Source organism: Ascaphus truei, chromosome 1 (genome assembly GCF_040206685.1).
Source record: "Ascaphus truei isolate aAscTru1 chromosome 1, aAscTru1.hap1, whole genome shotgun sequence".
Classification (NCBI taxonomy): Eukaryota; Metazoa; Chordata; class Amphibia; order Anura; family Ascaphidae; genus Ascaphus; species Ascaphus truei.
Genome location: NC_134483.1, coordinates 270,698,520 through 270,770,608, shown reverse-complemented (window position 1 = coordinate 270,770,608; position 72,089 = coordinate 270,698,520). Strand labels below are relative to the sequence as shown.

Genomic DNA, 72,089 nt, shown 5'->3' with positions numbered 1-72,089 from the left:
GGGTATTCAGTTTAAGTTGACCGCAACAAAGAATGGAAAACAAATATTGATTAGATACTCTGAGGAAACTGGCCTGTTTCTGAGATCTTTAGGCCCATCAGCTCACAACCCACAAGAGGGCTCTGCAAAAGACCAGAGGTCTGGTCCCAGTATGGGCCCCACACGATTCTCAGAAAGGCTGGCCAGCTTAAAGCCCTACGTGTGGGGAATGAAGAATGGATGTTCGGACCCTCCTCATAGTATTTTTTTCTTTGTTTTCCGGGTCATTGAATGCTCTAATCAAGCGCTTCCCTGTCAGGTTTGATTGCTGCCCGGTTGCAAGCTGCCCCGCCTCGGTTTCTCTGCGGGGGAAAGTTTGTCTTCACCTACCTGGCCTCCTGATCACTGTGCGAGACCCGCTTCTAGCAGCTTCTTCTAGCCAAGCTCTAAGCTTGGATGGAGGGGGGCAGGTGTTCGCGTTCCGTGCAGCCGACTCCAACGCTGCTGTGAGGTGACCGAGGGCTTGCCCCACTTCGATTGATGTCATCACCATTTGGGAAGATAGAGGGGTCCCGCTTGCAGAGGGTCGACCGACCTCACTGGAGGTCCAGGGGATTTGAAGTGCCGGGACGGCAGGGCTGTCTCGTGGTTCTGTGGGGGGGGAGGGGCGTCTTGCTCCTGGCCTCGGTCTTGGCCTCATTCCTGGCCTCATTCTCCTGTGTTAGCAGTGCGTGACTCTAGTTGTGGGGTGGAGTGGTTCTGAGATTATCCCTAAGAGTAGAGGTATCTCTCCGGTGCTTTCCGCAGGATTGTGCCATGTTCCCGAGAGATTTACAGAACTCGTCCGGCTTTCAAACTGGACCCTCATCCCCAGGTTTGATTTTTAACGTCTGCTATTGATAATTGTGCTACCAGAGAGGCGGAGGGTCTTTAGAAACACAGCGGCTCTATTTGACTATATGAATCACTAGTTTGTTGATATTAAGGAAAGTTCAAAAATTCCACTGGTCTTGTCGGAGACTCTGGTGAGGCTCTCTGGTTCTTGTGATATTCTAGTTATAATTATTGTGTATGTCTAGATAATTTTATTAAGAAAGCTGGATGAGGTCAACTTAATTTTATTTACTTATAATGTAGGTTGAGATCTGTTGTTTTAGTTGGTTATGCCCTTGATTCTCCCCTCCCCCCCCCCCCCCCCCCGCCTCAATACTGGCTAAGAATAAATAAACTGAGAAAATGATTAGTATCCCCAGGCTATGTGTTTTTTCTTCCCCCTCCCTTTTCCCTTACTCTCCCCCAATTTCCCCTCTTCCCTTATTTATTTATAAAATGTTTTACGAGGAAGTAATGCATTGAGAGTTACCTCTCATTACCACACTGTATGCCACTTTAAAACAGGGCCACTCTAAAGATGGGTTTCTTTTCATGTAAGCTGCTGCCCCTGAAGAATTGCCACTATAAAGACCTATTAGTGATGTAAGGAAACACTTTCCTATATTATGACAACATTAGGATGTGGGGCATATCACATGTGACTGGTTTCATTCATGTGCCCTGTTACATATATAACATCAATATAAAAGGCCACTAAAGTCACATAGTTCAGGTGTCATTAAATGTAAAAAAAAAAATTAGGCTAAAAGAAAAAAGTCAACATTAAAGCATTATGAAAAGGATTGAATGACGTCTGATTAAATTCCCCGAAAAGCCAGGATTGAGGCATTAAACTCTGAAAAGGTTTTTCTTGGGTGCATCATTTCCACTTTTAAATGCCCCATAGACCCCTGAGGACCTTTCGGTGAACTGTGTTACAGCAGATTCACAACATATTTTTACCAATAAGAAAGCATGATCTATAGACATGTAATATATTAAAAATCACAATGTCACTACCGGAGTGGGCATAAGGGTAGGGAGCAGCAGACATAATAAACAGGCTATGGGTTCATGATGTCATCAAGGCCAATGGTGGCCATGTGCAAAGTCTACTGTGGCAACTGGAGTGGCACCTACTCACTAGTATGTAGTCATAGCCCTATATTTAGGTGCCAGGGCTTTATAATGAGCCTGTGGAAATATCCTAAGCACAACATACCGTAATGAGGAGGTGAGTGACCAGGTAACCGAGGCACAAAGTTACAGATTTTGTGAATGAATGTCCGGGTAGGTAGTCCTATACCCAAGAGACCCCCTGATGAGCAGCGTTTCTGTACTGCAGAAGCACGTGTGAATCCCATGTGGAAATAGTATAGGTTACTGTGGTGGCAACCACTCACTATTGTGTAATCGGAGCCCATATGTGCCATGATTTGTTGGGCGACCGCTATATGGCGCCTTCTTATGCTGATGTCTTTATGCACAAGTACGAAAATGACCAATCCTTTTGTTGTTTCCATGTATTTACTGCTGTTGTCACTACACTATATTAAATAAACCCACTGGTTAAAACATCTATATATAGTGTAAGTGTGTAGTGAAATTTGAAATGTATATCCGGTAAATTTACCAAACTGCATTGGAAAACAATGAAGGATTGAGTAATCCGTAAATTGACTATTATAAAAAAAAAATTAAAAATGGGTGCTCCATATTCTGTGAATTAATTTTGTAATGTTACACAGCAGAAATATTTTTCTTCATCTCTGTTAAAAAAAAATTGTTTTCATTTTTGTTTCAAGATCTAACTAGTTTTAAAGCTATTCGGGAGCTGGTTCCCCCTGATATTGACATCTACCTCATCAGAATGGCGATTGCTCTCATACAGAAGGATAGCAGCAGTGAGACACTGAGCCAGCAGGTCGGCTCAAGTAACAAAGCACTGCCATCTCCTGCACTACATCTCAAGATTGAGCCACAGGAGAAAACAAAGCACAAAGTCCACATAGACAACTCCCTGTGGATTGAAAATGAGGTCAGCTGCCAGTGTCTATTACAGCCTACTCAGCCTGTTCATTTCTAGCTTTTGATGCACTATATCTAAGGCGTTCCTACAAAAATATTCTCAGGTTTAACCCCTACAGTACCAGATGAGCTTACAATGTATTGCAAAGCAATGTGTTGCTTGCCCTCTAGCAGCTACAGGGTAAAAATGGCATACAATTTACCCAAAACTAATATAATTGGTCCCTATTATTTACAGCTGCTAAAATAGCTCTGTTAGCCTATTTAATATGACGTTAATCTAAGTTAAAGACCGTGAATCATAATGCATTATATACTAAAGTAAATGTAAAAAAGGAACAGATTTTAGTCCTGTGAAAATGAATGGCATGATTTACTATGGCTGTTGTAAATAACATGCAAATTAGTGTAAATTATATCCATCCCATATTCAGTAAGCTTTAAGGCCAACGTCGGGAAATAACAGTACAGTGTGTCATGTTTAACTCTTCCGTAACTCCCAGCGAGAGGGGCTAAGACTAATTTAGGAGAGGGCCCATTGACTTATGTACTTCGAAATAGATTAGCCTATACTCCACATGGTGAGATGCCTGTGAAAACACCTGGGAAATATGCTAACAATTTGAATATATTTACTGTTCGCACATTTTATTTTCTGTTCATTTTGCCAAAGTAGCAACATTTTGCATTAATCACACATTTTCACAGTGATTTCACAGGTTCACCAAGCTTCTTTTAAAGCCATACCCTGAAATGAGTATTTTGGGAGTGATATAAGTCAATGCTGTAGGTACTCTACTAAATATGACTCACTCTCTCTCGCTCCCTGTCTTCCACCCATCCTCCTTCCCCCTTTCTCCCTCGGCTATAATTTAAAAAGTAGTGGTCCTTAAGAATCCCTGGTCTAGTGCCATCAGACTTGAATCACTGCTCACATTTACATTTGACATAATTTATACAGTATCTTCAGTGATGCATTGATATATAGACTGCATTTAATAATTACTTTCCAGTGCTTTGCTTCTCCCTCGAACATAGAGAAGAGATTAATATGATTGTGCTCTAGTACAAGCTGCAGCATTGGTGTATTGATATTGCTTTTAAACATATCCTGTGTGCTCATTTACATGTCATTTCCCAGAATCCCTAGCTGCAGTGGAAGCACTGTATGCTAGGTGATGGCGAAAAGCAGGGTTGCAGACCTGTCTAAGACATAAAAATATTACTTGTGAGCACAGTAGCATATGCTATACAGTGGAGGGTTTTTAGTCCCCTTTTCACCCACCATAACCTAAATAATGTGTGGTGAAGACCTACTCATGTCTCAAATTGCAAAGCCAGTGCAACCAACCTCACACTGATGAGACCTACAAGGTCGAAACAGTCTGTCTGTGAGTGGGTTCACTGGCTTTGCATCTCATCCCAGGCTATGTTTAAAAACTGTGTTTAAAACAGCAAGCATTGGCTTAAGGGTTCCATGTAATAATTGTTTTGAGACAAAAGGTGGCACTGTGTACTCATTTGCATGTCCTTTCCTAGAATCCCTTGCTGCAGTGGAAGCACTGTATGCTAGGTGATGATGGCAAAAACCATTAATAATATATATATCCAAATACCAGACAATGTTCCCGAACTCACTGAGGTCAAACGGGGTATGTGCCAAAATAGAAAATTTAGCGCACGCCCAAGATATTAATACACTTGGAGAGATGTCACACAAGCGGGTAGTATGAACATAGACCCTAAGTATAGGAGGTATGGGGAAAAACACGGGGGGAGGGAGTGAGACGGTGGATGGGGTGTGGGGGGAAAAAACATAGGGGAGTGTAATTAGGGGGGCAACGTTTCGGGATGAAGACCCCTTTCTCAGGCCTGTTCCCTCAGGTCCAAATGGACCACAAGGTACTTCCCTATACCCTGTGTCCCCAACCAAACGCTAACCCACAAATAAAGATAACGTAATTGGTAGAACAGAGTATAAGCTCAATAAGTATAGTCCTGAACCAGCAAGAGTACAAATCTTGTTTAAGCAAAAAGCAGAAAATCAAACCGTCAGTTCCTTAGCAAAAACTAAGTCTCTCTCTCTCTCACTCTCTCACTCCTGCTGTGTGGAGCTGTTCTACCAATTACGTTATTATCTTTATTTGTGGGTTTGCATTTGTTTGGTTGGGGACACAGGGTATAGGGAAGTACCTTGTGGTCCATTTGGACCTGAGGAAACAGGCCTGAGGAAGGGATTTTCATCCCGAAACGTTGCCCCCCTAATCAGCCTACCCCGTGTGTTTTTTCCCCCCCACACTCCATCTACTGTCTCACTCCCTGCCTCCGTGTTTTCCCCATACCACCTATACTTAGGGTCTATGTTCATATTACTCGCTTGTGTGACATCTCTCCAAGTGTATTAATATCTTGGGCGTGCGCTAAATTTTCTATTTTGGCATATACCCTGTTTGACCTTTTAGTCATTGAGTGCTGGAAATTGTTTGGTTATTGTTATATTGGGAAATTGGGTCCTCCTCGTTACTTTTGCAATATATATATATATGTATATGTCATTGGATTATCTAACCCAGAGTGCTGTCTATCGCTTTTGTTTTGATTAATATATATATATTTATATTTGTATTTTATATCTATGCAGCGTTACATGACAAAATGTGCAGAGTGGATACAAGGAAGAATAATACAATTGGGGATTAGTGCATAATTCATCAAAGTAATCGTGCCTGACCCAAAAATGTTACATGCTAACCATACACTGCTATGGGTGCATATTTTTTATTTATTGTTTGTTTTTGTTGTTATTATTATTATTATTATTATCAGAAGCCTGTGAAAATGAGCAAATCAAGTATCCAGCAGCTTGCAAAACTAGAAGTGCCAGTGGCCCTAAACCCTGCCCCCATCAAGTTAGCCTCCTGGAATCAGCCCCCGCTGGATGCAGACACAGAGGAGCTATTCTCTGAATCACAAATACAGGTAAAATGCATCCCCACATGTTTCGGTACAAACTATCCAAAATTGTGAGAAGCACAAGACGCAAAGCACTTCTGGGTTTTTTTTCACATTTCATATACATTGATATGCTTTACTGATTCAAACTACTTTAGTCAAGAGGATTTACATATCCATGGGATATATCAGCTCTTAACTCATGTGGACTTATTATTTATGCAGTACACTATTTCAGCCACACTTGTATATCATTTTTGATAATTACACAAAGGTTTTTGATGCACTGTCAATTTGGGCATGTCCCAATCATTTAGTCTGTGAGCACAGTCACATGTCTCAGGCCGATCTGCAATCCTGCCTTTCCCCATTATCTTTTAGCACACAGCGCTTCCACTGCAGTCAGGGATTCTGCATAATGACCTGCAAATGAGAACACAGTGTCAGCTTTTACTTCATGTCCATTTTAACATGGACCCCCTATATGCTTATGCCTGCCGTATTACACAACTTTTCGGCACTGCCTAGGTTAGAGAAGTGCATAGTCAGTAAGCCTGTGAATGTGCACAAGTGATATTTTGATTTGCGGTAGACTGTACGGTGGAGGCTTTTTGTCTCTCTTTTACCCACGATAACGTATTTAATATGTATTTGACATTTTAAATTGATAGCTAAACTTTCCCATGAATTGAATAGTATAGTGTGAGTGTATTCAACATTTGTGCAGTGGTCAGGGTACCTTTAAAAATAAACTTTTGAACAAGAAGGATATGTTCACGTTTATGGGACAATGTATGCGAAAATTAATGGACGTTAGTGAGACTTACTCCAATAAGTGACGCTGTGCAGACTTCAATCCTTTTAAACTCCACAGAGCAAACTTTGTGTTTGCCCACATGGTGACTGCAGGACCCCACTCCATTCCTTGACCAAATTAGAGACTTAAAATAAATAATTCCCAGTTAAATTCATAAGACAAGCACTTTAAATATTAAAACATTTCGGGGATCAACATCCAGGAAGATTCCTGTACAAGACTAAAATGCTGATACCACAATAGATTCTTTGAGTAGTGTGTCTGTCGTATGAATTCAGTGTGGAAAGCCTTTAATAGATGAGAATGTTGTGTTGCACCTAACCCATCAGGTTGTGGTGCCTTACTGAATTTTAGATTACATTTGAACCTCCTGAAAAACGTGTGTTCAAACATGCTGCAGCCTCAATTCTGTAAAACTGTACAGTTTAGATGGACCTACATTATAATAAGTCTAGATTTGTGAATTATCCAAGTAACTAATTTCTGAAAATCAGTATTTCCAGTTTTATAACCTTGGGGATCCTCTTTTAATATTTATTTTCACCTGTAATTTTTTTTTGTTTTTTTTTGCTCTGTTTCAGAGTTACGCAACAACTCCAAAGAGAAAATTACCTGAATGGTTTGGTGCTCCGAAAGGAAATCCTACATCGGCCAATGCTACCAAGAAATCAAAAACTGGGACTAAAAAGGGCCTTTTTGGCTGAACTGGCTTTGTGCGCGTGGAAGAGGAAGAAAATGACACACTTTTTCTAAAAGTTTTAATATGTATCAAGTGAGAGGCAAAGTCTAATTACAGAGGAGAGAAAGTGTTTTATACCTCTTGTTTTTTTTCCGTTTTTTACTTGATGCCACTTTGAGAAAATTATAAGAAGAGAACACTAAGGTTACCGGTATTCTAAATTCAGTGTTATCCTCAGCATAAATAAGATGTCTGGCCATGGTTATAATGTTAGTAATGAGCAATTAAGTAGAAAATAATGTGCATTATTCAAATACTTCACGGCCACAGCGACCAGCGTAGCTGGGTAAGCTACAGTGTCAGATAAGGGGAGAATTGAGTTGTGCTCACCAAAACCATATCTACATTTTGCTAAATCTGTACGGCAGACGTCAAGCATTAACTTTGTGCAGACTTCCAGACAGGAGACGCTGAAAGGATTTAATGTTGGGCACATCAAATGTTTGTTGTGATATTTATATTTTGTTTCAATACACAAACTGGACCCCTGCTATCTGCCAAAATCCCAGTGCTCACAATGAAATAGACTAGTCATCAACTAGGTCATATATATATATATATATATATATATATATATATATATATATATATATATATATATATATATATATATATATATATATATATATAAGTGGAGTTGGTTACTCATCTCATCCAAAACACCCACATAATTTTGCGAAGATTTCAAGTAAAAAAAGTAATCACTTTTTGCAGCAAACATATTTAGAAGGCCACTTGTTAAGTACCGAGATGAGGATATTGTGTTTGTTTCTTATTGGGTGACTTTTTAACACCATTTTCAATGCAAGGTGAAGAGTTAGATGTGCTCTTGTTATAAAGAGCATGAGCAGATCAATCCTGTATGTTTTTATAATTGGTCACACCCCTTTTGTGAGCTTCACCTGGGACCAGTAATATTGCTTGCTCTGCAATACCTTCTTTAGAATAAGTTCAGGTGTATTGTACATTCCTTCTCATTTGTAAAATACCACATTCATATAGAGCAGGCGTGTCTAACTCATTTCATACGAGGGGCCTAATTAGATTTCATAGATTTCATTCAGGCCATACGTACAATAGATTTTCAAAATACGCATATAAAACATAGTAGTGTGGCTGTATGCTAGATGTCTGTATTAATCTCGCTCTTCTCCCCCCCCCCCCTTTTCTCCCTCACTCCCCCCCTATTCTCCCTCACTCACCCCCTTTTTTTTCTTTCTCACCCCCCCCCCCTTTTTTTTTTTTTTCTTACTCCCTCCCTTTTTTTCCTTCCTCACTCCCCCCCCTCTTTTCTTCGTCACTCCCCCTTTCTTTCAATTTCTCTACCCACCTCCCACACTCTTAATACTCCCCTATTCACTCTTAGGTGTGAGGCAGTATGAGGAGAGAGCTGGTGTTGGGGAGGAGCTTTTGCTGCCTTGTTCCATGCTGCTACTACACTTGACTGCAGCAGGATCCCACACAAAGACTAACCAGGCACTTCTATTTGTCCGGCAAGCCTCGTTGCCAGAGTTCCTGTTGCAGTCAGTGTGCACAGCACAGGCCCCTCTCCCACACCAGTTCTCCTCTCGTGTCCCGGTTCCTGGACTGCGGGCTGCACAGAAGGGTATGTCGTGCCACATGTTTAACAGCCCTGATCTAGAAAGTCTGCTGGGATTTTTCACTGAAATGGCTTGAGTTTGTTAATAAACCTACATATCCACTTTTGTATGAGTGCTTGAGTACGTACCTCTAGTGTTGACCCTCTCAATTACATCCCTTGTACCTAAACCTGCTGTGATATGCAGATGCTGTTGGTTCTAGAGCTCTACTCTGCATCTAGAACTCTACTCCGCAGACGTCTGCCTTGCAATTCAACCAACTCGGTTTTAAACGCATTTTCTGTAGCCTGTTGGGCAGTGGAAAAATGTATGCCTGCAATCCATTTCCTTTGGGATTAAATTATTAAAGTGCTTTAATCTCATCCTGTGGGATGAGTACTGGGATCATAGCTCAGCATGGCTACCGTAGTGCTAATTACTTGGGATAAGAAGTTGGAACATCTGCTGTAAATCGAAAATCTCAGACATTGTTTCAATGGTGTGTTACATTTACGTGTGATTGGTCAAAACTACCTTGGAAAGGGAAACACATTCATTCTTTAAATTAACTTTAAAATAAGTCCGTCAACAAAGTATTTGTTAAACCACATCAGTGTCAAATCGTCTTTCAATGCATTGCAAGGTAATCTACTGTATTACAAGGCGCTACAGCAGTGAAAAGGCTGAGATCAGATCTTGGTCTATTTACCAATATCTCCAGGCTCTAAAACCAGATCAAAAAGGGCAAAGAAACAATCCTGTTGACGGCAATTAGAGAATGTTCCTTTGGAAAACTTGGTGCAATTCTTCTACTTTCGTTTTGCTGCCGGGAGACTTTAGTAAACAGCCTCCCTAGTTGTACTCTTGTGCCTCTGGCATTTGAGGTTACATTTTTTGCTATTAATCTTTCAAAGAATTATTTCCATGCTCGTTATCCTTTTTGTACCAGCAGCAATAACTGGGAGAGAGACGTAAACGCACTGTGAAAACATGTATGTTAATTGACATTTTACCCTTTACTGCATAATATTGAATGTGTTTCATAAATATGTACCATTTTGTCCATGTATACTGGTCCAGGAAATTTGCATATGTTTATGACTGTGTTAACTTGTGCCATCACCCTATATGCTGATCTGTTAACTCCTACATATGACACCATTGAAACAAGAAGATGCTACATTTTGTTTTTCCGTATTTTTTGTACAGTGTTTTCTAAACAAATATAGTATAATTTAATTATTGCTATAAATAAAACTATTAAGACTATGTCACGCGCTGTGTTTTCTCACTGATTTTAATTTGTGTAAAAGCCTGCTTACAGTATGAGGAAACCACATAAAATCATGTCTGCTGTTTGTTTACATCATTGATTCTGATTTTAAAACATGTTGAGCTCTTAAAATACAGAACCATTTTTGTATACCATGAATTCCTTACATACCTGCAAGAGACTGGGTTTTTCTCCTGTCACTCACACAGGTACAGTGCGCTCTCAATCAGTCAAGGATCACCTAAAGGCGGTATTTTCAAGTCGATGCCTAAGCAAATTGCCTGTGATTATTAGTTAAATTAATGATGTATTAAGTACGGAAACCTTGAAAATCTGGTCTGTTGGCCGTCCTCGAGGCCTGTATCTATCTAGCCTTGGTTGGACTTTGGATGCAATACATTATGGCAGGGGACTCTCGCACAATGTTCATGTAGCCTATAGGTGCAGAAAGATACTGTAATAAATCTTAATTGTTTATTCTACCTCTTTAAAAATCTAATCAGATGACGGATACAGAATCCCAAATGTAGCTACTGTGGTTTTTTTTTTGTTTGTTTGTTTGGTTTTTAGCGTCTTTTCACCACCTCTTTTGTTGGGAGTAAAAAAGTGGTACTGATCTGGAGTTTGTACATTTAAAGCAGCAAAACATGGGGAATCTTATGGTGGTTTTTTTTAACCAGTTCTTTAGTATTAGTTGGTACTTTTTTTTTTTTTTAAGTCTTAGGCTAAGGTCCCGTTGCACGCGTCCGCACGGCTGGCTTGCTTGCCGGCGGCGCGTGCAACTCGCTGTACCGCGATCTGCGGTCTACAGGCTACTTTTCTCTGAGCGGGGGGGGCGTGGCCAAACGGGTCGGGGGGGGCGCGGCCATGACGTGAGGGGGCGCGGCCATGACGTGAGGGGCCGGAGCGGGAGGTGGGTGGGAGCGGGAGGTGGGCGGGAGTGGGAGGATTGACAAGATGGGGGGGCGTGGCTTGAGCGGAGGGACCCGCTACTCTTCCCCCCCCTCACTCCACGGGCTGCAGGTAAGTAAAAAAAACACACACACGCAGGCACTCATACATACATACATACATACATACACACACACACACACAGGCAGGCACTCACGCACTCATACACACACAGACAGAGACAGGCACGCACGCACGCACTCATACACACACACACAGACAGAGACAGGCACGCACACAGACAGGCACACACATACACACACACAGGCAGGCACGCACGCACTCAGACACACACACAGAGAGGCACTCGCGCTGCTTTCACTCCACACTCCTCCCCGCTCCCCGAAGCCTCTCCTCCTCCCGCAGCCTCCCCTCCTCCCGCAGCCTCCCCTCCCCATTGGCTCACAGCCACACCACGTGACGCGTCGAAGCTAGGAAACACCATTCTGTGGTGTCTCCTAGCGGCTGACGCGCCACAGCGTGTAGTCAGCTGTGCAGCCAGTGGGGACCGGGACCGGCTCGCGAGGATTCCCCTGCTGGTGGGGAATTCGCTACATTGCCGCCCGCGCCAACGAGCGCAGCGGGTCCCAGGCCTTAAGCTCTTAGTGCCATTTGTAATGAGTTTTAATGCATCCTTTTGATTATCGCAGGTTTTAGCTTACCTCACTAGCAGTGCAAGATCTTTGCAACCCTTTACTTTTTGGGATAATTTGTTGCCAATGTTCCCAGCAGTTTGAACTATTGACTGTAACAATAGATAATGTTACCTTAGTAATATAAGGATACATTGTAGCTGCTGAGTTAGGCTTCGTCCCCGCTAACGCTGAGCGCGCTCATGCTTGGAGAGCTCTCCAAGCATGAGCGCCGGGTTGCCTTTAAATTTTTGCAAGCGCTTGCGGCGGGGGTGACGCTGTAGGGGAAGCTGAGCGCGCTGGTAAGTATGAATTTTATTTACCTGAGCGCCGGTGAGCGTGTGTGCACGCGCGTACCCCCGTGAACAGGGACTTGCATGTATGTGTATGCAAGTCACCTCGCCAAGCGCCGCCCGCTCAGCGCTAGCGGGGACGAAGCCTTATTCTGACTGAAGCAGCCATTATGTTAGTAACACCATAAGGATATTTCCAGATTTAGAACAGGAGCACCAAACGATTGCCAGCTTAGGTAAGAATGTACAAAGTTCAAGAGAGCATGCTAAACTACAGCATTACAGGACAAACCCAACAGAGACTTACAACATAAAACACAACAGATAACAAATAAAAACGGGAGAGAAGAGGGAAAAAAGGGGGTGCCAGTAGTGTAATATGCAAAAATGGATATACAGTATTGGTATCAAAAATAAACTTGCAAGCAAACAGCAGGTGATTGGTGCTGAGACCTGGAACACACAACGTGTGAGACGCATACCCGGAAGGAGCGGTATCTACAGACGAGCTGTGGACTGGAGACCGACCGCCATGGGGAGATTGCTGCATCTACTGGAAGTCTGATGCCCAGCCAATAACAACTGGAAGATTTGACATATGATCCAGCGCTCCAGTGTGTCCATGCACCTACTTCTGCTATACTGTACCTATATTTCAAGTTTGCATGTGTGAGATGCATCTATTTTTGTATATTACGCTATTTGTCCCCTTTTCCCCCCTCTTCTCTCCCCATTTTTTTATTTTTGTTTTATGTTAGCTGTGTTGAGTTATGTTGTAAGTTTCTGTTGTGTTTGTCCAGTACTGCTATAGTTTAGCTTGCTCTCTTGGACTTTTTGCTCATTTGGAGGGAATATTATAGTGCTGAACCAGTGGTGTTTTTGTTTTTAGATTTAGATTTTGTCACTTGTAATACATTGTAGACCATTAGACACTTGGTTAGATTAGAGTTGTGCCACGAATACTTTACTTGTTTATCTAGGTAAGAATGTAGAATTTTACAATGCCACATGCTTTTACATCTCCAAATAAAAAAATGGGGGGAGGTGTAGTATTGCTGCTTTAACTTGAGGCCTCTTCCCCACTCCCCAAAATACCGTCTGTTCATCACACCATCCATTTTAAGAGTGCCTGTTTGACAGCTGTGAACCACTACAATAAAAATAATAAAAGGATATGAGGTACAGTATGCCGACTGAGAAGAGAGGTATAAAAAAAAAAGTGTTTGACATTTAGATTATGCTTGACTTGGGGAAAACGTTGAGATGTCTATTCAATACTGTTATAAAGATGTATTAAACGGAAGGCTGTCCCAGAGTAGGTGTGAGGCACAATAAAATGCTAAACATCGATAAGTCTCAACAAGGACCAAAGTGCAATAATGGCAGTAGAATGTATGAGTTAAATCTAGGTGAAAAATCTAGTGCAATACAGCCATAACAGTGTAGAATAAAGGGATAGATCTTGGCTCTTACGAAGAACCTACTTACAAGAAGTAGGATATAAACCAGCAATGGCAGAAGACCGTCTGACAGCTAATTCCAGCATCATGGATCGTGGTAAATCTCGGGGAGAAAAAACAGAGGACTCCTAGTGCAGACCAATAAACGATTTATAAAAAAACTAATAAAAACAGCAGCAAATGTACTCACATTGTGTACATTCAATAAAGGCACATCAAATAATGCGGTGAGCTGTACGATTAAATGACGCCAGAGGGTAAGTGGTATAGCTTCTGTACCGTGCTTCGCCCGCTGGTGCCTCACTTTGGATGACATTCTACGTCACATCCGCCGGTGTCCCAGGTGCTTCCGGATACTCGGAGAAAGGGGCGGGTATACAGCAACGGATCTTCACGGCTCAGGAATCGGCAGCTCTCACTTGCAGGCTTGGCTCTACGCGTATCGCTGATCCCAGTCAGCTTCGTCTTTTATATTTTGGGGTGTTCCGTACATATATTACCTTCTATCCTTGGCCGCATCTACTTGTTATAGGGAATCTGTACCATTCCCTCTGGAGGTTGAGATTTTTGTTTATATTCACCTTACACTTATTTTATTATATTATTCACACATTTATCACTTGTATTTTGTGTTTAAAGCGCCGTTCTAAATCATTTGGGTTTACTATTAAATCTAGGTGACACATTTTAATGTTTTTGTTTACCTTTTAATGCTTTCCCAGGTTTTTATTTTAAGATAAACAAAGATAATTTCTTTGAAGGAATCACTCTTTTTGCTATCGTTTTTATCTTAAGCAAATATTTTGGAGATTATCTATAGCTAAATGTCAATCTCTACTTTACATAAAAAAGAAATGAAGGAAGGAATTATGATGTAATTGGCTAAAGAGATAAAAGTGGAAGTCCATAAGAATCTCCTAAGAGAAGAATTTCAGAGGACTTGTAGAAAATGCAATTTCATGTTTCCCAAACAAGTACAATTTTCACTTTATGAATAATACATTATTTCCAAAGCAGTTGATTCCATGGTAAATTGCCTAATATTTTTTGTCTAATACGTGAAATAATCATTTTGTAAAGGTTTTCCTAGTCTTGTGAAATTAAAGAGCTTTGAAAGTATCCTAATTAGGCTACTTCAAAATATACTATCTTGTTTCCTGATCCACTGATACAAGTGTAATATGAATACCAAGTAATCCTGAAACATTGATAGCTACTGTACATGACAAGTTGCTTGTTGAACAAGAGAGAAGATAGATGTCTGTGTTTAGCTCGATTTCTGACATGCAAGCAGATACCGGGTATAAGGACCTCTCTGTGATTAAAGGGTTAATATGTATCTAATGTAGACCACGGCTGTGTTCTACAATGAAATGACAATACACTGATACTGTATCTTTTACCACTTCAATGCAAATAATTCCCACTTTTGTTACATTTGTAATGTAGGTACAGTAGGTCATTGACTGTGGCTCAGGCAGATTGGAACATAATTTGTGGAATTTGTGACACAAAGCACGTTGTCTGTTAGTTATTTTCTACCCAATACTCAGTAAATGCCATTCATTCTACATTATGTTACATACATGTGTGAATTTTGCACTTTCAGTCAAATTTGCCAATTAATGGGTTATTTTTCATAATCTGTTATTGATTCTCTGATACGCATGACTGCACATTTTCAGGGCATTTAGATCCACACCTGCTTTTTTACTTCTAATTTAAAGCTTTATGGAATTGGTACCGTAGTTCTGAAATTGCAAATATTGCACCAAAGCCATCCTAAAATTACAGGGCTTGAAGTGGTAGCCTCAGATGCCAGAGGGGGTGATAGATTCCATAAATTGTTACAAAGGTAAATATATTGAATTCATACACTGCCTTACAGGGCGTGAGGGACTAATTGTCAATGAAAGTTGCTAAATCTATCTGTATTTTATAATCATCACATAAACAGAGATTTTGTTGACATATACATCTTTTTACATATTTTTCATTTTCAGTTAATGTACACATTTTATGTGCATTTGAGGAAAAGATCCTACTTCCTTTTCCAAATAATATATATGATATATATGCCCAACACATGGAATTTGACAGGCACAATCAGTTCCTGGCTTCTAGAGCTTTTGATCTACTCATTTTGGTGCCTGCGGTACAGGGAGATTTGAGTGACTTGCCCAAGGTCACAAAGAGCTGGCACTGGGATTCGAATTGGGTTCACCCACTTCAAAGACGGTGAAATTGATACTGAGCCACTACTTAAGCGCCTAATCGCAAAAAACGCTTCTTCAGGGGACTTGGTGAGATGACGGCATGTACGTGGTATTTAGCATGCCTCCTCTGTGATGTGTAGCCAATAGTTAAACAGCATGGAATTGAACAGCTGTGGAGGTGCCTCTCCTAATGTCTCACAGACAACTGAAGCAAATTCAGGATCGAATACATAATCAACCGGCATTTAGGCAATAAATATAGCCAGAATTAATTATATTATGTGAAGGGAGTTGAATCCTCAGAGTTTGTAGAGTACAGACAGTCCTCGGTTATCCAATGGAATCCGTTCTGGAAGTAATGTTGGATAGTGAAACCGTTGTAAAGTGAGTCCCATGTTAATCAGTGACAATGAGCGTTGGATAACGCATTCAGGCGTCGAAAAACGACCCACAGGGTTGCATTGTAAAGCTTTGGATATGCCATTCGTTGTAAAGTGAAACGTTGGATAGCGAGGACTACCTGTACAAAAAGATTTTCATAAAGTCAATGTCAGAGCAACAGATTCCACAATGCATGTGACTCATATTACATATACTGAGTCACCAATGGTGGGGTACAGGGTTTTGAGTTCTTCCATTAACCCAATAGATATCGGATTAATTCCATTTCTTTGCAGATACAGTCAGAATTCCAATCAATGCGAGAAACAGATAGTAACCAACAATATTCCACATAAAAAGAGTGGAGTGCAGCATATGGACTGTGTGATAAGAGCAGTCACCACCTTCTTTTCCTCCTTCTGCATGGATGGCCTCATACCAGGTTAGAGGTTAGATACGATGTAAATATCATACAGTAAGGTAGCACTGACAAATCACACAGTTGCACAATTGGTTACTTCTTTTCCTCCTGCATGGAAGGCATCAGTGTACCAAGTTTTCGGATGTTTTATACAGCTCACACAGCTACATTGTAGCAATTCATTACTGCTGGATCGCCTAACTACATTTACTTACCCTCATCAGCAGTGGAGTGTATGGAACCTGAGGCGACAGAGTAACGGGCGCACAATTGTTCACACAGCGGACCCAAGGCTAATTATCCACCTGCCTTCATTATTCGCTACCGTGTGGAACTTACGAGCCCTTGTTGTCAGTGATCTGAGTGGAGTAGACACTGGTATTTTCACCATGAATACAGCATATTATCCCCCACATTTCCACTTTTTTGTATTTAAGTAATTTCTCACATACTGAATGGTGACTATATCTGGACTTTTTATTCCTTGTCCCCCTCCCCCCATTCCCCTATATGTATTTTAATGCATTTTAACATTGTATTGTATTGTATTGTATTGTATGTCTTTATTTATATAGCGCCATTAATGTACATAGCGCTTCACAGCAGTAATACATGTGGTAATCCAATAAATAACAGATAATATAAATAACAGATCGTGGGAATAAGTGCTTTAGACATTAAGGAAGAGGAGTCCCTGCTCCGAGGAGCTTACAGTCTAATTGGTAGGTAGGGAGAACGTACAGAGACAGTAGGAGGGAGTTCTGGTAAGTGAATCTGCAGGGGGCCAAGCTTTATGTGCCATGTGTTCAGAATAGCCACAGTCCTATTCATATGCTTCTTTAAGCAAGTGTGTCTTAAGGTGGGTCTTAAAGGTGGATAGAGAGGGTGCTAGTCGGGTACTGAGGGGAAGGGCATTCCAGAGGTGAGGGGCAGTCAATGAAAAAGGTTTAAGGCGGGAGAGGGCTTTAGATACAAAGGGGGTAGAAAGAAGACATCCTTGAGAAGAACGCAAGAGTCTGGATGGTGCATAACGAGAAATTAGGGCTGAGATGTAAGGAGGGGCAGAAGAGTGTAAAGCTTTAAAAGTGAGGAGAAGAATGGAGTGTGAGATGCGGGATTTGATCGGAAGCCAGGAGAGGGATTTCATGAGGGGAGATGCTGAGACAGATCTAGGAAAGAGTAGAGTGATTCTGGCAGCAGCGTTAAGGATAGATTGTAGGGGAGACAGGTGAGAGGCAGGAAGGCCGGACAGCAGGAGTGTTTTGAGTGTTTTGCTAGCCATTAATAGTGTGAATATATATATATATATATATATATATATATATATATATATATGTGTGTATACTGTATATATATAGTTAGGTCCAGAAATAATTGGACACTGACACAATTTTCATAATTTTGGCTCTGTATGTCACCACAATGGATTTGAAATGAAACAACCGAGATGGAATAGAAGTGCAGACTTTCAGCATTAATTCAAGGGGTTGAACAAAAATATTGTATGAAACGTTTAGGAATTGCAACCATTTTCTTACACAGTCCCCTTATTTCAGGGGCTCAAATGTAATTGGACAAATTAACACAATCATAAATAAAATGTTCATTTTTAATACTTTGTCGAGAATCCTTTGCAGGCAATAACTGCTTGAAGTCTGGAACGCATGGACATCACCAAACGCTAGGTTTCCTCCTTTGTGATGCTTTGACAGGCCTTTACTGCAGCTATCTTCAGTTGTTGTTTGTAAGTGGGTCTTTCTGCCTTAAGTTTTGTCTTCAGCAAGTGAAATGCATGCTCGATCGGGATGAGATCAGGTGATTGACTCGGCCATTGCAGAATATTCCACTTCTTTGCCTTAAAAACTCCTGGGTTGCTTTTGCAGTATGTTTTGGGTCATTGTCCATCTGTAAAGTGAAGTGCCGTCCAATCAACTTCACTGAATTTGGATGAATCTGACCAGACAATATATCCCTATACACTTCAGAATTCATCCGGCTGCTTCTGTCTTCTGTCACATCATCAATAAACACTAGTGACCCAGTGCCATTGTAAGCCATGCAGGCCCATGCCATCACACTGCCTGCACCGTGTTTTACAGATGATGTGGTATGCTTCGGATCATGAGCCGTTCCAAGCCCTCTCAATACTTTTTTCTTCCCATCATTCTGGTACAGGTTGATCTTAGTTTTATCTGTCCAAAGAATGCTGTTCCAGAACTGGGCTGGCCTTTTTAGATATTTTTTGGCAAAGTCTAATCTGGCCTTTCTATTCTTGAGGCTTATGAATGGTTTGCACCTTGTGGTGAACCCTCTGTATTTGCTCTCGTGACGTCTTCTCTTTATGGTAGACTTGGATAATGATATGCCTACCTCTTGGAGAGTGTTCTTCACTTGACAGGATGTTGTGAATGGGGTTTTTCTTTACTATGGAAAGGATCCTACGATCATCCACCACTGTTGTCTTCCGTGGACATCCAAGCCTTTTTGTGTTGCAGAGCTTACCAGTGCGTTCTTTTTTTCTCAGAATGTACCAAACTGTTGATTTGGTCACTCCTAATGTTCCTGCTATCTCTCTGATGGATTTTCTTTTTTTTTGCAGCCTAAGGATGCTCTGTTTCACTTGCATTGAGAGCTCCTTTGACCGCATGTTGTGGGTTCACAGCAACAGCTTCCAAATGCTTCCAAATGCGAATGCCACACCTGGAATCAACTCCAGACCTTTTACCTGCTTAATTGATGATGAAATAATGAAGGAATATCTCACACCTGTCCATGAAACAGCTTTTGCGTCAATTGTCCAATTACTTTTGGTCCCTTGAAAATGAGGGGGCTACATATTAAAGAGATATAATTCCTAAACCCTTTCTCCAATTTGGATGTGAATACCCTCAAATTAAAGCTGATAGACTGCACTTTAAGCCCATATTCATTATTTAGCTGTAAATTGAATTTATTTTGGTACACAGCCGAATGAACAAAAATTGTATCAGTGTCCAATTATTTCCGGACCTAACTGTGTGTGTGTGTGTGTGTGTGTGTGTATATATATAAATATATATATATATATATATATATATATATATATATATATATGTTCTTCGGTATTTATTTTCCCCCTCTCTACACTGTATTAGCCATTGAATCCTTTGTATATCAGTATTGCTGACCTGAAGAAGAGCGGAGAACTCTCGAAAGCTTGTCCTATGACATAAATTGTTAGTCCAATAAAAAAGGTATCACCTAATACTGAAGAACTCATTTATTCTGCACTATCGCAACTGGACTAACACGGCTATTTTCTGCTTTATATATATATATATATATATATATATATATATATATATATATATATATATATATGTGTGTGTAGAGGTATCAGTACCGTGTTTGCCGAGCTTCAATAATCAAAAAATAAATAGATGATACCGTTCTGTGGCTTTTATTTGTGCGAGCTTTCGAGATACACTGATCTCTTCTTCCGGCGATGTTACAATGAATTAAGCAAAAGGTATACTTAAAAACAGTGTCTCTTGGAATGTTATCTGTGCTGTTCCTTCCCCCGGTGTGGATGTGTTTTATGGCTAGAGGTGTCAAAAGTTACTGAAAGCAAGTGAAGAAAGAGTGTGTATGTGTATCAGGGTGAATAAAAATGAATGGAGAGCCCACAGTATATACAGTGCTTTACACAAGGTGTGTGTGGAGTGGGAGTGGATATAAATGGTGTGGGTGGGTGTGGAAATGTGAGAGTTTGTAGCACAACTAAAAGTGTGTGTGGATACTAAGTGGTCCCTATTGGTGTATAGGGATGGAAAAACAAGGAGTATTAGTTGTGTGAGAGACAGCTGTGTGTGCATACATATAGCACAGTATGTACAGACATGGCCTTTAGCGCTCATGGGACGAGAGTTCACTAGTGTCAGTAATGACTCATAAAATTTCGATCTCTGTTTAGGCCACTGCTAAGTGTCCCGAACAGTTGCATAAATTTGTATTCATGCAACCGTCTCTCTTTCGGGGTTTTAAGATTACCTTTGAGTATGGCAACCCTCAGATCGTTCATCTTATGGCCAGAGTCAGAGAAATGTTCGCTATATATATATATATATATATATATATATATATATATATATATATATATATATATATATATATATATATATATATATATGTTATGGTGGTTAACAAAAGTTACAAAAACCCTCCACAGTAAAGAGCATATAGCAAGTGGAAATATTACTGTATGCGCATTTGCATGTCTTAGACAGATCTGCAACCCTGCCTTTCACCAATTTCACCCAGCACACAGTGCTTCCACTGCTGCAAGGGATTCTGGGAAATGACATGGAAATGACTACACAGTGCCACCTTTTGCTTCAAAACCATATAACATGGACCCCTAAAGCTTATGCTTGCTGCATTTCACAGCTTTGAGCACAGCCTGGGTTATAGCTGCAATTCAGTCAATATCCTGCATGTGTGTTTTTTTTAATAAATCAGTTCTGTAGTAAGAAAAAATACTTTTAGCATTTTCTGTTTTAAAAAACAACAACTTTGAAAGACCAATTTTCTTGTATTCTATTTTAACAAGCATGCTTGTTCCTATAGCAACGATTTACACTCCCCATATTTAAAGATGTCGCCAAACTTTGCCGATCAATAGACGGAGAACGAATTGACCGGCAGCTATGCAGTTCTTTAGGTAATTAGAGATTGCCCACATGAAACTATTGAAGTAAAAAAATAAATTAAAAAAAAAAAAAAGACTGAACTGCAGCTTTAAGATGCATAGCCAGTAAACCCACCCACAGACAGACCTGTCTAAGACATTCAAATGAGCATACAGTAATATTTCCATTTGATATATACATTATATATATATATATATATATATATATATATATATATATATATATATATAATCTCGCCCAGTTCTATTTATTTTTTTGCAGATTTAGGCTTATTATCTCTATTTTATATACCTATTTTGAGTTTGCATATTTGGTGCACAATTTAGCTATTAGTTTTCAACACAAATAATCATTGGCTGTGTTTGCTACTCATTGTGATGCTTATTCATAATTAATCAGGTCTACAAATCCCAGAACAAGAGGAATATGTGTGTGTGGTACACACACTTATGGTGCAGATGTGGCTGAGTATAGCAGTGAATCTATTCTATTCATCTATAGAGGGAAATTATTTACACCAAAAGCCACAACATGTTACTTAAAACTTGGTATTTAAGTATTTTCACATGCGCAGTACTGTATCTGCGTTGTTCCACTTTTTTGAGCCAAAACAATTCATTCAGGGTGCCTTCACTTTTTTTATCCTCCTCACATACTTCATTGTGAAATCCTAAACTATTTCTGAGATTTTTTCCCGCAGCGTATTGAAAATTGCCATTGCTGCAAATTTCTAAAGAACTCCTTTATAGTTCAGTGCTGATCTAACCACAAAAACATTGACATCACTAGACGACTAGAGCATTCAAACACCACGAGCTGCCCAGGACGCAATATGTATATTAGATTCTGTAGTTGTTGTTTTGCTATTGGTTGTTGTGTACATTTGGAAAGCCATTTGGCATACCGTAAACTATTAAAGCTGCAGACCAAGCAATATCCTACATGTGTGTTTTGTTTTTATAAATCAGTTCTGTACTATGAGAAAATACCTTGTAGCATAATTTTTTTTTAACAACTCTGAATTACATTTTTTGTTTCTATAGCAATCATTTACAAAATGACATCGCCTTCCTCTTCTGAAACAGGCTCTGGCACACTGCTTTTTGAGCCATGCCTTCTCTCTAGTAGTGCACCAATTGTATCTAGTGACTGCCTGTTCACATGATCTTGCCCACAGAACTTTACATCTTCGATCCTCTTCTGCAGCCATTTAGTGAACCCCCGAGCTGAATCTTCGCCGATCGGTCGGTAATTTAGCTAATTACTTATCATTGTGTGGATTGTATTGATGCACATAATAAAGGGGGAAAAATTCAATAAAAAAACAATGCAGCTTGGACTGCTACTTTAAGCTATTGGGGGGAAAGGCACGACTTGAGTTATTTGAATTCCAGTAAATAGGACTGCATCTTTCCTGAGTATAACCCACTCAGGAAACTCCATCATGTAAGTGCAGGAAGGTACAGAGCATCACTGCTGTTTTTGTGTTCTTAATCCAGAATGAAAACATCATTGTATCCTGAAATCCCACACGTTTCCCAAAGTGTTCTCGTTTTTTTTAAATATTACAAATCGTTTAAAGCATAGCTCTATGACTCTTCCACCAAAAACAAGTTCAATTCCTCCCTGTAAAATTACAGTGGGTAGCATAATAATTTTCCATGTCTGACAAGCTTGCGGTGTCACATTTGACTTCTCACCTATGCTTCTCTACTTATATTCATACCTTGTCCTGTTTCTTCCCGCACAACATACAGATGCAGCGAACACTATTCGATCATTTCTCAGCGCCATTTTTGTAAAGTCTGCTGTATTCCACACGGCATTCGCTCATTAATCTTCCATGAAGGCTGTCAATCACACGCATGATTTTCTGTGATTGTGATGTGTTTGGGTGCAGTTCTGCGTGTTTCCTCCAGATGGCAAAAGTGAATCCCTTTGCACAGGACAACCAGTGAGTTGTGTTTAGTCAATTTGCAGGTGTTTAAAAACTAGATAAAAAGAGTGGCCACAACAGTCATCCATTGTAAATTGACCTTGCACGCTGAAGACGTTATCAAATTTAGGCTTTTCATAATTTAAATCTCCACAGTATACACAATGCTTGTCCTATTATTCTGCATTGCTATCCCTGCAATTGCTGAATGGACATCATGTCAAGTCAAGTCATGTCAAGTCCTTGTACCAAACCACAATGTAGTTGCGCATTTCTCATATTTTCTGCAATTAATGCTGGAACAGATATGAAGGCGACTTTAGCAGAGATTTACGACTATCTAATTGAAAAATATGAATTTTTCAAATTTTCACCAAACCAACATGCCTGGAAGCATTCGGTAAAGCAAATATTAACTAATGATGATTGCTTTTTTTCTCACAGCCCCTCCTCTGGGAGATACCTGTACAAGAGGATATTGGTTTGTGCACCCATCTTTTACCAATATGTTTGCTCATGGCGACTGCAAAAGAAGAAAGGTTGGGTTTCATCCATTTAAGAGTCGTACAGTACGTACTTCCTGACCCTGCAGGGTACAGGTACACAAAAAGCCTTCCCAATACTATTGCAATAACGGGCTGACCGTGACTGAAAACCTGGTGAGCAGCAATCCTTGCTACATGGCCTGCCTGATTACCGGTATACCCGTCTGTAACAGGGAACTTATCCCTGTTCAGAAATGTGCCTCTAATCCAGCAGTGTAGTGGTTAACTGCTGGTAGACAATTAACCAACACCCCCTGGCTGATTACGGGTGTCAAAAAAGCCTGCCTCAGAGACAGGAAGGGAGATTTTCCTCATTACACAAGGGTGCTGACAAGAGGAAAGAGGTCTTGAGCAGAAAGGCTCTGCTGAGATCAAGACACCCAAAGACCTATATTCCTGGACACAGGGGACCCAGAAACCTACCAGAGACTGACATGAAGGGCCACCTGCTTTAAGGTATCTCTTGAGACTTTGGGGAATAGGGTGGTAATGGGATTATCCCACCAGAGAAAGGGACTGGGGAATTAAGTTAGCCCTTAAACAGGGATAGGCGTATGTTGTTTTCATATGTTTTGCTGTGTTAAAAAAAGGGACAGGCGCAATAAAGCCTTATTTCAATTTCACCTTAAAAACGGTCTCCATTGCATACCTCTGCACACATCTCTTACATATGGTGTCAGAAGTTGGGATGAGAGGTGGCCCTTGAAGTTCAAAGGGGCCCCGGAGACTGCCTGTGAAAAATGTTGTGCTTTTGCCTGCATAGGTCCTGCAAACAGTCTGAGCAACAAAACCAAAGAAACACATCCAGGTAGAAAAACTGCACTGCCTGTGAAAAATGTTGTGCTTAATTTCCAGCATATAGTTCCTACAAACAGCCTGAGCAACAAAGCAAAGAATCACATGCAGCAGGGACCAGAATTAAAGGGATACACATCCAGGCAGGAAATCTGCCTGCACTGAAGAAAGCCACAAAACCACAGATGGACTCTTTTCCCCAATCCCAAGAGGAGAGAGAGAGACTGCTGAAGCAGGTAAACCTTACTTACCTATCACAATAATGTGTGATATGGTTACTGATAAATGGGCTTTGCCTTCCAGCTGTAGTCAGGGTTCAAGAAGTGAGTTAGCGCTCCAAAGGAGCTAGGCTTTTTTTATTGTTTTCTTTAAAAAAAAAAATTGTGCTGAAGCAGTGAATACAGATGGTGACCCACGAGCGGTACTGATTCTGGAAGTAAAGGCTGCCACACCGCATAGGACTACCAGCTGGGAATGGAGTATATGCAGAAAAGTGTGAAAATTGATGCAAGACTGTGCTGAAGCAGGGGAACTTTTACAGATGGTGACCGACGCAAGGTACTGAGTCTGGGAAATTAAAATGGCCACCCAACAGAATCCTGATTCCGGTATCCCTTCAGGTTCCGGGCCTCGCGGTGAGCGCATTCGCCTTCATCGACTCTGGTTCCGGTGGAAACTTCATTGACCAAGAATTCGCCAAAAGGAACAACATCCCATTAGAAAAGAGAAAAACCCCGGTGAGATTGGAGGCCATTGATGGACGTCCCCTGCAGCCGGCCTTCATCATCCTACAGACCGCGGAAATCTCCCTGGTATGCGAACAGATCCACAGGGAGAACATCATCTTAGACGTGATCCACTCACCATCCGTCGAGATCATCCTGGGCCTTCCTTGGCTACAACGCCACAACCCACTCATTAACTGGGCCAAGCAAAGACCCATCTCTTGGAACCAACAATGCTCCACAACATGCGCAGTTCCACCTCAAAAGATCTGCAGCATGAAGACCCCAGAGGAGCCACAAGACGTTTATCCAGAAGAATACACTGAATTCAGAGACGTATTCGACAAAGCCAGGTCAGAGGTACTACCCCCCATCGATTCTTCGATTGTCCTATAGATCTCGTGCCTGGTTCTACTCTGCCTAGAGGGCGCTCTGACCCTCTTTCCCTCCCGGAGACGAAAGCTATGTCCCAATACATCTAGGAGAACCTCCAAAAAGGGTTCATCAGGAAATCCTCGTCACCGGCAGGGGCTGAATTTTTTTTTGTCAAAAAGAAAGATGGTACTCTAAGACCCTGCATCGACTACCGAGAACTAAACAAGATCACCATTAAAAACCACTACCCACTACCATTGATATCAGAGCTGTTCGACCGTCTACAGGGATCCACCATATTCACCAAATTGGACCTCCGTGGTGCCTATAACCTAGAAAGGATCCGTCAAGGAGACGAGTGGAAAACGGCATTCAACACAAGGGACGGCCACTACGAATACCTGGTCATGCCGTTCGGCCTGTGCAATGCTCCAGAGGTCTTCCAAGACTTTGTAAATAAAATATTCAGAGATCTGCTGAACAGATTCGTCATCGTTTACCTGGACGACATTTTAATTTTTTCCAAGACCATCTCAGAGCATATTAACCAAGTCAAACAGGTACTTCTACGCCTTCGTCAGCACCACCTCTACGCCAAACTGGAAAAATGCAACTTCCATCAAAAATCCATTACCTTTCTAGGATACATCATATCCGATTCGGGGTTCTCCATGGATCCCTCCAAACTGAAGGCCGTCATGGACTGGTCGCTTCCCACATCCCTCAAGGGCATCCAGAGGTTCCTAGGCTTTGCTAATTACTACAGAAAGTTTATCCACAAATTCTCTTCCATTGTCGCACCCATCACGGCTCTCACAAAGAAAGGAGCTGATGTTGTGTCCTGGCCACCTGCAGCTATCCAGTCCTTCAACACCTTAAAGAAATCTTTCATCTCTGCACCCATACTGATCCAATCGCAGACTACCTTTCTCAATGGAGGTGGACGCATCAGACATCGGAGCCGGTGCCATTTTGTCACAGAGAGTATCACCGTCTTCAAACCTACACCCATGTGCTTTCTTCTCTAAAAAATTCTCAGTGGCACAGCAAAACTACGATGTGGGCAATAGAGAACTACTAGCCATCAAACTAGCCTTAGAAGAGTGGAGACATCTACTGGAAGGGACAGAGAGTCCCATTACAATCCTCACCGACCACAAGAGCCTCATCTACTTGGAAAGCGCTCAACGACTTGGAGCCCGTCAAGCCCGCTGGTCACTATTCTTCTCTCGTTTTAATTACATTATATCATTCATACCCGGTTCCAAGAATGTAAAGGCAGACGCCCTTTCCCGCCAGTTCGTAACAGAGAATAAAACCGAAGCCAAATCAGAAACCATCCTGTCTGCCAGGTTCATCATCTCCGCCAACACATTTGACATAATGGATGACATCCTGCGGGACCAAACTAACATTCCGGAGGGTCTGGAGGCCCCGGATGGATGCCTCTTCGCAGCACTTCCCTTCCGCAAAAAGATCTTGGAATGGGGACACTCATCAAAAACCGCCGGTCATCCTGGTACCAAAAGAACCGCAGACTTAATCACACGGACATTCTGGTGGCCTGGCATGCAAGGCGACATAAAGGAATTCACCAAGGCATGCACCACATGTGCAAGGAATAAGGTACCCCGCAGCAAACCGCAAGGGCTCTTGAATCCTCTACCCATCCCAGACTGTCCCTGGAGGAACCTATCTATGGATTTCATAGTAGAGCTGTCAAGATCCAGAGGTATGAACACTGTACTTGTAGTCATAGATCGCTTCTCGAAACAGGCACATTTTATTCCACTTAAAGGCCTACCGAACTCTCCCACACTAGCAGACATATTCTGTAAGGAGATCTTCCGTCTCCACGGAACTCCCACGACCATCGTATCAGACAGAGGGTCCCAGTTCGTCTCGAGATTCTGGCTGGCCTTCACAAAGAAATTGGACATCTCCCTGCATTTTTCTTCCGGGTACCACCCGCAGACAAACGAACAGACAGGACCAATCAGTCCTTGGAGCAGTACCTGCGCTGCTTCATCGCGGACACTCAGGACGACTGGGCAGACCTTCTCCCATGGGCAGAGTTCGTCCATAATTCCCTGAGGAATGAATCCACACAGGTCTCACCCTTCTATGTAAATTATGGTTTTCATCCGGCACGACTGCTCAACTCTTCTCCGCCTTCTGGGGTTCCTGCAGTGGACGACCGGATCCAAGGACTGCAAAAATCATGGACCAAGATCCAGAGAAACCTAAAAAAGGCTTCCGCCAGACAGAAGACCCAGGCATACCGCTACCGTTGCGAAACTCCAGAGCTGAGACCGGGAGACAAAGTATGGCTGTCCTCACGGAACATACGCCTAAGAGTCCCCACACTCAAACTGGCCCCAAAATTCTTGGGTCCATTCAAAATCTTGGAAAAAATCAATCCGGTGGCATACCGCCTGCAACTCCCCTCTTCAATGAGGATTCCATCCGTGTTCCATATTTCACTACTGAAACCTGCATACCGCAGCCTCCGCTTCCCTGATCCATCTCCTACACCACCTGGTCCTCTAATCGTACAGGGCCAGCAGGAGTACGAAGTTCAGGCCATCCTAGACTCCAGGCTGTCTAAAGGGACTATCCAGTATCTCATTCACTGGAGAGGATATGGTCCTGAGGAACGATCCTGGATTCCACACCAGCAAGTCCACGCACCCGAGCTCATCAAAGAGTTTCACCTGAAACACCCCCTGAAGCCTCGCAGGGTTCGCCCAGAGGTCTCCTCTGAAGGGGGGGTACTGTAAGGATTACCGAAGTTCAGCCGCTCCACGCATCCTCTCGAGCACCACCACGCACGTGCGGGGTGTGTATGGACCACATTCCTTACCAGACGCGCGCAGCATGCACGCGCGCAAAAATGGCGTCATCCGACGCCGCGGACTCTGGCTCCGCCCCCGGATCATGACGCACACTGACTGCGCGCAGAGCTTGCATGTGACACGTGCACCACGCCCCTAAGCCACGTGTCAAGTTTCATTAGCTGTACTAACAGCTGCACCTGCTCATACTGCTGCGGCACAGTTTATTCGAGCATTTGCCCGTTCTGTGCCGCAGCAGTAGCCTGGCGCGCGCCCGAGAGTGACGGGCGCGCGCCGAAGCAGCGGAAGAGCGCCCTCCGATCGGGGCGCTCTCCCTACCGCTGCCGGGTCCGCCGGGTCCCCCGGAACCCCCTGCCGCTGTCCCGCGATCGCGGGACACCAGGGCTCCCTCGGGGAGCCCCTGGACGCGCGTGCAGGGGGCGCACGCTCCCGAAGACGCGTGACCGCGCGTCTATGACGCGCGGCACGCCGAGGGGCGGCCACTAGCAAGCCGGGAAATCTCCCGGCTTGCGGATCTGGCCGCAGTGTAATAAACTGTGTCGCCAGTGTAGATGCATTCTTTAGCTGCACTAACAGCCACACCCGCTCGTTGAGCCCTGGACCTATCACAGCTACCAGAGAGGCCGCAACCCCGCTCCACCCCCCATGGGGGCTGGCTGATCCAGCCTATAGATGCTCACCAATGTTATAGGCACATTGGCTGAGCATAGATTCATGTTACTCTGTGTTTACCCTTGCTGTTCCTGCCTTGTCCCTGTCCTGTTGCTTTGTTCTAGTTTTTGATCTTCTGTGTACAGAACCGGCTTGCTTTGACTACTCCAACCTCTGGCTCCTGATCTTGGCAACCTCTGACTCCTCGCTCCTCTCTAATCCTGAACTCGGCATTGCACCTCGACCACTCTCCACTTTCCAACCCTGACATCGGCAAAAGTACCTTCTATGCTCCGGATATCTCCTATGTTGAACTCTGCAAGTATAAAGATAACTCTGATATATATATATATATCCCTGACCCTGCTGTCAAGACAAACCTACATTCCGGACATGGTCCCTGTGCCTGTGGCTGGTGTTGTTACTACTCCCATCTCAGTACCGGGGTCTCGTCCTGTTTGTGGTGAGCACAGCGTGACACAAAGCCAGGAGAATCCTTAGCTGAGGAAGCTGAAAAGATAGGACATTCCCTGGAAATGGAGCTGGAATCGCAACTCAATCCCAAAGAAGCCGAACTGGTGACTACATTGAATGGGGAAAGTGCAGGAAGACAGCTTCAAGAACTGAGGGCTCAGGTGGCTGTTCTTGGGTGCTCTTGTGATACCATGAAATGGAGATTTGGTGCTAAAGTGGAGTACATGGGAAAGGTGACGAGAGAAAGCGATTTGCATAAACGCTCTGCGACTGTCGCCATACAGTCTGCCTACAAAAAGAGGAGCGCCCGACACAGGGGTAAGCTCATGACCACGTAGTCAGTAGAAAGACTGTACTTGGAAAAAGTTCTCCTTGAGCGACTGAGGACTGCTGATCTCAAGCAACTTCTGGAGGAGACACTACTAAACTTGAGGAAGGGCTCCAATCCCAGCGGGACTGAGGGTTCTCCTCCTCCATCCACTCTCATTCAAGTCACTGAGATATCTCGAATGAGAGTGGAAGGATGGGCTTTGGCCGGGGCAAGCCCGAGCTTCCCACAAACAGAGGAGGTATATACCAGAGTACTTATTCCTGTTCAGAAATGTGCCTCTAATCCAGCAGTGTGGTGGTTAACTGCTGGTAGACAATTAACCAACACCACCTGGCAGATTACAGGTGTCAAAAAAGCCTGCCTCAGAGACAGGAAGGGAGATTTTCCTCAGTACACAAGGGTGCTGACAAGAGGAAAGAGGTCTTGAGCAGAAAGGCTCTGCTGAGATCAAGACACTGAAAGACCTATATTCCTGAACACAGGGGACCCAGGTACCTACCAGAGACTGACATGAAGGGCCACCTGCTTTAAGGTATCTCTTGAGACTTTGGGGAATAGGGTGGTAATGGGATTATCTCTCCAGCCCTGGAGAAAGGGACTGGGGAATTAAGTTAGCCCTTAAACAGGGATAGGTGTTTGTTGTTTTCATATGTTTTGCTGTGTTAAAAAAAGGGACAGGCGCAATAAAGCCATATTTTAATTTCACCTTAAAAACGGTCTCCATTGCATACCTCTGCACACATCTCTTACACCGTCTGTTGGAGGAGATGACAACCCCAGTAAATGCTAGGCCACGACAGGAGGAAAGCATCCTCCCCGACCATCTACCCCTGCCTGCTGCCAAAAGCACACCCGCTCCAGCACCCAGGATTGCAAAGCTCCCAGACATCACCCTGAGACCCCTGCCCCAGAGCGTCCAGGAGAAATACAAGATCAGATCTGCTGGTCTACCTCAGAAATATGCCCAGTTCATCTTTAAACACCACGTCAGTTTTGAGCTGTACTGCGAGTGGACCCAAAATGTCAATTATGAAGGCAATAAAGAATAAATACAAGAAGGCTTTTCCAGCAAATTTAAGGAGAACAATTATGGAGGAAGTGATGTGCAATTTTAAAGCTACCATTCTTCTTATGAAAACCGTGAGAGACGGCATCAATAGACTTTTTAGGTAAAGAAGGGCTCTTCCCTGGAGGTCCATCGACTTGTTTGATGACTACTACTTATAAATTTATTTACAAATAAAGATACGCCGCCAATGTTTTCAATCTTAAAAAAAAACAGTTGATTTTTTTAAAATTATTTAATTGTTTAATGTTTATTTTCTATTTTGCATGTCTGGAGCTGGGCAAAGACAACGTGCCGGAACCCCCCCCCCCCTTGGTGCAGGAAACTCTCCCAGCAATACTGCACCGACACACTTTATTCGAGCAAATACCCAGTATGTACCTGGCAGATACCTGGAATGCGCCGCTCCTCACCTCTGACAAGCCCCGTTGCGTTTGCCTTCCCAGCCTGGGTTCATGCCTGGCTGACTGGCGGCTGATCTGTTAAATGATAATGATTAGGATTTAATAGGCTGCAATGCTTCGCGTGTCTACCAGATGGCATAAATTCATGAATTGTAATGCAGTATATATATATATATATACTGTGCAGTATTGCAGCCAGCGGGAATAAAATGCTTCAATCCCTGCCTGGAAAATACCTCAATGCACTCGGGCAGAAAACAGTCACAAACCTCAATACCCCCGGGTATACCCGAATTCGTGGGACTAGCCGAGCTCGAATAAAGTGTGTCGCCAGTGTACTGCCATTTAAGACACAGTGCTCAAATCTATGCGTGCCATGTCCCTTCCCCACAAACCCCCCCAAAATCGAAGGTACTCTAAACCTCTAGTCCTATTGTAAAGTGCTGTAGCCCATGTCACGCATGCTTTGTCTCCCCCACCCCCCCAAAAGCAGAAGATACAAGGCACTGTAGTCATAATGTACTGTTCCCCATGTCATGCTCTTTTCCGACAAACCCCCCAAAAACCTTTATCGTACTTTAAAACCTCTAGTCCTACTGTAAAGTGCAGAGATGTGGTGTGTGGCAGAGCACAGCCAAACGACAGCCAAACTTGACAAAAATGAAAAAAATCCAAGGCAATCTCCAAATAAGCAGATCAATTTATTGTGGGCTCAGCAACAATAGGACTAAATGAACGCACCTACGTGTTTCATGCCGGAGCACTTTATCAAGGTGTGCTTTTTTGGGCACCACTTTCCACACTATGGGCCTCATGCAGTAAGCGTTGATAAGGGAATTATCGCCATTTTATAGGCAAAATTGGGTTTGAGATTCAGTAAGCGCCGATAAGTGCTTGATTTCGCCAGGTTTCGGAGCCGATTATTTTGTTATGGCCATTCGCCTGCCGATAAGCCTGTTTTCGCCACTGATCGCCACTTTTTTAAATCGGCTGGATTCAACAAAAAAAAACAGCTTATCGGGCCTGATCGGCACTACGAAATTGAGATGTTATGGCCAATTTCTCCCGCCAACTAAAGTTGGCAGTTTGGAGGGGAGAACGATCGCTAAGGCTGCCGGAACGGCACTTAGAAAAAAAAACTTCTGTACATCAATGGAGTCAATGGAGCGGGGACGTATAACAGTATAGTACTGTTTACGTTTCATTGCTCACAATACAAACGTCATTTGCATTACAGTGTGGGGGCATTCCCTGCATTGTGTCACAGCTGACGTGTATTATTTGCATAACATTATACTTTTACATGTTTGCAGCATTTGCGGGTCACATTACTCATCATGTGATGATGTGCCAAGGGAAAATACTATACTCAACTCTTAAAGGAGAACCTCACATCATATCACACATTTTTATGAACTGAGCGACAATTATTTACATGATGTTACACATGACACACATGTCACACATACACCGTATATTCATGTTCCTTTACATTACACAATGCTTGTAATGTGACACGCATCTTTAAACGTTCATGTACATCTGTCTTCTCATGTTTACATCTAGTTTTGGGTCCTCCCTATTTTCATGACGTCACTTATTGGACGCTCAATCACATTGCATGTTTACATTGTAACCGTAGCATTACAAGCACTTCAACCTAACTTATACACACATGTACAGTAATTCAGCATTGGGACATCTTGTAAACTCATTCTATAGCAACTATCCTCATTACAGAAATGCATGCATATGCACACGACTATTCATTGTTGTCAACATGTCACAATAACATGGCTAATTACACATGTTACACAAAACTTTTCCCACGTCAATCTCAGCCTTTTTGTCTAATTACATGACTGACTGTTGCATTCACAAGTGTTACATGCATTGCACATGCAACTATTTATTTGCAAGCAATGTTTCTACAAAGGTTCACGTCACATCATTGCCAAATATCATCATTCCCTGCAGAATACACACAACAAATACTTATAACAAGAACTGCACACAGCTTGCCACAGAAATACTTTATTATGTTAATGTAACACCTTGCATTTTACTATGTCACCTGACATCATCACATACCTATTTAAAGGACGCCCATTACCTGTTCATTCACAGCTACTCATTTCAAAATGTTGAGATTGTTTAGGAGACGGAGGAACATTCTTTTCTATGACATGCTTGATGATGAAGAGAATCATATAGGGCAAGGGAGGGACACACCGAGGGACAGTGACAGGGACAGTCACGCGGATACGACAGGGACAGGGAGAGGGACAGGCCGAGGGACAGGTAGAGGGACAGGAGATCAGAGGAGAAGACAGAGGAGACAAGTTGTGCCTCGTCCGCGTCTGTACAGGGAGAGAACCCTGTTAGATGGGATGAGTGAGGAGGAGATTGTAAGTCGCTATCGTTTGAGTTCAGCAGCAATCTTAGCTCTTTATCAGGAGTTAAGGGGAGATTTAGATTTTTTCACAGCCAGAGGTCGTGCAGTCCCTGGGCTTGTTAAAATGCTGTGCTCATTACATTATCTTGCTTCCGCGTCATACCAGACAACTGTGGGCATAGTGGGCGGGGTCTCGCAATCTACATTCTCGCGGGCCTTGACCCAGTTTCTCTATGCACTCAATAGACGCGCTAGGAATTATATTCATTTTCCTACAGAGGCGACAGAGTGGCTGGAAGTCAGGACTGGCTTTTATAATATAGCAGGGATACCATGTGTGCTGGGTGCAATCGATTGCACACATGTTGCTTTGATTGCACCTAGTCAGAGTGAGCATGTGTACCGCAATCGTAAGCACTACCATTCACTCAATGTACAGGTGGTATGTGATGCGACGATGAGGATAATGCATGTGTTACCCAAATTCCCTGGTTCCAGTCACGATTCCTCCATCCTGAGGAACTCTTCAGTCTTCCATGCGTTCGAAGAGGGACATTTTGAACATGGTTGGCTGCTGGGTGAGTACACATTTACATGTTATAACACAAAACACATTTTTATTTAGGAATGTTGGCATTGTACAATTTGATCACTAATGTCAGCTTATGTGTGCTCCATTCATTATAGGTGACTCAGGATACGGAATTAGGCCGTGGCTCTTGACTCCGGTGCTAAACCCTCAAACTGAAGCAGAGGACAGGTACAATGCAGCCCATATATCTACAAGATCTGTTATAGAGAGGACATTTGGCCTACTCAAGACCAGATTTAGGTGTCTGGACAGAACTGGTGGGGCTCTTCTATACAAGCCTCAAAAAGTGTCTGATATTATCCTTGCCTGTTGCATTTTGCACAATGTTGCACTCAGGCACAATGTACAGTCAGACCTAGCTGAGCCTGTGGTAGACGAGCATCCCACCCATGTAGCTGCTGAAAATGAACAAACAGCCAGTGGTGGCCAGACACGCCAGAATCTCATCAATTCATTTTTTTCTTGTAAGTAAAAACATATATGTTCCAAGTTCTACTTTTATACTTACATTATGTTATCTTAACAATAATGTTTTTTTATATACCCTTCTGGTAGGACACAGATGAATATGGGTTGCACACCTTTCTTCTCTCTGCTGTGTGCACAAAGGGATGTGGCACCGGTATGTTATTGTTGCACAGGTTATATAATCCCTCTTCAATTGTACTTTAGTTGTGTGTATGTGAATAAAACTGGGGTAACAAAGCACTAATATTTTAGCATTGTGTTGTTCCTTATGCTAACACAATACACATATTATGCCCATACTCATTCATGCTTCTAGTATGCTTACATACAATGTTATTGGTGCAGTGTAACATGTACATCCATATGATGTGTACACCAGCCTGATTTACATTTTGAATGTCATGAAATATACATGGTGTTGCACATTTAACACCAAATACACACTTTGCTGTGTTGTTTACGGTACTGAAGATGGCATGTCAATGTTTGCAATTTATATATTGTTCCTTTGCATTATAGGTATATCTCCAGTATGACTGATCATGGTATGTATATTTGCTGACATCTCTCATAAGATGTGCCTACATCAATCTTCCTATAATTATTTGAAGTCAAAACCCAACATATTGGTTTAAACACAAATGTTACATATATGTACTTTCTGTATCATGTATATGCATTTAGCTACTCTTGAGCTTTCATGTGCATTGTATTAGAAAATGATTACTCCCATTTCATCACATTTTATGTATGTTTCCTTATAAATTCCATTATTGTAATATAGAGGTGTTTGGAGACAAGGGGATAACTGTAGTTATTTCTTTACTTACGGGAGATCATTCATCACGGATGAAATTGACTGATCATAAAACTCCATGCATGAATGCCTGCAATCACAACAATGCGTACTACATCTTATATTTAGCAATGTTGGTGTTTTGTAATGCTAGGAATTAATAGTCAACATTAATTTAAATTTGTGACATGTGTATGTATAAGTCACACGTGTGTGGATGTGTCCTACATGTACCAAGTGTTAAACTGTTAACAGAGAAGACACATTTGTCGCTAATGTTACTGTCATTTAGCATTTATAATTTACCAATATGACAATGTTGGTAATATTTTTGGAATATAAATCACGTCACTTCATCATTATCATGATGTTAATTATCAAGTATTCTCACAATTGTAACGTCAATCACGTGCACATTAGCATAGACACACTTTGTAACACAACTGTTTGTGTCTGTATCAATTTGTGTAGGATCCATGTATAACACCGACAAATGATAACACCAGCTTTATTATGGTAGCTTATATCATCATATTGACTATACTATGTATTTTTAGAACTTTTAATAAACACAGTAAACTATAGTTAGTTAGGTTAATGAAATATACACAGAAACGTACTTCATTACATGATGTTGATGTCATAATCAGAACATCATGCATTGTAGGGGACCACAACATCTGGCCAATAACATTATTTGCTACTGTCCCAAACCATTTTATCAACATACCCATGTAACAAGAGATTTTTAACAATAAATGGCTAGTTGGTTGTAAGTGTCCTTTACATTGGGAGAAGGAGTGGCTCAGTGAGTAAAGACACACACTGGCACTGAGAATTTGAAGCAGGGGAGTCTGGTTCAATTCCCGGTGTCGGCTCCTTGTGACCTTGGGCAAGTCACTTTATCTCCCTGTGCCTCAGGCGGCAAAAAAAAAATTGTAAGTTCCACGGGCCAGGGACCTCAGCCTGAAAAATCTGTCTGTAAAGCGCTGTGTACAACTAGCAGCGCTATACATGAACATGCTCATATTATAATTATTATTATTGTTACATAGTTTCGACAGTCATACGTTCCATTACACAATAGAATTCACAAATGTGTTAGCAGAGTGGGAATGGTTGTTATATATAAAACACACCATGCCATAAAATGATAGTAGTCATTAAAGAACACTCAATAAAAATTCATGAGGCACTCTTTTGCAACATCATTATGTTAATTAAGTGCTTATGCAATATAGGCATAAGGGTATCACATTTTTAATTGTTTGTTAATAAGCGCTGCAAGCAATATAAAATTAGTTCCATATGTAGTATAGTAGTCGGTGGCTCCTCCTCACAATCATCTCATATAAAGGTACAGTAGACTCTTCTGAAATCATACATTGATCCGATTGTATCTTCCCCGACATCTCTGAAATACAGCAAACACATGATGGTCAAATATGGCACCTTACTATATATGTATCCGTGACAACGCATTACACAGCTCTATATGATTGTGTACATACACACGTCACTCACTTATATGTTAGAAGTACAAGTGTACATCAGTATGTAATGTTTCTTTAAATTTGTAGCAGGCATAACTATGTATATGATGTGAACGTTGCCTGTATACTGAAAAATGTGCGCGCACATCTTAGTGTGCGCACGCACTTCACGCTTGGCTGCACTAACTGTTAGCGCATGCGCAAAACAAAGCGTACGTTGTGCGTTCAATACATCTTGAAAATACCATTAAACATAAAATCTTTATTTCAAATACAATGAATACGAAACTACATTCGTTCTAAACGAGTACATCTGTATTCTTTTGAAACAGACGTGTTTGGACAGAAAGGACGGCCGATAACACAATGCGCAAATGCAATACGTGTGACGTCATGTTAAACCAGCGTGAAACGCACGCTAACACTCCTCCCACTCAATTAACATTCGGCTAACGCCCAGTTTACGGCTACAAACACTGAGCCGCACACATGACACACTGCAGTTACCGTTACTATAACAAAACATGACAGCCAATAGGCTTTGAGGCGCGCATGTCGCTTGGGGGCGGGACTTACATCCGTAATCCTTTTTAAGGACGCCTTGGGCCATGACAAGGGTCCCACGTCATACGTGGTGGACCCGCTTTTAAATGTTGCATGATAACAAAACAGGTATGTGTTAGAGTTATGTTAAAATGTTGCTAATATGGTTAAAGGGATAGGAAAGTACGTATATTTATTCCGTCAGCAATGTGTACTACTCTTTCAGGTTATACTATATTGTATTCGGCAACAATTTCTTTGTGATCGCTACATGTTATGCAGTCTGCAATGTTACGCTGTATCCACGCATTGAAAGGGAAAATGGTGGTTAAAAAAAAAAAAAAAAAAAAAAAAAAAAAAAAAACATTTAAACGCACAGTCAACGCATAACGGTTGTTATATTTACCATTCTTCTAGAATTAACTCTTCGTCTGGCTGCAACTGCTCGCTCCAGAAATGCAAGGCATTTTCATCCACGCTTGACCCACCCGCTGAATCCAGTATGACACACATCTCCTCCATGAAGCGCTCATAGGAATCGCCACTGCTTTCTTCAAACAATTGGTCGGGAGGTAGGTTCATTTCTTCGGGTTCCCATTCCAATGCATTTTCAGCTGAAAGGCTTGGTACATAATCATAGTACTTTTGTTGTTGTACAATGTGGGTTTCAGGAATGGAGGGTGCAGATATTGCAGCAGGTATCGATTCACACGGAACAGTAGTAGCGGATCCATTGCTATTGGCATTAGGAATAAATATGCCTTTCACAACAATATATGTGCCCTCTTTCAGGGTAAAATGCTTTTCCTTTGCAATCTTCCAGAAACCATAGGTGTGTTCTAGCTTATCCTGCACACGTTCAAAAAAGTCATTAGTTGATAAAGTGAATCTTATTGAGGAATTAAAATTCCGCGCATGCCTACGGTCTTGGTAATAAGAATATTTAGCTCGAATCAAATCATAGATTTGGCGTGTGCTTGCTTTGTGTCCGCGACTGTTCAAAATTGCTTCTGAAACCATGTACTTATAACCTAAGAGGGGATTCATATGGTTAACGAATTCATCAGCCATGTCAGAGTAGCACAAAAGATGTGTGCAGTTCTGTCTTCTTTGCTCATCAAAATGATTCTGCTCAATGGCTAACAAATTCCTGTGTTTCGTTTTCAAGGTCAACAAAAGTAACTACTTTTACTCCTTATTTCAAACGCCAATTGGATGTGTCCTTTTAATTGGTTTAACTTTTGTGGTTAGTGATAGGCGAATGTGGGAAAAACATGTATCATTTTTTTATCTCGTTTGTGAAAACATTCCTACACTTATTTCAGTAACATTGAGTTTTCTAGAAAAATAACAAAGAGCACTGTGTGAAAATAGTGCTTAGACAGCCATATCAGTAAATACACACACCTGCAAAATGAAATGTTTTTTTCCCACATACATTTCTGTGTGTATTTGAAAGTCTGGTTAACTACCTGTCTGCATGAGTTTAAATACGTGTGTATCTATATATATATAAATATATCTCTCTCATAAAAATATATATATATATATATAAAGTGTATATTGTACTATATGTATAGTGTGTGTGTGTGTGTGTATATATGTATATGTATATATATATATATATATATATATATATATATATATATATATATATATATATATATATATATATATATATATATATATAATGTATCTTTTTTTTTTTTTTATATTGCAGGAGTACACACAACATATTGATGGCAGTAAGTAGGCCTTGTATGAAACCTATTTAAATGGTGATAAACATGAGTGAATTAAGTAATAAACATTTGTTTGCGCCCAATAATGTTAGAGGCTCACACTTAGTATAGTTGTCAAACATTAGGCCTGTATTATTAAAATAGTGTGTTTTCACAAGGAAGCATGAAGTGTATGTTTTTTGTAAATACATCTATACCAGTTTAGATAGTACTATATATACACACACACACACACACAGTGTGTGTCTGTGTGTGTGTGTGCATATATCAATACATACTACATATATTTTAGTATAAATTCAGAGATGTTCTTGAAACAAGAACACATAAATGATTAAAGGACAACATTACAATGGCCACCAAAGGTAAGTAATATTTAACACAAAATCCTGCTGTACACGTACAAGAAAGATGTTTGCAGTTAAATAGGTGCTTTTATAATTGCATGAAAATAATATGCACATGCAATGATTACATCAATTAACACACCCAAATGCAATGTTTTGCTGCAAAGTCAATGGCAGCTTCTCTAAACTTAGCAACTGGCTCCTGGTGGACCATTACTGAACAGACGATTAATACATCAATATTTATAACACTATTCATTAATTAGGAGTGTTAACATTTCCAAAACTTCACGTGTACAAGAACATACTTGAAAGTTTGGAAACAACACAGTCTTCAGCATACATACAATAGTAATTAGATAATCTGAAGTCAACAAAACAAGGCCAAAGACATATTTTGTGAATTTTAAAATTTATTTTTTTTGTTCCTTTTGCGAGCGAGTAACAGGCCTGCTTGTTGTCTCTTGAATTTTCCTTTTTCTTTTGCCACCAACTTTAGGCACAACAGAGCCACTTTGAGTGGCCTCTGGCACTTCACTGGCAGGGCTTGTGGCCAGTGACTCACCTACAGGGCTTTTGGGCAGTGACTCACCTACAGGGCTTTTGGGTAGTGACTGTTCACCTACAGGGCTTGTGGCCAGTGACTCACCTACAGGGCTTGTGGCCAGTGACTCACCTACAGGGCTTTTGGGCAGTGATTCACCTACAGGGCTTTTGGGCAGCGATTCACCTACAGGGCTTTTGGGCAGCGATTCACCTACAGGGCTTTTGGGCAGCGATTCACCTACAGGGCTTTTGGGCAGTGACTCACCTACAGGGCTTTTGGGTAGTGACTGTTCACGGACAGGGCTTGTGTCCACTGACACATGTGAGCAAGTTGGTAGACACTGCACAAGTGATGGTTGGTCTGTTTCATGTGTGTCTTGTTTTGTTTTTGTCGCCTCCTTTGTAGGTGTCTGCTGCTGAATTTGTACAGATGGCAGCGGTAGGATGTCATCAGGAACCTGCACAGCAATGTCTGCTACTTGACCGGTAACATTTGGGCCTGGTGAATGAATATCAGATGAATGTGGTGAAAACTGACCTGCATGAACAGATCCTGCCTGTGAGGTGTTGAATTGTGGTACATTAGTCATTCTCCAGTAATTAGCTTGTGTTTGTTGAACAACTAATGCTTCGAATGAGGTGTTGATTTTTTGCAACTGTTTAGGCACTTCAATGAAGACTCTGTGGAGATGTGCCAATTGTGAAACTGTTTCTTCCTGCAGTGCAATCATCCTTTCCAGCACTGTCATCAGGTCAGAATGGCGACGATTTTCTGCTTCCACAATTTTTCCCTCAGAAGCTACAATTGCATCATATGTGGTATTTGCTGGACGTTTTGGCGGTAAAACAGTTTCAATTGGAACCTCTTCATGGTCACTTGCTTGTATTTGTGTGTCTATGGCGGCGGCGGCGGCATCATCATCATCATCATCATCATCATCATCATCATCATAATCCTCTTCATCATGTTCTACAAATAAATGTACACATTATTAAATGGCATGTTAATCTCTGCTGTGTTACTATGTAATTCTACAGTGTCAAAAGTAACAACTAACATGTTTCCATACGTTTTATAACCTCACATTAAAAACTACCTTGAATTAAGAATAATGTTTGGACTCAGTATGAAATATGAGTGAATGAAAACTTGCTGTAAACTCACAACTCCTACATGATAGTTAACATCACTAACACAATACATGTTGCCTTACACTTCATTTTCACATACACTAAGTAATCGTATTTAAAGAACATGTGCAAAACAATTAATGAACATGACAACATAACATATAGAAGAGCACATATTATATGGCCACCAACTGATACACTCACCTTCTAGGTGTGTTGAGCTGGCTGACCCAGGTGAAGACACTTGTTCCCTCTCAGGTGACACATGTCCTTCAGGGGCAACTATATATAACAATAACATAAGTTTTACATTTACATGTGTAAATATTGAACAAACAGTTATTGTATGTTCTGTATTTATGAGTACGTAACAGCATCAGTTCCTTAACCCAAAATGTGTGTGTGAAAGTGAACATAAATAGTTGTAATAACAATGTACATGCCTGTGTACTTAGAACTTTTGAGTTCCCTAACATAAAACATACTATGTTTCTGCAGTAATGCGTGAGGATAAATAGATAAAATTTGTACATAAAAATCATATGTTGTGTAGTGATATCAGTATCATAATGTACATAACTATCATGAGATGACCATTCACAATGGTTATCATGAAGGTGGTCATATTGCAAAAAGTTTTGTTTTTGGTACAGGATATGTGTGGTACATTAATATAAGATGTGGCACACCTGAATGTGGCTGTGACTCAACAAGACAACACATGCAGTGTGTGATAATGTGTCGTTGATAGTAGTAGTTCAACTATAGATATGAGTGAACTAATGTGTGAGGTACGCTTTGATAAGTAATGAGTTGTTGGGGCATTTAGTAGCTAAAGTGAAGCTTTCAAATGAGTGTGATTAACTTCAGTTGTGCTAGTCAGGTTGTAAGAACGGTATTCCCTTCCCCAAAAAGCCTAATCAGCCACACCTTTCAATTACTTGAAACAGGTGAAAATGGTGTGAACTAAGTTGACCCTAAAATGAGGCTGTAATTAGTGTGTGTGCTGAACCCCACCCCCTCTGTTGAAGTGTATGCTGTGATGAGATATTAATTGCAGCTGCTTTAACACAATGGTAGATGAGCTAAATAGTCATGTGCAGTTTTTAAGTTATGAAAACAATGACATAAAATATGATACGTGTGCCTCATTATGCTGTCTGTATATGAGTTAAAGCAAAAATGGACCTTTTCATAAACAACTATAGATGTGTTAGTGCAAGTGATGTTTGTAGGCCGTTGCATGCAATATATTTGATGCATGCTTAAAATAGGCAGTAATGTCATGTTTGTCGGAGTAAAATAAATAAAATACACAATAATATTATACATATTTATGTTCTGTACCTGTAGCTAGTAATAATTTCTCATTAACATGTGTTACACATGTGTACTACCCTGTTGTTCCCCATCTTCGCCCACCATCAATTGCTTCCACTGCAGCAATGCATTTTGGGAATTCACATGTAAATGAGCACGCAATGGCACGTGCTATATTAGTTACTGCTTTTAGTAGGACTACAACATATATGTCTATTTTGAGATATATATATATACAGAATCAGACATATACATATATAGATGCAGGTATGCTTATATTGTGAAGACAGTATAAAAAGCAGTGTAAATATGCAAAATAACTGTAAGCAACGACACGCCTAGTACAGTAATATTTCTCACCTGGTGGAAATTGTGAGGGATAAATTCCTATATCACGGTCACCAGGTAAGCCTTCCACGACGACGGGAAGTAATTTTGCCCGAAGCAGCTCCTCCAATGGACTTAATATGAGACGTTGTGGTGTCGGCCCACCTCCAGTGCCAGTAGCATGCACGCGTTGGTGTTGTATTTTCTTTTTCAATTTGGACCTAATATCATCAAATCTCTTGTGACAATTCCGCTTGTCCCTCACATGATTCCCACACGCATTGACACCAATGACTATTGTGTCCCACATTTCTTTTCTGCTTGCTGAACTTGTCCGCCCTTGAAAAACATATAAAATATATGAGGTAAATTAATAATAATAGAAGCACCAGTTTCCTACACTGCTAGCTGTTCCAAGAGATAGCAAACATGCTGTTTTATGTGTAATATGTGAAGCACATGAGCATTCACTACTAAACCTATACATGTAAGCAAGGTTGCATTCATATTGTATGCAGTTATGGCAAATTGACCGCCTGTGTTTAGTTGTCCTTGTAAGGCATGATAAAAAGCTGTGTTTCCAGACTAATTAACATAGAAAGATATTCTGAACCCATATTTGCATATGAACAAAACTCAGATGACCTAGGATCACATGTATTTGAATAATAAATGTAAAGGTACACTTACCTAGTAAATGTCCATATATACTGTCATAGTGCTCCAGAATGCCAGTGACAAGAGCTGTATTTTCCTGGTCATTGAAGCGAGGATTACGTGGCTTCTCCACACGTTTCTTCCGAGCAGGTTTAGGGTCAGAGCTTGGTTGGTGCTGACTGGACTCTCCTTCTTCCAATGGAAGAGCCTCCAAAAGCTGCCCACCAGCAAGCACGCCACCACCAGACACCCCATCAGCAACTGCGCCACCAGCAGCACTCACAGCACCAGCACTCCCACTCCTAGCACCAGCACTCCCACTCCTAGCACCAGCACTCCCACTCCTAGCACCAGCACTCCCACTCCCAGCAACAACACTCCCACTCACAGCAACTGCACTCCCACTCACAGCAACAGCACTCCCAGCAACAGCACTCCCACTCCCAGCAACAGCACTCCCACTCCCAGCACCAGCACTCCCACTCCCAGCAACACCACTCGGTGCACCAGCAACATCACTCCCCTGAACAGTACGTTCACTCCGACGCGTACTCGCACGAGTAGCACTCCCACTCCCACCAGCATCACTCTTCCCACGCTTTGCGGGCATACTTCCAGCACTCACAAAAAACAGACAACTAATGTACAGCCAATCACACGAAACACTTCCACATATAAAACAAGACAAAGATGTAAACAAAACAACAATGGACAAAGCTCACCCAATACACAACAAGTCTCTCCGTCAATATGCAAATGTTCAATCAGCCAGCTCTGTGCGTCTCTCTCTCTCTCACTCCCAACAACACAGAGAATGATTAGCAGTACACGTTGCCTTTAAATATGGCGCGCAATCCAATACATGCTTGTTTCGCCTGATTCAGCAAGATTTGTGATTGGGCAACCTATCAGCACCCCGCCACGCACGCCGATACACCTGTGTGTGATCGGATAATCATCGTGAGAGTGGGCGGATTTGTTTTCGGGTTGATTTTGAATGTATTCGGCACTTACTGCATACGGAGAGGAAAAATCGCCATTAACATGACTAATCGGTAAACTTGCCGATTTCACTTAATCGACGCTTACTGCATGAGGCCCTATATATCTCTACTGTATATCTCTAGCATGCTTTCTCTCCTCTAACTCCCCCCCCCCCAAGCAGAAGATACAAGGCACTGTAGTCATAATGTACTGTTCCCGATGTCATGCCCTTTTCCCACAAACCCCCCAAAAATCTGGATTGAATAATTTTCGGTGTGATTGTAAATATATAATATTGTCTCTTTCTTTACAGACCAAGATGGCCAAGAAGCACCATCCATTGAGAAGAAGAAAATGACAAGATTGTAAATTTGGAAGAAGAGGCGACTTTGTATGTTTGTTTTATGCATTTTTCCTTTGTTATCCTGAAAAATAAAAATTTTAATTTGTTACATTTCATTTTTTTGGTGTGTTCATGTTTTAGTGTTTACACACTTACAGTAGTACAGGTACAGTACTACACTGTTCTGTACATAAAGTTGTAAAGGCATTTAAATATATATAAATAAATGACATATAGTACAGCACCATACACAGTATATCAATCATTAAATTGAGTTGCTTTTAGTGCTTAAATAGTACTATAAAAAAATAAAGTACTGATGTAGTTTAAATATAGTATATCTAAATACTGTTAATCTTTGACATACAGTACACTATAAAAAATCTTTAAAATCCAGTACATACTGTAATGTAATGTTCTAAATGCATTTAAGTATATAAAAATGTCTCTGTACAGTATACTACAGTATACTGTAGCACAAACTGTGTTTTTACTATATACAGTACAGTACTGTAGTGTAGATACACAGAGCAGTACTACTGTACAATAGATATCTAGCGACTCCATGACGTATGCACTGTGCTGTACAGTATCTTACTGTACAGTAATGAAATTAATTTGCTTTTAGTGCTTAAATAAATGTACATTACGGTATGTACACTATACTATAAAAAAATCTAGAAAATAAAAGTTGTTTTTACTAGTTACAGTATATACACTACCAGCAGAACTATACTACTGTATAGCGAAGGGGTGAGCAAACTTTTTATGCCGAGCCCCCTTTTCATCTATGAAATTTCTCGGGCCCCCCCTGCCTGATGTAATCAAAATCACATGATGTCAGCGCACGTGAGCTGGTTCAGCCAATGAGGGCGAACCAGCTTTGTAACGCATCTGTCACGCGTCTACAATCTCCTGCAGCCAAGTTCACAAATTGCTTGGGCTGCAGGCGTGCGCGCAGGCAGTATACTAGTATTGGATCACTGTTTATTTTATTGTTTGCTGGCATCTGGTAATATGTTTTTTTCTGGTGCACAAAGGCAATCCATTTGAGGGGGCATTCATCCACTTCTTTGCTACATTCCTTCCCTCTCCCGTCCCCCTTTTTTCCTTCTCCCATTTACTTTCCCCAGTGTCATCCACTCCTACCTACCAGTTTTATGTATTATTTATTTATTCCCGTTTTAAATGTTGCCCAGGGATCAGGAACCCCCATAACTAAACTCAAGGGGGGTACTGATGAATCTCCCCTGCTGATCAATCCTCCCAAGTGACCCCCCTGACCCAAAGAATAACCCTCAGCCCCCAAAACTCATCCTCCTCCCAAGCCCCTCAATTCTGCTATCTCTGCCTGACCTTCATCCCTCCATTTAGCCATTATGTCTCTCCCTCCAGCCATTGTGTCTCTCCCTCCAGCCAGTGTCTCTCACCTCCCCCGGTGTCTCTCTCTCACCTTCCCCCAGTGTCACTCTCTGTCACCATCCCCCAGTGTCTCTCTCACCTTCCCCCAGTGTCTCTCTCTCACCTTCCCCCAGTGTCTCTCTCTCACCTCTCCCAGTGTCTCTCTCTCACCTCCCCAGTGTCTCTCTCTCTCACCTTCCCCCAGAGTCTCTCTGCCCCTCCCCACAATATGTCTCCCACCTCTCTATGTCTCTCTTTCTCTCCCCCTCCCCACAATATGTCTCCCACCGGTCCATGTCTCACTTTCTCTCCCCCTCCCCACAATATGTCTCCCACCTCTCCATGTCTCTCTTTCTCTCCCCTCCCCCCAATATGACTCCCACCTCTCCATATCTCTCTTTTTCTCCCCTCAATATGTCTCCCACCTCTACATGTCTCTCTTTCTCTCCCCCTCCCCCGAATATGTCTCCCACCTTTCCATGTCTCTCTTTCTCTCCACCCCCCAATGTTTTCCACCTCTCCATGTCTATCTTGTCTCACACACTCTCACACACTCTCACACTCTCACACTCTCACACTCTCACACTCTCACACTCTCACACACTCACTCACTCACTTCATCACGCGACATTCAGCAAGTCAAAGCCTGTGCAGTATAAGCTGTGCAGCACAGCGCCACCTAATGGCTACAGGAGAAATTGCAGCTACAGACGGCTTTTCTCTCTGCTTCTCTGCAAAATCGCCCACGCTGCCTGCGCCCCCCTACACAATCTTGCGCCCCAGGGGGGCGCACCCCCAGTTTGCGCATCTTTGGTATAGAAGATATACTGTACTGTACATTCCTCACATGTGCCGGAATGTGATGACACGCATATGCGTTTCAACAAGGTTCCAATTTGACATACACGCATGCGCAGAAGTGTGATGACACGTGTTTCAACAAAGTTCCAATTTAATATACTGTAAATGCATGTGCGGATTATATATTTTACCTTCGGAAGGAGAGTAAAGTTGTATTTTTGTATTAGTCTTTTTAACTTTATCATCCTGTACAAATAAAACATTTAATTAGTTAAAAATACTTTTTGGTGTGTGTTCATATTTTAAATCTTCTACAGTTAGAGAATTTTTGTATGGCTACTGTAAGGAATCGGGGAACACGTCCCTTGCGGCATGTTCCCTCCTTACCTCCTGCTGCACAGCATCCCGTTGCAAGTGATCCAAGAGCACGTCCCCCGCGACGTGCTTCCTCCTTGCATCCTGCTGTATAGTCCCCCGTGCACCTTACAGAGCCCACGAGCCCACGCAGGGCTTTCACAGTTCCTACGGAGCTTGGCTCTGCCCCTCTGCTTGTGCTGTGCGGCCGCCCCACACGACGCACTCACGTGATGTGTGTGCACCGCTCCCCAGCTGCGCGTCAACTCTAGTATTGCCCTCACCTGTCTCCTGTTTCTCACTGCCTATCCCTGCCTCCGCAGAGGCCGCACCTCTGCTCCACCCCGTTCTGTCAATTGACTCATGTCTCCATATTTGCTCAGCTCTGTCACTTCTTCTTTGGCTGAGCATAGTTATTGGTAGCCTTGTGTTCTCACGTCTCTGTCTCTGCCTTGTGCCTTGTGCTTTTCTTTTGCTGCTTGCCTTCCTGTGTACCGACACGGCTAGACTTTGGACCCTGCTCTGGATTACCAACCCCGGCTTGCCTCAGACCATCCAACCTTCTCTATTCCTGACCATGGCAAACAGATCTACTATCCTCCTGGCTCCAAACCTTGACCACGGCACTTCAGACTTTGATTATCCTCCTGGCACCTACCCACGAGCTTGGCAAGTATCTAGACTAACCCACTCTCTCCAACCCAGTCCCAGCAATCTTGACTATCCACTCTCCAGGCGTGCTTCCGCTGCTGTTGGTGCGCAGTTCTATACTTTCTCACCTCAGTACCGGGGTCCCACTTTGTTCGTGGTGAGTGCAAGCATTACACTATGGACCCTCAGAAAGAACTTCTTTCCCATGTACTCTACTGTATACAGTATGAACTCATATTTTTAATCTTCAAATTACAATTACACACACTTGAAATACAGTACGGGAATAAAAAACAGGTTGAATTGCAATTAGATATTTTTAAACAACTCGCGATCGCCCACTTGTGTCTCGACGGTATTGCAGACAATGCTAAAATGCAAATTTCTGCACTCGATCGAAACACTAGTAAACTTGCATCTTTACGCGGGAAAATTTCAAGAAATCACGCACCAACACAGGTTGTGCAAAGGAATACAACCCGTGAAAGGATCGGATAACGGCTGCTGCATCTGTAGCCAACATTCACATGTAGTAGGTGTTACTACAAGTGCAATGTGACAACGTGATTGGTGAAAAAACTGGCGCTAATTAAATACTAGTGATCACTTAAAATACAGTGAATATATATAACACACATATAGTGATCTTAAAGAAAAATTTTTTAACTAAAAATAGTGTAATAGTGAAAATATAATAAAGGTTGTAACCCCCTGCTCAGACCCTCTGGAAGGGACTGTCTTGGCTGGTCCCAGATGATCAAACGATATTTTCTCAACCCAGGGGGAGCATATAGGAGAAAACACAACAGAAAAGAAACACACTAAGTGCAGACAATATTGTTCAGGTGTGGAATATTGTGATGCTTGGCCTCTATGTGCTGCCTACTCAAGCATCACAATATTCCACACCTGAACAATATTGTCTGCACTTAGTGTGTTTCTTTTCTGTTGTGTTTTCTCCTATATGCTCCCCCTGGGTTGAGAAAATATAGTAATAAAAAATGTGCACTCACAATGTTTAAAATCAATATAAGCGTTTTGTCACTATATTAGTGATAGGAGGGTAAGGGTGGTTGCCGCAGCTCACCGCACCGCCGATGTCCCGGACAGTTCTTCTCCGCAGGCTCCCTGTGTTCCTCTCTACACCATAACAGTGTGGGGATCTCCTGCTGCGGTATCTCCGGCGCGTCACGTCACTTCCGGTGGGCACGATCAGCTCTGTCGCGTCACTTCCGGTTCGGCAGCAGATTGACAGCTCGCGGGCACCAATCCTCTCACCTCCTGGGCGGGTCCACTCTACGCGTTTCGCCAATGAAATGGCTGGCTTCGTCAGGAGTATGGACCCCCCCCCCTTCTAGTGTTACCTTATATACCTTGTTTAATTGCTGGTATTATTAACCCCTGCAGTGCTGGTATGAGGTCTATGAGCATGGTTGGATGTGTTCACATTATCATTGTAAAAAACCAGGGTTAAAGTTTGGGGGATATGAAATACAAGTCCACAAATTATATTAATTAATTAATTTATTAATTAGGATGTTTTTCTAAGAAATGGTTCGGAACACTATGATCTGTCCTGCATGTTAAACATGATTCTATCTGAAAGACTTCGTTTGTCACATTTGAACAGAACTCAGTTTTTTTATCTGTTTTGAATTCACATGCCCTGCATTTGTTGCAGCCGAAAAAACCTTTTCCCGTTTGGAGCCAGCTATCAGGATTCGTGTCACTCTTTTTCAGTGCACTAGGTGCCAATCTGTTTTTGAGGTTATTTGCCCTTCTGAAGATGACATTCGGCTTCTCAGGAATGGCATCACCCAGAATAGGGTCATTTCTGAGAATGTCCCAGTGTTTGTGAATAATGTTCCTTATAACCTTAGCTTCCCCACTATAATTTTTGAGGAAAGCAAAGTCAAATTTCTAATTTCTCCCTTTCTTCTTATCCTTTGTTTTAAGTAAATCCTCACGATTAATACCCTCCACTCTCCTTATGTCATTGTCCAGCTTCTCTTCCCTGTATTCCTTCTCTATAAATCTTTTTTTGAGATACTCTGCCTGTTCGCGATACATGGTGTTATCACTACAGTTCCTTTTTAGCCTAGTATACTGTCCAGGAGGTACACCATCCATCCACCTGGGCAGGTGACAGCTTGATCTTAATATATAGTTGTTTTTGTCAGTTTCTTTAAAGTAGGTTTTTGTTTAAATTCTGTTGTCTTCAATAAAGATTACAAGGTCTAAAAAGTTAACACTTGATTGGCTGGAACTGCTAGTGAATTTCAGATTATTCTCATTCACATGTAGAGATGCTAGAAACCTCTCAAGACATTCCTGACCCCCCCCCCCCCTCCATATCAGGAACACATCATCGATGAAACGGCGCCAGAGGACAAGATTCTCCCCTAGAATGCCACCAGGCCAGATCTTATCATCCTCCCAAACGGTCATAAATAGGTTAGCATAACTGGGGGCGAACCTTGTCCCCATCGCCGTTCCACACTTTTGGAGATAATACTCTTCTCCGTACCAAAAGAAATAATGATTTAAAATAAATCTAATGCTGTCTACAATAAAACCAATCTGAGTCTCAGTTAGGTCCTTGTCCCTAGATAGTACCTGTTTAATCGCTCTACACCCTTTTTCATGTTCTATTACTGTGTAGAGCGATGTGACATCACAGGTAGACATGATAAAGTGTTCTTCCCATCTTACTTTACTTAAAGTATTGATCACGTCTGTGGTGTCCTTCAAATATGCCCTCTGCTGCACTACATATTTTTGAAGGAATGTATCTATGTAGTGACAGATTTGCCGTCAGTGAGTCAATCCCCGAGACTATAGGTCTGCCTGGGGGATTGATTACACTTTTGTGGACCTTAGGAGGATGGTAGAAAATTGGTAATCTAGATCTGTCACTGTACATAAACTGGTATTCGTTATCATTAAATACATTTAGTTCCCTCCCCTCATCTAAGAAGTTTTTCAACTCCTCCGTAAATTTCCTCATTGGATTGGTTTTTAATTTGACATACGTATTCGTGTCTCCCAAAAGTCTGAGGCACTCCCTGTTTTATGCCTCTCTGTCTAGTAGCACTATTCCCCCTCCTTTGTCTGCAGGTTTTATGACCAGGTTCTTGTTTTCAGTTAGGTCTTTAAGGGCTGTTTTTTCCTCTTTCGTAAGATTATTTCGCAGTTTTCCTTGCTTTGAAGCTAAATCTTCGAAATCTTTGTTGATCATTTTAAAAAAGACCTCTAAGTGGTCACCTTTAGCATAGTGGGGATAGAAGGTGGATCTCGGTTTCAAATTCGTATGAATAATACGTCTTTCTTCTAAAACCACTGGTGGAATAGTTTGTTCAGGCCTACTCATTGCCTCTCTACCAAGGAAGTACCTTTTTATAGTCATTTTACGGAGGAATTTGTTTGCATCTATGAATAGGTCGAATGAGCTGTGACCCCTCATAGGTGCAAAACTCAATCCCTTTGATAACACACTGTGCTGAGGTTTTTTTAGTGTTACTGAATTTAGATTAAAAATGTTTGTCTCCCTCACTTGTTGCTTCTTTTGTATCCTATTTCTTCTCCCTCTCTTTCCTCTGAATCTCGACTTCTTTTTGAATCTTTCCTTGTTTTTGGACAGGGTTGTGTCCCCTTGTCCCACAAAGTGGAAGGTCCCTCCCCTAAAAAATCTTTCTCCCTATGGTAGTTTTTGGGGCTTAAGTCCCTCTCTTTGTCCCTTCTATCAAAAGAGTTAACTCTTCTCTCTGTATCCACTGGAGATTTATTAGCTTTAGATGCTCTATCTTTTTCTCTTTTATCTCTTTTTTCTTTATTTATAGGGGTATAATTGGACCTTCCTCGTTCTTGAGATTCTTGCCTAGATCTGGATTGGTCTCTATAGGACTTTGTAGTCGTTTTCTCCCCTTCAGTCTTAGTTTTTTCTCCCATATGTTTGGTTCTTTCTTTACTTTCATGATAGTTCTTCTTAAAGAATTGTTTTTTATGGGAGCCCTGGTGTTCACCCACGTCTCTACTCTTTCCACGTCCCCAAGTTCTCTTATTGGTCCTATTTTTCTTCCATGTACGTTGCTCCCCTTTGTTATAATCTTCCTCATCCCGTATGAATTTACGCATTTTAGATGTTTCTACCTCCTTTTCCAGAGTATTTCATTTCTTTTGAAGTGCTGTGTCTTTCTCGATGAACTCTGGTGTATTCACTAGTGGTGTAAGAATATCTTGGATGGTGTCTATTTCCTCCCCTAATATCTTTAGGTGTGCCTTTTGTTGTTTAATAATAAGGTCAATTAGTGTCTGAGAACATATGTCTAACACCTCATTCCATGTTTTGAGAAACTCATTATCTTCTAAGTCAAAGGAGGGAATTATAGGAATTCTTAGGCCCCTAGGGATCCTGTTGCAATTCTTATATTCTTCTAAGAATACAACATCTAGCCATTTTCTTGTATCTTTCACTAGGAGTTTTTCTAGTTTCACAAATTCTACCTCAACAAGGTGTCCCACACTTTCATCCACTATAATTTCGTCTTCTAGTTCTTTATTAAAGTTAACATTTCTCAATAGTCTTTTAGCGAAGACATTCAAACTGCTCTTGGCATTGTCCATATCTAAACTAGCAGTAAGCAGCCAAAACATCAAAAAAGACAAGTGTAATGTGACAACGTGATTGGTGAAAAAACTGGCGCTAATTCGGTGCTAGTGATCACTTATAATACATTGAATATATATAACACACATATAGTGATCTAAAAGAAAATTGTGACTAAAAATAGTGCAGTAGTGAAAATATAATATAGGCTGTAACCCCCTGCTCAAACCCTCTGGAAGGGACTTTCTTGGCTGGTCCCAGATGATCAAACGATATTTTCTCAACCCAGGGGGAGCATATAGGAGAAAACACAACAGAAAAGAATAAGATAACGCAGTATGTTTTTATATAAGCTAATAAGTCTCTCTCTCTCTCTCTCTGAGGTGAATCGAAACTCAACCAGGAGCCTTTTTCTGCTGACTCTCGGTTTCCTGTGAATTCAGCTGGTTTACAGAGAAACTAAACTAAAGTCTATGATTTACAGAGAAACGAAACTGAAGTCTATGGTTTACAGAGAAACGAAACTGAAACGTATTGTCTGCCAATATATATTCTGTAATACATATACTCGGCACGTCAGTCTGAGCTACGGAGCCTGAGGGAACTGATACATGACTCTGTGTGTAATTTATTGGGATCCGGGGTGCACCCAGGCTTGTGTTATACTAATTTGGCAATCCACATCTGAGCAGAGACCCTGACTTGAGAAGGGAACCTCAACAATCCCTTACCATTGATTTCTGCCTCCAAGGGGCCACCATCTTCACCAAATTGGATCTGCGTGGGGGCCTACAATTTGGTGAGAATTCGCCAGGGTGATGAATGGAAAATGGCTTTCAATACACGAGACGGCCTCTATGAATATCTCGTCATGCCTTTCGGCCTCTGCAATGCCCCTGCCGTCTTTCAAGACTTTGTTAATGAGATCTTCAGAGACCTTCTCAACCAGTTTGTTATTGTCTATTTGCATGACATTATGATTTTTTTAGAGTCATCACAGGAACATGTCGTCCATGTCAAACAGGTACTTCTACGCCTACGGGAAAATCATTTGTTGCCAAGCTGGAGAAGTGTCAGTTCCACCAAACCACCACTGCATTTCTGGGATACATCATTTCAGACACTGGTCTCACCATGGATCCTGCTAAGGGGAAGGCGGTCCTGGATTGGCCTCGTCCCACCACTCTTAAGGCCATACAGCGCTTTCTGGGCTTTGCGAATTACTACTGCAGGTTCATTTAAAATGTCTCTTCTGTGGTAGCCCCCATTATGGTGTTAACTAAAAAAAGGTGCAGATCCTGCTTCATGGTCGCCAGAGGCTAGCCAAGCCTTCAATCATCTAAAAACCGCCTTTGTTTTTGCTCCACCCTATACCGTGGTGGAGAAAGTAAACCCAGTGGCATACTGTCAACGCCTCCCTTCGTCTATGAGGATCCCATCGGTGTTCCACGTCTCCATGTTGAAACCGGCTATCCGGGATCCTCGTTTCCCCAACTTGTCCTCATCTCCAGCTCGTCTCCTCGTACAGGGTCAACAGGAGTACGAGGTTTAGTCCATCTTGGACTCCAGGATTTCCGTGGGATCGATCCAGTATCTGGTACACTGGAGGAGCTTTGGACCTGAGGAACGGTCCTGAGTTCCTTGCCATTGTCTTCATGCCCCCAGGCTACTCTGGCTCTTCCACACCAAATATCCGCACAAGCCCTTCCTGAGACACCGGAGGTCGCTCCTGAGGGAGGTGTACTGTCAGGCGCAACTGGTACTTACCCCAACCCGTGATCGGGTCTCCCGCTCCTTCCATCATCCGTGAGGCTTCCCTTCCTCCATCTGGTATCAGCCACCATCTGTCAGGAGCCAGGTTCCACGCACCGCCACGCGCAGGCGCATAGTTCCCCTACCTGCTCTGACGGCCGCTGATAAGGTCCTGGACTCGCGCGGTCTCACGCGCATTCCCGCTTCCTCAGCGCATGCGCATGGCTCTCCCTTGCGCCGGACGACGTCCTCACGTGGGCGCACGCGGGCTAGGGGCGCAGCAGGAGTTCCCGCCTCTGGATCACGGCGCACACTCTCATGTGCGTGGCAACAGGCACTGATTGCCCTCAGCTCACTCATCTGGCTTCCTTACCGCACGGACACTCCTCGGCCCCGCCTCCTTCTCGGATTGGACCGTCTCACCTATTTAGGCTCAGCAGTGTCACTGGCACATGGGCTGAGCATAAGCTTCCTGTTCCTGTGCTTACCTCTCTTGTCTCCTAGATATCCTGCCTTGTCTTGCTTGATCTCCCATGTACCGACCTTGGCTTGCTTTTGGACCACCGCTTTTTTGGAACCCCGACCTTGGCTATCCTCGACCATCCGCAATTCTCCTAACCTGAACTTGGCTTTCGGACCTCGACCATTCTACCTTCTCCTGCACCGACCCCAGCGATTAGTACCTCCAACGTTCCGGACTTCTCCTACCCTCACCTTGGCAAGTATTACGACGACACTTCTCTCTCTGCTCCTGACCCGGTGAGTTAAACTACGCACACTCCAGACCGGATCCCCGTGCCTGTCGGTGGTGTTTTCTCTATTCCCACCTCAGTACCGAGGGTCTCGTCTAGTTTGTGGTGGGCACAGCGTGACACCATCCTAGGGGCGCACGTGCATCCCACGCAGAGGTAAATACCCTGTCATCGTGTTCCACCTCCAGGTTGCGCCCACACGGTGACATCATCAGCGCACACGTGAAGCGCGGTCAGGGCACGCCAGAACCGCATCACTTTTCATCATCTGAGATCCTCCCCACACCTGTCTCTTGCACCGGAACAGCCAATCACAGCAGGTGCCACTGACCCGCCACTGACGCGCCCCAACTTGGTTTCTCCCTCATTGGCTACTGTCTCCTTTATATGCTCATCCGTCACACTGGCAATTCGGATGAGTATAAACCTTTGTTGTATCGAAGTGTTCACTGCTACCCTTGCCTCCGCAGTCTTGTCTTGCATCTGGTTCCTAGTTCCTCTGTTTCCGAACTCAGCTCTTCTACACTTCTGACCCCGGCTACCAACGACGATCCGTACCTCTCCAACCCCGAACTCGGCAAGTACCACTGACTATCTGTAAGGAATCGGGGAACGCACCTCCCGCTGTGCGCTCCCTCCTTACCTGCAACCTCAGGAACCTCCGCAGCATCACCACGCTCACACGGAGAGGTACTCATGACCTCACGGGGACTGGCCCTGCCTCCCGTTCACGTCAGATGGCGCTGCACGCGCACATGTGACACGTGTGCACCGCTCCATAGCTGCGTGTCAACATTCTCTATCACCTAATCACTCCCACTGGTCTCCTGCACCACTCCACCTATCCTGCACCTCCGCTCCTCCCCTCGGCCTATTGGATCCCTTCCCTCATATATGCTCAGCTGTGCCACTGGCACATTGGCTGAGCATAGTTCTTTGTAGCCTTGCTGTTCCCACGTTCCTTGCCCTGTGTTCCCTTGCCTTGCTTTTAGATTGATCTCCTGTGTACCGACCCGGCTTTTCCTTGGACTCTGCACCTCTGGCTCCCTGACCCCGACTTACCTCTGACCTTTTGCATCTCTCCTACCCTGACAACGGCACTCGGACTTCTACTATCCTACTGGCTTTACCCCTGGACCATGGCAATCAAACTCCTACTATCCCACTGGCTCCAACTCCTTACCTTGGCAAGTATCAGGACTGTTCTTACATCTCTAACCCTGACCCAGATACCTTGACCATCCACTCTCCAGACATGCCCTCATTGCTGTGGGTGGCGTTTATACTATTCCCACCTCAATTCCCGGGGACCCACCTTGTTCGTGGTGAGCACAAGTGTTACACTATCTGTACCTCTCCAATCCCACCCTGGCTATCCTGACCAATCTACACTCCAGACACGCTGTGGGTTGGTGTTGCATATATATCCCCACCTCGGCCTCGCGGTCACACCTTGTTTGTGCTGAGCACTCCGTTACAGTGCTGTATAATCTGTATTTGTATTGCAGGCTCCAGACTGACAGAAATTTCCACCCAGGGAAGAGTGTAACATGGTTAGTCCACCCTGCCTCTCTTTCCCCCCTCCCCCCAGTCACATAAGTTCTTAGCAGTCTAGGCTGTGACAGGCAGTCTTAAGGGTAATTGACCCCCCTCATGCTCCTCCCTGAGTGACAGTAAAGGGGATTTTGACTCATGGTCTCTGTGTAGCCTATCAGGATGCAGATCTTGAGCCCTCCCCTTCTTGTTCCTAAGGGGGGTAGTGCTAAATTTAGTAGTGCTCTCCCACCCTTCAAAGAGAGTGGAAGTGTGTGGCCTGTCTCCTCCCCATGGGAGAGAGAGGCCAGCCAGGCCCTCATGGCTGGCTGGCTAAGAAACATCTAAGGCTCCACATTAGAAAAGCCAGAACCAACCAGAGGCCTGGGATCCTCTGAGCCTTTGCATCCACTGTATCTCCATCTACTGCAGTGACTGCAAATAAAGTCCTGCCTGGATTCTAATCAGTGAGCATGGGTGTATGAGAGTTGCTTCAGAGGGGACTGCCTCTAAGATTCTTAGAGCCTACTGAAGCTGGAGGCGCTGAACACCGGATACGAACATCAGATGACACCAAAAGCCTGTCTTGGTCTCCACTACAACGCAGACAGCTCAGCTCTCCTGGACCATCACAGGTATGTACACCACCAACACCTCTAGCCGCAACATGTATCTCCTAGACTAGAGGGTGGGGGTAGCTGTGCTACAATTGTATACATGTGTATTACATGTATTGTCTTAGTAGTGTATCAGACAATACAAAACCATGCTCTCCAGCAGCCATTTAGTTTGTCATGTATGTGGTCAAATGCAGACTTTTCTGTCTCTTTTTATTTGCAGCATGTTCTTGTTTTGATTTATCTGATTAAAAAAGTAGATGTAGGTGAAGTATAATTTACACTTGAGAACATGCCAAAAAGTAAAGTACATTCATTTTCCTTGTCAACAAAAATAGATTAAGGGTTCCAGTTACCATAGCAACATGATTATGTGCAAAGCTGCTATACTTAGTAACACAGAGATACGGTATAAAGATGATACAGAGAATCACCCATTTCCTCTCTATTCCCATTACCCAAATATACAGGACTGTAATATGAATAGCAGTTGAGAACAATATCAAAATCAAAGGAAACATGTAAACTCTCGCTGATTTGCCATCATTCACTGTGAAGTATCTGTGGTCTCATAGACTGTAGTGTGACAAATATAAAAAAAAATGCAAATATGCTCGATTGCATTGTGAATTTTGTTTTATTATTGTATGAATCCAGAAGTGGTTATAGAGAGAAAAGTTTCCATTTTTTGCGGATGACACTAAATTATGTAAAATAGTAAAATCAGAGCAGGATGTAATTTCTCTACATAAGGACTTGGATAAACTGGAAACTTGGGAAGATGGTTGAATACAGAAATGTAAGGTAAGAAATGCATTTGGGAAGCAAGAATAAGCATGCTAAATATAAACTAAACATACTGTAGGTCAATCTTTGATCAATGACATTTAGGAGAGCTTGTAGACAGCACAGAAGGCTTATCAATAGTGTGCAGGCAGTAACTGCAAGGCCTAATGGGATATGATCAAGCATAAAACGGGGTATGGATGAAAGGGAAGAAAGCATCATTTTGCTATTGTATAAATTCTTAGTAAGACCACACCTTGAATATGGAGTACAGTTTTGGGCACCACTCCATAAAAAAAAGACATTACGGAATAAGAAAAAGTACAGACAATAGCAACCAAACTAATAAAGGGTATGGAAGGTCTGACTTATGAGGAAAGGCTATCCATATTAGGTCTGTTTGCAATAGAAAATAAGCATCGAAGAGGGAATACTGTATGATAACTTTTAGAAATAGATTTATAATGGTCAATACAAGGAACTATTGAGAGAACTTTTTATCCCCAAAACAGTACAAATGACACAGCGTAATCCCTTGAGATTGAAGGAATGGAGATTTCAACAGCCGCAAAGGAATAGGTTCTTTACAGTAAGGACAGTTAAAATGTGGAATATACTACCGATAGAGACTGTGATGGCAGATAAAATAGATATGTTTAGGAAAGGGTTAGGTAAACAAAACATCAATGACACTCCAGTAATGCACAAATACAAAATGTTTTCCAGCTAGATCGATGTTTCAGTGAAAAGGTTACACATCTTTTTTAGAAAGGAAATGTATATTGTATAGGGATATGCTATATACGTTAAAAAAAGGAAGGATGAGGAGCATGCGCGATGGTGAGGGGAACGGTTGCCTAATCGTATAGCTCCCACCCCCGCCAAAGCATTTTTCACAATAAAGCTCACCAAAACTACCAAATCTATATAAAAATAACGTTTACCGACGCCGGAATACACCGCGATGGCCCCGCCATCAACAAAAAAAAAGAACACAGGGGATCTGCGGAGGTATCTGAGTAGATCCTCATCCAGGGATGGGAGGGCAGAAATGGCGCCCGGCTCGGCACCAGGATCGGGATCGGAACGAGAGGAGGACCGGGAGGAGACACCCGAGCAACGGCCAGTACGACGGGGCGATTTCGACCGGCTGTACAACGACATGAAGTCGTTATTTAGAGCCGAAATCCAAGAACTCCGACAGGAGGTACAGGGCCTGGGAACAAGAACTGGGGCCCTGGAGGACAAAATGGTGGCGGTCTCCTCCACAATTAAAAAATCAGACAAACCGGCGGAGCAACATTCGCATCCGAGGCATACCAGAGGAAATAACAGAGATTGAAGATTTCCTCACAAGATGGATGACGAGTTTGCTCCCTGACACTCCAGCAGCTGAACTAATGTTAGATCGATGCCACAGGGCCCTACGGAGCAAACCGGTGGCGAATGCGCAACCCAGGGATGTGATCGCCAGGTTACACTACTACCGCACCCGGCAGGCAGTTTTTACGAAAGCCCGGGGAGAGGAAGCCTGTAAATTCGAGGGCATCTCGCTACAGCTTTATCAGGATCTGTCCCCCCCTGACCTTGGCCAGACGCCTGAAGCTACAGCCCATAACCCGCCTCCTCAGGGACAAAGCCATCCGATACCGGTGGACCTTTCCGTTCGGCTTACTAGTCATCAGGAACGGAAAGGCCACCTCAATGAAAAACCTGGAGGAGGGGGAGGAATTCCTGCGTAGGCTGGGAATTACGACCGGAGAACCCAGGAGCCCCCGGGCAGAGAGAGAGCCGGACAATGAGTGGCAGCAGGCCGGCACATCCCGGAAGACTCGAGCTGCCAGTGAACCGGAGAAGGAGTGAAAAAGCAAATAAAGAACAAAGAATGCTCAGCTCCAATAAAATGTTTTGTTACCAGTTTTGGTTGCCTACAAGTTATGGCCTACAGTTGGGACTCTCAGGACTGCTAACAGCTTGAAGCGCGAAGTAGCGGAGTAGGCATAAGTAATGCCACAACTCCACCTATCTAAGGCGGGATACACAGATTCTATTCCACGGGGTCAGACCTAAGCCTGCAAAAAGAAAAGACTTACCAGAAATTCCGGCGACAATGGCTGCCCCGCAACCCGGAAGAGACGCGTGACACGCACCTAGGAAAGATGGAGGCATCGCGCCTCATGGCGATCCCAAAAAATCCTGCACGGCCGGAAGAAGATGAGCCCAGCGCGGGAAGACGTCCACTTCCGTCGACGTCCGGCGGTGAATGAGCCAAGACCGGAAGGACGTCACCGGATATGGCCGTGCGGCCATCTTGGTAGAGGCGCCTAAGAGGGAAAAGAGGATCTACGTCACGAGACGGCGCCGGAACAGCCCCGAGACCGGAGAAATCAGATGCCCGCGGCAGCACACAAAAGAAGGCACAGCCCCACGGACAGAGGAGCAGTGTCGCCCTGCCCGCAGACCCACCGGCCGCAGACTCCCCTTCGGAGGACACTCCGGCCCCGATTGCAGACGCCCCCCCCGATGGATAGGGCCATTACCCACCCATAATTTAGACACGGGGATAGGACATGTCGAGGGAAGTAGGGGGAAGGAGGAATACCCAAGTGCGGCAAGGCAGAGAGGAATAACACCACACAGCGGACAGCAGTAACGCCACTAATTAAAGGGGAGCAGGGCCACCTAGTCTTATGCTCCAAAGTGGGGGGCCAGTAAGGAAGGGGCTCGGAGAGAGCTAGCACGTAAAAACAGCCGTAAAACACCGTGGGATAAATAGCGGTCACAGGGCACAGAGACATCACACACCACATAAAAGCTAAGCAAGGGGAAAAGCCCCCCATATAGATAGGGTATACATGCATACCAAATCAGCTTGCAGTCCTGAAGACGCCGGACGTTCACATTGTTTATAAAGAGTTGCCATAAGCTTGGTTAAAATTTGATGGGGGGGGTAGCCTCCTTCTTGCCGTCGCCATGAGTCTCCTCATGGATACCTGGGGGATAGACCCCAGGAGATTCATGCAAGACCCCGGTGGGCCGGGGAACACGGGTAAGGCTCAACCTCGCGTGATCAGAGGTGGGCCCGCCCGAACCGGAACCCCACGTGGGGCAGTTCAGGTGCCCAGGGGATCTCGGTCCTCTGAGGTCACCGAAAGTTATCAAAGTTTATTTGTTGTCTCCCCAATGTTCCCATTGTGTTTACCCCAGTGTTTCTCCCCTGCGCAGATGAGCAGTATACAAAGCAGTTCACAAGATCATACTCTGAGGAAGTTCATGTCCCCACTAGAAAGAGGTAAAGCAGCAATTCCTATTGAACACTCCAATGGGTAAGGATTTTACAATCTTATCACACAACACAAAAGGTTTTAATAGCCCCCTGAAAAGAAAACTTGCATTCACAAACTACCGGAGGCAAGACCCCGACATAATACTACTCCAAGAGACCCACTTTTCAAGGACCAGTTCCCCCAAGTTCCTAGATAGCAGATATAGAACGTGGCTCTCCGCACCAGCAAACGTAAAAAAAAGAGGGGTAGCAACCCTATTACATAATCGCCTGGCATTCAATATCACGCTAACAAAAAAGGATAAGAATGGTCGCTTCCTGATAGTAGTAGGCGAGATGGGAGGACAGCCCCTCACAATTGCCAACGTATACGCCCCCAACGAGGGAGCCGATACTTTCTTCACGAAATTCTTCACCATCCTACATAGAGTGGCACAAGGCGGTATAGTTTTAGGGGGCGATTTCAACCTGACATTAGATCCCAAGGCCGACAGATGCACACCCAAAGCACCGAAGCATACACAAAGTAGAGCAATCTGGAACCAAGGCCTTAAGACAAATAGGTTGGTAGATATATGGCGGGAACAACATCCAGGGGCAAAAGAGTTCACGTTCTATTCGCACCCACATGACAGATACAGCAGGATAGACTACCTCTTTGTGTCTAACAGAATGGTTTCGCAGATCTCCCATACGGGCATCCATGATATTTCATGGTCAGATCATGCGCCAATTGAGCTGCGGTGCACAGACTTCAGACTAGACAGACCAGGAGCGACATGGAAGCTTAATGAATGCTTGCTAAAAATCCCTGAAATTGAAACAGAAATAAGGGATAAAATCAGGGTCTATTTTGAGGAGAATGTCGGTAGCGTGACATCCCAATCCACCCTATGGGAGGCCCATAAGGCAACTCTCCGCGGAGAACTCATGGGGATAGCTAGTAGGCGGAAAAAAGCAAGGGAAAAGAAAATTCTGATCCTCCAATCCGAGCTATCAGCCCTCTCCGCCCTACACAAAACTACCAAACAAGCGCAGACCTTACAGGCCTGGCGTGACACTAAAACTAAATTGCATCTGTTGATGTCCTCCCGAGCTGAAAAGGAGCTGACCTGGTCTAGGCGACAATTCTATGAGAAAGCAAACAAGCCAGATACCCCACTTGCCAATAAACTCAAAAATTGTAACCGTAACTTCCATATCCAATCCATTCGTACCAAGAACGGTGACCTTACTTCTGATCCTAAACTAATTGTAGAGGAATTCAAAAAGTACTATGAGACCCTGTATGACGGGGCGAAGGTCTCCCATTGTGAGAACACTCATAGGCAGCTGAGGACGTTTCTAACTGAGGCAAAACTACCCAGACTGGGCAGATTGGAAAGGGAGGCATTACAGGAAGACTTCTCAGGTGAGGAGATCTCAGAGGTAATAAAAGCACTAAAGCCAGCCAAAGCCCCGGGCCCGGATGGCTTCTCCAACTTGTACTATAAAAAATTCAGAAAAACCTTAGTACCTCACCTGGCCCGATTATTCAATTCATTTTTAGATGGTGCCCCTATTCCTAGCCAAATGCTCCAGGCGTCTATAACAGTGATCCCTAAACCAGGAAAGGACCCAGCAGACTGTAAAAGTTATCGGCCAATATCTCTTATCAATTCAGACACTAAAATCTTCTCCAAACTATTAGCCAACCGTCTGAATTCGGTCATGCCGAAGCTGGTCCACCCCGATCAAGTAGGATTTATATGCGGAAGGCAAGCTATGGACAATACCAGACGGATAATAGATTTAATTGATTTGGCACAGAAAAAACACATCCCGTCTATGGCATTGAGTTTAGACGCTGAAAAGGCCTTCGACCGCATTGATTGGCCCTACCTTACAGAGACGCTGCGAGTGTTCGGCATAGGGGGGAGAATGTTGGGCGCTATTCTGGCTCTCTATAGGGAACCAAGGGCGAAGGTCAGACACCAGGGCTTCCCCTCGGCAGACTTTCCAATAAAGAGCGGCACCAGGCAGGGATGCCCCCTGTCCCCACTTATTTTTGCACTATGTATAGAACCCCTAGCGGCACATATCCGCAACTCTCCAGATATAACAGGTATACAGATAAAAGATCAGTCACACAAAGTGGCCCTGTATGCAGATGACATTATACTAATGTTGTCCAAACCCCTTACCTCCCTGCCAAATGTCTTCAGCTTATTAGACGAATTTAATAAGATATCAGGGTTCAAAATCAATCAGACAAAATCAGAAGCATTAAACATCAACCTGCCAAAGGTCACAGAAAAATTAATAGAACTACATTTTAATTTCAAATGGCAAGCATCCTCCATTAAATATTTAGGTATCTATATCACCAAAGAATATTCAGCCCTATACAAAGCCAATTACCCCAGACTAATTAGGACTTTGAGGGAGGATCTTCGGATCTGGTCAGGCCACACAATCTCGTGGATCGGCAGGATCCAATGCCTTAAGATGAATCTCCTACCCCGAATCTTGTATCTGTTTCAGACCCTCCCGATACAAGTGATCAGGGATGACATCCTCCGCTTACAGTCCTCTATGGTGAAATTCGTCTGGGGTAATAAAAAACCACGAATAAAAAGTAGCATTCTCACGAGGCCAACAGTTAGAGGAGGGTTAGGGGTACCTTGCTTGATATCATATCTCAAAGCGGCACAATTAACCCAAATTATTCAGTGGCACATGCACCCAAGCCTGCGCAGATGGGTGGAGCTGGAAAAAGCATGCTGTGACCCTGTAGAGATACAAGACCTAATTTGGCTACCCAAAAAGACATATCTGACAGTGAGTGAGCCGCTGGCCGCAGTGAATAGCTCGTTGGCAACTTGGGAGAACACCAAACACAAGTGTGCACTGACAACCCAGCACACACTTATGACCCCGATTACGGGGAACCCCGATTTCGCTCCGGGTCTGTTACGCAAGAACTTTGCAGTCTGGAAAGCAAAAGGTATCACCAGATTACTACACCTGGAGAGACACCAAAATATTAAATCATTCGAACAAATCCGAGCAGAAACAGAGATGCCCCACTCCGAATTTTTTAGATATCTCCAGGTGAGAGCATTTTACGCTAAAATCCCCAAACGCCCCAAACGCACAAATTTTGAGCAGCTGTGTTCCAGAGGCACGGACACCACGGGACTCACTTCTCGGATATACGGAGAGGTGGTCTGTCCTGGACGAGACGTAGACATTAAATTAACATACAGAACCAGATGGGAAACGGACTTAGGGGAGACATTAGAAGACAAGGACTGGTCCACTATAGTACTGGCAGCAGCGAAAAGCTCCATATGCACCACCTTGAAGGAGAATGCATATAAAGTCCTAATGAGGTGGTACCTCACCCCTACACGATTAGCAAAGTTTGTCAAAGGTTACCCCCCATTGTGCCCAAAACAATGTGGGGAGCAGGCAGACTTGCTTCACATGCTGTGGGGTTGCCCCAAAGTGGCTCCTTTATGGGAGGAAATCCAAGATTGGCTAACGAGTATTCTCGGACAGTCGGTCCCCCTGGACCCTTGGCTGTTCCTGCTGGGCAGGCGCACTCGGGGAATAGGCAGACCGGCTCAAAAATTGATTGCACATTTTGCAACAGCCATGCGGTGCGAACTCGCAGCCTTGTGGAAGCAACCAGATTTACCCACCATTTCGAAAATCCGAAACAGAATTTGGTATATTTGCCGGATGGAGCAGTTGACAAGTCTGGTCAACGACACCGGCACAAATTTCCTGAAAATCTGGACCAAGTGGCTAGACCACTCTGATATCCCAGGGGTGAATACCACCACCATCATGCCATAATACACCTAAATGCATTCTCCTACAATGAGCCAGTACAGTCGGCGCGCAATAGGGGTACAGGTAGGGAAGACATCCATGGAACTCCCGCAGCTGAGAGCTGCTCCTAGGTAGGACAACAAGAGGTGAGACGGTGAACAGGCAGAAGACACTGAGCTCCCCCCCCCTCCCCCACCTTCCCTTTTTTATGTTTGTGTGACGTGTTAGGTATGTGAGTTGGTCTACCCCGTATGTCTTTGAAAGAACGGAGGTGGAAACGAGAAAAGTTGGGTGGTGGTACATTAAAGAATGACATTGGGTTGGTAGACACTGTATGCAATGTACTGTTGCCCAACAATAAAAACCTTTTTGTGGAAAAAAAAAAAAAAGGAAGGATGTTGATTTTTCCTTTTATAAAACATAATTGTCTCATGTTTTACAGGAAATTTTTGTTTACCTTCCTCTGGATCAATATAAATACAAATATAAGATGAGTATCTCAGTTGGCTACATTGAGCATTGGTTGAACTGGATTGACATATTACAACTTTAGGAAGTGAAAAGGTTAACTCCCTCACTCTTCCAGGCCCAGGAAGACCACACCCTAGCTTTCAGGTGTCCCAATTAACTCCTGATTGAAAAGGGATTTAAAAGGCAGACAGCAGAAACCCTGTCAGTCCCCCCCCCCCCCCCCCTCAGCCTGCAAGGAAGCAGGTTCAGAAACCTGCTAGAAGACAGGGCTTCTGTTGCCAGGGACTGGGACTCCTACCCAGCACCAGAACCAAAGTTCAAGAGCCTGCGGAGGAAGCAGGGCTGCACTACTTGCAAGGTAGCACATTCCCAGAAGGATTGCCTCGGACTCACACCCAGCACGAACGCTAAAGACATTTTATGTTGTTCCAGATTAATGCTGTTTTCTGTCTGATCTTTGCACTGCTGAAGAAAGTATGTTGAAACCTGTTTTTTTTTCAACTTTGGGAAACAAAGTCTTTATTTTGGCGAGAAACTGTGTGGACCCCTCATTGACCCTATCCTTTAGGAGAATTAATCACACCATGTAATTGGCTTATAAATTAAAATACATTTTTCTCTTTTTCCACAAATGCTAATCAGGATAACATTTTAAAAAATTTAACAGGGAAGTTGCCCACAAAACCTTTTTTAAATATAAAATCTATTTGACGTTTTGGGGTTCTTCATGTACGTATTTAGTATAAAAAATAAAGAAAGTCAGGCCCATCATAATTTGTAATACAAACAAGAAAAAATAAGGTTTATTGTACTGGCAACCTGTTATGCCATTAAAGTTCTGCGTGATAAGCTGAATACTATACTGCACTTTTCCTAGGGCTGCTCTTGTGAATGAGCTAAGGCTGTAATCAGATCATTTGTTTCTGATACTGTATCTTCTGGTTTTGTATTTGCTTGTAGATATAAACTATATATATTTTTATATATATATATATATATATATATATATATATATATATATATATATATATATATATATATATATATATATATGTAGCCCTGTTTCCTAGTGAACACAGACCGCTACTATATGCTGTATAACCTGTAGGCTCACAGGGCCTAAGCTTCTGCCACGGAGAGCCTGGGGCACACGTAATACTAATGATACCTGATACTTGGTGCAGCACCTCCACCTGCGATGGCTCCCGCCAGAGGGGGAATGGTTCCTCGCAGGACAATATGTATAACAATACACACACACACAGCATATACAACCGAATGACTTTACTTGTTGGCAAAAGCAGAGATATATTTACGGGTGTCCCTCCCTAGAGGTGACACTACCTTCTGCGTCTCACAGGACGCTTATTCCCCTCCTTCACCGGGTGATCCCACCCCGTGTCCAGTTCCCCAACACCTTATGTCCCCACCCCCCAGTGAGGTAAAGAATATGTATGGGTGACTGTGCAGCCACTGTGTCCTGTGTAATGATGGTATAGTTGGTGCACTTGTTGATTACCTGCCGGGCACTCCAGTGCCCGGGCCTGCCACGGATCTTCACAAAGGGTCAGATGCATTGTGACTTCCAGCAATAGGCGTCCGGGGCGATCCCACCCAGACGGACGGTAGCAACAATGGCAGGGTCTGAGCCCAGACTTCCTGCAGAATACACACTGTCTTTCACGCGATCACTTGGCAGCACAATAAGGGAACCGGAACCTATCCAGGGCCAATCCCTATCTCTGCTGCACACTGCCGGGGCTCACGGCCTAACTGGGCCTGGGGCATAGGGCCTATATATGGGCTGATGGCCTCCCTACACCTGGTGCTCCGTCTCCTTCCTCCTCCAGCTCGCTCTGCCCAACGTGCGCGCCCTCTCCCCCTATCCACTCTCCTTCCCTCTCACCCGATTGGTCCCCTCACGCCACATGTCCCTGCAGGGCTGCTGGGATTCGTACTTCCCTCTCCTTCACCCAATGAGAGCTGCTCCTCCTTCGCAGGCTTTGCTGCCATACCCGAGCATGCGCAACCTCCTCCGGCACACCTTCTGCGCCTGCGCTAACTCCCAACAATGGCGGTGCCCTCAACGCGGAACCGCCGATAACCAGAGCGTTCCCTGCTCTGCTGCAATACAGCACATGCGCGCAAAGGAATCCCGGCTACATGTGTATATATATATATATATATATATATATATATATATATATATATATATATTATATATATAAAAACAAACAAAACAAAAAGAAGCGCCAGTCCCATATGTAAAATAAAGAAAGGACTTTATTATTCTAATAACCAGAGTAGTCCAAGAGACTAATGCTAGACTGGTGTGATAAAAAGCAATCAGTATGCAATAAAAGTCAACAGCAGCAATAGCAAGAATATGAAACAGATTAATAGAGGAGGCAGAACAGGGAAAATAGACACTGATGGAGTAGATGGTAAATGGCAGTCCGTGTGGTAAATACCAGCCAAATTCAATAGTCACCACATAGAGTGTAAACCTTCTCAGATGTATATTAGTGTAATGTTAGCAGACCTAGTAGAGCACGGGGTAGTTCTTATCAACGTGCGGTCTGATTCTGCTGTAGTATAGTAATCAAAGAAGCAGTTTCCTCATATAGCATGACCAGACTTGGCCAAATTCTAAACCTCATAGAGGGGTGATGTCTACCTCTTAGTCAGACCCCGCTCAGATCCCGTTCAGGTCCCGCGTGTCGATATCCTGTCCGTCTCCAGCGTATGCTGTCGTCTCCAGATCCAGGGCTGTAATCTGTGCTCAGTTCTCCTCAGTATCAGACCTCGCTTGAGCACCAGACAAGTGTTTCCAGCGCTCCCCTCCGTACCGGGAAGTAACGTAGCAATCTGTATTCAATATCCGCCAAGTATATACCGCGTCACTGCGTTGCTGAACAGTTGCTGGAACAGTTAGTGGGTTAGGTATGTTTATATATGTCGATTTCATCATAGTCTTCTAATCTTTATTAAGTTTCTAATTGTTTTATATGTTGTCAACAAAGATTGAGACTGTGTGCAGCTGTTTTTGTCATGAGAAGCAATTAATGCAGCTATATTAAGTCAGCACGGATGCCATAGTCTCATCCTTGAGAAAGTCACTCTCAGTGACGAAACGCGTTGGAACGTTGTGACATCATCACGCAGGAACGCAGTGACGTGGTATATACTTGGAGGATATTGAATACAGATTGCTACGTTACTTCCGGGTACGGAGGGGAGCGCTGGAAACACTTGTCTGGTGCTCAAGCGAGGTCTGATACTGAGGAGAACTGAGCACAGATTACAGCCCAGGATCCGGAGACGACAGCATACGCTGGAGACGGACAGGATAAGGACACCCGGGACCTGAACGGGATCTGAGCGGCCAAGTCTGGTCATGCTATATGAGGAAACTGCTTCTTTGATTACTATACTACAGCAGAATCAGACCGCACGTTGATAAGAACTACCCCGTGCTCTACTAGGTCTGCTAACATTACATTTACCACACGGACTGCCATTTACCATCTACACCATCAGTGTCTATTTTCCCTGTTCTGCCTCCTCTATCAATCTGTTTCATATTCATGCATGTCACTTGCTATTGCTGCTGTTGACTTTTATTGCATACTGATTGCTTTTTATCACACCAGTCTAGCATTAGTCTCTGGGACTACTCTGGTTATTAGAATAATAAAGTCCTTTCTTTATTTTACAAACGGGATGGCGCTTCTTTATGTTTTGTTTTTTGTTTATTATATTGGTCAGGCATGACCATATAGAAGCCTTGCCTAGTCCGTACAGACTATATCTATGCAAACACCATGCTATTTTTTATTCGCTATAACAATTTAAAAAAAAAAATGTATTTTAAATAATTTTTTTATACTACAACACTTACGATATTATATACTGCACAAGTTATCACCCATTTATCACTTACTAGCGCTACTATTTGTTATATATATATATATATATATATATATATATTTAAAAAATTGCTCCCTAATACCTTTCCCCATTGTAGCAATGAAATTGAAGACTTTAATTATCACTGTAACTGTAGATGTGTGACTCTGTCCCAGTTCAGTTTGTGAAAATTTTATTGTAGGAATTTTCACATTTGCCAGTATGGAATACATCTTTAATTAGATGACACGATCTTACCCAGCTCACAAAACAAACCAGAATAGCAAGTCGCACGACAATTTAAAAAAACAAAAATAAAAACAAACAATAATTATTTCACATAGGCCTATTTGTCTAGGCTATTACAGTTTAATTTTGAAACAAAACAGAAATGAACTGGTTTTATTGGGCCAATCCTGAGAGAGTGCAGGTTGCAGAGGCACATGCGGAATCTTTTTCTGAAAACTTAGTCTTGCTGATCCTTTGACAGGCACTGGCTAGTGATTGGGGCATGTTACTAAAACTGGAAAAGAATAAACAGTTGTATAGACGTTCTAGCTGAAGACTAGATACATAGAAAATCTACTTACAGTACTTAGCCTGCGCTTATGCCGGCGACGCAACGTCACGTCAAAACAAATGCATTGCCGCCGTCGCGTGCGCTTATAGTAAGCGTGACGCGATGGCTTGGTCGCGATCACTGCAAGTCATCTCAAGGTGATTTTTCCAGCGACCGTAGCATGATGTCATCGTCGCCAGCATTATAAGTGTAGCCTTACATTGAGGATCCCAGTCAGAATGTTCTAGTTCTGAAGAATCTGTTTCCAGAACAAAGGGTGGGGCTATATATACCCTCTGTGCTTCCTTTGGTGACATTACTAGTCAAGGGGTAGAAAGGGGAGGGTTGAACCCTGTGTGATCCCACCCAGTTAACCCCTTAAGGTAGTTACCCCCTTATATAAACTGTACCCATCCAAGAGGGAGCTACATGTAATACTAGGCTTTATATTATATTCAGAATACCACAAGTGATGTTTGAGGTTTTTCTCCAGATCAATACAATTTCATTAGTGTATCTGAGAATCATCTAAACTTTTCTAATAAATGATTAATTTGATAAGATGGAAATAGTTTTCAGCATGCCCAGCCATACATCAATTGGCACCTTGCTAATAAAGTCCTCAACTTGAAGACCTGAACTGAGATTGATTTCAGTAACTAATAGCACGAATTCTAGACATTTTAATTGTTTTAGTATCTTATCATTTTTTCTGCACATTGATCTTAACTATGCTGGAAATAGACTTCAGCAATGCATATTTAAGTCATATACACCACAAACGAGGCTAAACATTTCTCTTGCCCCACTTTGGAACAGCTATGCCAGTTAAGTGGTTAACAGTCATAGTATGTTAACTGTTTGGGCTAACGCAAAGTAATGCCCCTCTCCAATCACATGGTATCGAGTGAGTTGACAAGACAAGAAGCCATGCCCACTTTGTCTGATGACCTGTGATGCCACCATTGGAGTATATATAGCTCCCCTGAATGATCTAGAACTTTGGTGTCACGATGACATCAACTTTTATCAACACATTTATATTTCTGGGTAATTGATTGAACAGAACAAGTTGCAAAATAAATTGTGATTTATTTCCTTAATAGACAAACACACGACATCTGCAGAATTCACTTAAAACAACACTCACTGGGATAAGGAAATGAAAGAAATTGTCCTTGGAATTAAAGAAATTGTCCTTTGCTTGCCAGTGCAAGAAGTGCAGCCTTGGTTTTAAAAGTCCTGTGGTTATGTGGTTGTTAACACCTTCACTCCTGGACTGGTTGCTGCTGTACTGGAACAAAGTCTTGCATCTTTACATCATGGATTAAAATTCAAGAATCACACTGGGAATAATTGGGAAGCCACATTTATAGACTGCCCAAAGCTATCTTTAACATGTGGATCCAATCCCCTCGTGGAAACAAAATAAACCACGAATAGCCAAGTGACCCACAATTCATAAGACCGGTCAAAAGGGCTGTCCGGTGGGCAGGGCGCATGGGTCAGGTTGACGCCCATGCCGCTTAGCATACCTGGGCTACACCCATTTCTTGGGGACACTGGGTCTGGTCTCTGTCTCCAAGCTGTCACTAGCCTGACATCTGCTGTGCATCAGTATGCCAGTATTGTATACATTATGGGCCTCTGGGTCTTGTCATAATTGAC

At 43.0% G+C, this 72,089-nt stretch overlaps 2 protein-coding genes across 6 annotated transcripts in view; one reads left to right on the top strand and one right to left on the bottom strand.

Moving 5' to 3' along the window:
- The window catches only part of WRN (WRN RecQ like helicase), a 156,965-nt gene extending 146,723 nt beyond the window's left edge, over window positions 1-10,242 (top strand). For 3 of the 5 annotated variants that reach the window (XM_075604019.1, XM_075603983.1, XM_075603993.1), the window contains 3 exons: window positions 2,658-2,890; window positions 5,707-5,859; window positions 7,231-10,242. In XM_075604019.1, coding sequence (XP_075460134.1) covers window positions 2,658-2,890; window positions 5,707-5,859; window positions 7,231-7,353 — 509 coding nt within the window. In that variant the 3' untranslated portion in view covers window positions 7,354-10,242. The remainder of the gene's footprint in view (window positions 1-2,657; window positions 2,891-5,706; window positions 5,860-7,230) is intronic. The other 2 variants (XM_075604001.1, XM_075604011.1) reach the window with 2 other exon arrangements.
- Window positions 10,243-40,116: 29,874 nt separating this feature from the next.
- LOC142470700 (uncharacterized) lies at window positions 40,117-41,871 on the bottom strand. The gene is made up of 2 exons (XM_075577337.1): window positions 41,698-41,871; window positions 40,117-41,332 (listed from the first exon to the last, which is right to left on the bottom strand). Exons 1-2 carry the CDS (start codon window positions 41,792-41,794, stop codon window positions 40,230-40,232), a joined length of 1,200 nt encoding a protein of 399 aa, XP_075433452.1. The 5' UTR covers window positions 41,795-41,871; the 3' UTR covers window positions 40,117-40,229.
- Between the last annotated feature and the right edge of the window lie 30,218 nt (window positions 41,872-72,089).

What these genes read in the sequence shown, in the direction of transcription:
- LOC142470700 (XM_075577337.1), bottom strand. Translation starts at nt 41,794, where the DNA reads ATGTTATTGTTATATATAGTTGCCCCTGAAGGACATGTGTCACCTGAG. An exon ending in CAGCTCAACACACCTAGAAG is followed by an intron (nt 41,333 to 41,697) that starts GTGAGTGTATCA and finishes ATTTATTTGTAG; the next exon opens with AACATGATGAAGAGGATTAT.